Source organism: Schistocerca piceifrons, chromosome 2 (assembly GCF_021461385.2).
Source record: "Schistocerca piceifrons isolate TAMUIC-IGC-003096 chromosome 2, iqSchPice1.1, whole genome shotgun sequence".
In the NCBI taxonomy this organism is placed as follows: domain Eukaryota; kingdom Metazoa; phylum Arthropoda; class Insecta; order Orthoptera; family Acrididae; genus Schistocerca; species Schistocerca piceifrons.
In genome coordinates this window covers 608,804,476-608,857,947 of record NC_060139.1, presented here as the reverse complement: position 1 = coordinate 608,857,947, position 53,472 = coordinate 608,804,476, and the positions used below count along the sequence as shown (strand labels likewise).

The window sequence follows — 53,472 nt, the reverse complement described above, 5'->3', positions numbered from 1 at the left end:
GTATTCCCATTACGTTGTGCCGCTGCTCCTCGGACAAAAATTTGGGGAGCCAATGAGCACAAACCTTCCGATAATCAAATCTATTGTGTACAGTGACATCCACACTGCCATAGGGTACCTGCACTTGAGCACTAATGGCATCAGAGGTGACCCCTCTATTAGAATGAATGCAATCGTCAGTAGCAGCAACTGTCTCATCAGGACATGGATTCGTAACCTGCCCGGGTCGCACCATTATCCGCTAGTGTCTCCCTGCCACCACGAAAACGCCGACACCACTTTTGTCTGAAACACACTCCGCACCATACGCACCGTGCTGTCCTCTGTATATGTCCGCTGGATGGGCACCTTCCACACAAAGAAAGCGTTCTTCCTTAGTAACGTTTGTCCCTGGCATTACCTGGTGTGTGTGGGGGAGGGGAAAGGAACGGTGATAAGTAAACAATGTGCCACACTAGCCCATGCGCAACAAATGTAACATTTATTAAGTCCTGCACAGAGGTGAGTTTAAAAAAGCACACAGGACTAACATTTCCCTCAACACGTTGTCCGGATATCTACAATTAGACCTTTTCATCTGAATGAACCTCATAAAATTGGTTGCACGTACTGCTGTTCCCACCCCACATTGTTGTCATTACGTTGTGCTATGTTTTGTAGATGCCTGAAAATGGCATATTGTCGAAATTGCAATCATAAAATAAAACAATAACACCTGAATGAAAGATGACACCATTTAAAAATTTATGGAAGCTGTGGACCCATATTATAAGAAATTATACTGACTCCTTGTGATTCTAGCACCTGTTGCCTGAATTCGTTTGATGTTTGTTGTCGTACCTACTTAATGAGGACTTGGTTCAAATGGTTCAAATGGCTGTAAGCACTATGGAACTTAACATCCGAAATCATCAGTTCCCTAGACTTAGAACTACTTAAACTTAACCAACCCAAGGACATCACACACATCCATGCCCGAGGCAGGATTCGAACCTGCAACCGTAGCAGCAGCGCAGTTCCGAACTGAAGCGCCTAGAACCGCTCGGCCACAGCGGCCGGCTGAGGACTTGGAACAGTACTGTAGAACTGGTGGCACTAGTGTCTTACACGTGACTTCCTTCGCACAGGCGCACCATTTTCTCAGAACTCCCTGAAGAAACGTAACTCTTCCTTCGCTGCTACTGATTTTACATAAATTTCCATTTCATAATGCTTTTAGCGTTATCAAGATATATGATGCGATAGGCTGTGAAAGTTCAGTACTAATCGTGTAGTCTGATACTGCCAGGTTTTTCTTTTTAATGTGATTATTACCTTACGTTTACACATATTCGAAGAGAGCTGCCATTCCTTACACCAAGTGAAAATATTGTCTTTATCTTTTCGCATTGTCATACTACCGTCCAGCGAGGATTCTTTCGCGTACGCGCAGCTTCGTCAGTGAACAGTGTGCAAGCGCCACTAATCTTATCTGATAAGGCATTTACGTGTAATAAGAACGCTTGAGGTTCCATTACACTTCCTCGGGGCACGCCTGATGCTACTTTCATTTCCACTGAACATTCGTCGTTCGATGTGTCATACTTGGTCCTGTCATCGAAGAATTCATCGTGGCAACAACATGTCTGTAAAATTACTCCTTGTAATCGTATGTTTGTTTCAGGCAGGTACAATGATTTCTGCTCTGCCCATAGCTCAGTGCTTTGAATAATTGCCTATGCTATATTCTTTCAGTGTCTAATGCAAATATTGTGTTTCTATGTCTCCTCTTTAAAGATGACTAGTTGGGTAGACTTTGGAAAGCTGAAGTTCTTGCGTTAAAGAGTACATTTAGTTTTTACGTAACCACACTACTGTGTGAACAGAAGGGTAATGTTAAGTTAGTGCAATATAGCCGGTGATAGTGTGCAGAGAGGACATCCAGCAGTTCCCTTCATCCTATTTATTAACAGTTGAAAGATTGTTATTCTCGCGCTGGTCTCCTATGCAATCCTCGTAATATGTGTCTCGAATTTAAGTCTATAGTCAGTTACTGAATCTAGATGCTTGACGCGTTCGTTTTGGACCTGTAGCTTCTCTTAAATGTGTTCCATCTATATGTTCTACGGTAGGCACGAGATTTTGGTAGAAGCCGTTGTCTTCGAAAGTATTCGTTTAAGATCTATATATTTTCTTTGAGGGCCTTTTACAATCTGTGTTTGCTTACAGCGTCTATCAACACATAATTGTTTCTGAGGGGAACGAGACACGAATAAGAACAACAAAGGAGCAAGTACGCTTTCTTATGGCAGCCCGCGTCCCCATATTATAGATATTTCATACACTGAGGTGACGAAAGTACGTCCTAATATCTGATCGGACCTCCTATTGCCAAGCGCAGTGCAGCATTTCGATGTCGCTTGCACCAGATTAGTCGCTGGAAGTCCCCTGCAGCAATATTGAGCCATCCTGCTTCTACAGCCGTCCATAATTGCGAAAGTGTTGCCGGTGCTGGGTTTTGAGCATGAACTGACCTCTCGATTATATTCTATAAATATTCGATGGGATTCATGTAGGGCCATCTGGGAGGCCAAATCATTCACTCAAATTATGCAGAACGTTCTTCAAACCAATCGTGAATAATTGTGGTCCGGTGACAAGGCGCATTGTCATCCATAAAAATTTCATCGTTGTTTGGGAACATGAAGTCCATGAATGGCTGGAAATGATCTCCGAGTAGGCGAAAATAATTGTTTCTAGTGTAGGATCGGTTCAGTTGGACCAGATGACCCAGTCCATTCCATGTAAACACAGCCGACACGATTATGAGTCACCACCGGTTTGCACAATGCCTTGTTGACAGCTTGGGTCTACCTATGGCTTCGTGGAGTCTGCGCCAGACTCAAACCCTTCCATCAGCTCTTAACAACTGAAATGCGGACTCATATGACCAAGTCACGGTTTTCTAGTTGTCTAGGTTCCAATCGATATGGTCACGAGCGCAGGAGAGGCGCTGAGGCGATGTCTTGCTATTGGCAAAGGCACGCGGGTTGGTCGTCTGCTGCTATAGCCGGTTAATGCCAAATACACTGCACTATCAGGCTTGTAGTACGATGTCGTTGCTTCACGCGCTGTTGCTTGTCTGTTAGCACTGACAACTCTAAGAAAGTGCCGCTGCTTTCGGGCGTTAAGTGAAGGCGCCGGCCACTGCGTTGTCGGGAGTGAGAGGTAATTCCTGAAATTTGATATTTCGGCAGGCTCTTGGCACTGTGGCTCTCGGAATATTGAATTCCCTAACGATTTCCGAAATGGAATGTCCCATGCGTCTAGCTCCAACTACATTCCACGCTCAGAGTCTGCTAGTTCCCATCGTGCAGCCATAATCACGTGAGAAACCTTTTCATATGAATCATTTGAATACGAATGACTGTTCATCCGATGCACTTCGCGTTTGTAATTTATATACGAGATATCACCGCCATCTGTGTATGTGCATATCGGTATTCCGTGACGTTTTTCACCTCACTGTAATCCCAGAAGATGCTAAAAAATCCATTTGATAGCGTTTCATTAAGGACGCATCGGTTAAGCTTACAGTATTTCATTGGCTGAATATTAATAACTGTATGTAATATGGAAATGTGGTTCCGCCTTGAGCAAACACAATTTTTCTTGTTTTATTACCTAAAAATGTTTCGGAGAAGTTTCTTCATCTTCAGTGGGTTCTTTTATTCTCTGTTAAATAACATGTAAAGAATTTATGCATTATAATAAATAACATCTTGACTAGTTCTCGCATATGCTGCCGGGTGACGACGTGTAAAAGGTGCAATATTTCGGCAAGCTTACTTCTTGAAATCTTCAGACATTTCTGGTGGCTGAGAGATATCTGCTGGATGCCGTCTTTATATCCTCTCTTTCTTCCCCTCCACCCCAACCCACCCCTCCTGTCGTCACCAGTCGGCAGGCTCCGGGCGTGGACCTGGTGCTGTGATGAGGGAAGCGCTACATGGGCGTCGATCCAGGGTCATCAGCAACGCCACGCCAGCACTGGTCGCGGATGTTTGCTGGCGTGGCGACAGTGCTTCTTCGTCATCTTCAGTTATCATGACGGGAGCAGATCTACGTGTAAATTGCTGCTGTGCTTTTCGTCATGCCCAAGACTGGATCCTAGGCCTTGCTTTATTAAAAACCACTGTCCATGTTTATTAGTCCGTCATGCTGTCGGATCTCAACAGCTTCTTTGAGAATACAATCCCAGAAGGTGTTGGCTTGTTGAAACAGCTCGGTGGCACTATAATTCATGTTATTTCGATCGTTCTAACACTTCCACGGGACGCGGCAGACGAAATACGACGTGAAACATACCGTTCACTTAACAGCGGCAGTTTCATCGAAGCCGAAAAAGATCAAGGAAGAGAAAAAAAAACTACTTACGCGGCTACGAGAAGATTGAGAAAGTCATCGTCCCACCAGACAAAGGGAATTGTACGGTACAGCTATCATATCATGTTAACAAGAAAAAACTGTACGCTTTATTATAGATTGATACATACAGAGGAATTGAAGACGATCAGACAAGAAGGCGCTGAAGAAACTTCGTGCATGAGCAGTTGCATTGCCTAAGCTTTACGAAATATATGAAGTCCACAAGGAAGAAATGCTCTTAGCCCAATTGTTAGCAACAATGGCGCACCAACACCTGAATCAGCGAAACACCTGCCAGTGATGCTCAGCCCCTTTGTGGGGAAAATGCCAGCACCGCATAAGAAATTCTACACATTTCATCCAGAAATTCCGGAACTTCCGACTTGGTCAAGAAGACCTCACGGTTTCAACGTGGTATCTCTCTTTAAAAGGGTACATCTAAGAAAATCCTTAAGCATCGTAGGGTAAAAGTTGGGGCCATCGCTAACGAAACTGAATTTGTGCTTATGTCAACCTAATTTCTGTTCGACGGAAATTATTACTAACAGACAGACTGAGTAGCGATGGACTGCAAACTATGTCCTGAGGTGGAAGATATATTTTTGGAGGCATTCTGCCAGCCCTCGTTTTTTTTTCGATGTGTATACATTCGTCATCTATCCTCATGGATATCACCTACAAGACTCTCTGCAACACTTAAATTCGCTGCACCAGAACATCAAATTCTCGAAGGAGAGAGAATAAAACCATCAACTTCCGATCCTGGATGTACTCGTCCAGCAGTGTCCAGATGCCACACTAGCGCCTCAGACTGCCATGCCCCTTCACAACGAGGTGTCCTAAGCACACAAGCGCACAGAGCACCTAAAATCCCAGACCAAGACTGTCTAGTAGATGAACTGGAACACGTACAATCCGTATTCTGTGCAAACGGTTACAGCAAACACCCAATACGGCGTACCTTACGATCCAAGAAGCAAGACCAAAGCAAGCTGAAGGCGAAGATAAAAGCAGTTGCGATGGCGATCATTCCATACATGGGAACACATCAAAATCGGAAGAATACTCCGGAAACAGAATGTCAGATGTGCCTCCCACTCGCCAGCCAAGAAGAAAACCTTGTTAGGATCAGTCAAGGATGTCCTAGGATTCCGGAAACCGGGAGTCTACCGCATCTCTTACCAGTGCGAAAAAATGTGTGTAGGAAGGACAATTTGGACAGTGCAGGAGACACACGATGGGTTTAAAACGCCACACTAGCAACGTTTGGCAGACCCCTACGTCGACAAGTGAAACATATGGCTGGCATAGCCTTTCCGTACAGCAACATGTACCCAGAAAGGCTATGAAATGTACACCTGACTCGTGCCAAAGGCAATTCGTGACAACTGCCCTTGATTCCAGAAAGGTTAGGAGGTCACATCATTACCCCCAGAATAAAATGAACGTCCCTATGATCCAACGAGGTCAATGAAAACGGCCAATTTCAAGGTACACAAAATGCCTCTCACTCACCGCCCTGCAGTGTGTGAAGCATTGATTGCAAGATGAGCGAAAATGCTGTGGTGACAACGACTACATCGGAAACTGCTTCCAGTCGCAAAGGCATCAGCGTCAGGACGGCTTTTGATCACCATTTGCAGCAAGTGGCCAGTCATTTCCGATGCCAGTTGTAGCGGTCAACCCTCGGATCAGGATTTTTAGTGGGTGTAGAGGCTGACCAGGTGACGTGGTGGCGCTGCAGGTGCAGGAGGCTGGGCGTTGAAGCTGCTGAGAGCGTCAGTTGAAGAGCGCTGTCTGGAAACGTGTTTATTACTCGTGGATTTACAACGTGGGTTGTCTTCTCGGGCGAGGTGAAGGCATGCTGAATCCCACACTCGAGCGCTACAAGGAATGTGTATGTAACACTCTGGCGTGGCACAGGTCAGGACCCAACAGCGATGTCGTGCAGGCAGGCGATCAGGAGTCTGCAGGCGCAAGCCTACAGTGACTCACTATCACCTACTATAGCCCACTTCAGTGCTCTAAAAGACCAGCAACTTATCATGGACAGTGGAGGTGGAGAAGCCGAGAGGCGTCACCAACCTCGTCAGCTCTGTGGTGTCTCAACCGTTTCAGTTTTCCACGCCTTTGTCCTTCCCATCCATGCTAGGACGCCGTGGAGCGGCTAAATTTGGATGTTACACGTCATTAGTCCGTATTGAAGGGTTCACAGAATGACATTTTTGTTGCTGTCATACCACATCACTACACTCATTGATTGCAGCTCATTATCTGTAGAGCTACGCGGCCTAGAGATCTGAATGGGGAACTTTTATGTCCGGAATATATTTAAATCTATTTAAACAAGCTGTTAAAAATACACTTGACGCCTTTCTAAGAGGCAGTCTTCACTCCTTCCAATCTGAATATGTAAGCGTAGACTATATCTGATTTAAATTCAAAGAAACAGTATCGACGGCTATTGCTGTATACCAAATAAATTGATAAAAGATGATACTGATTCTCCATGGTACACTAAAAAGGTCAGAACACTGTTGCAGACGCAACGAAAAACATGCCAAATTTAAAATAAAGCAAAACCCTCCAGATTGGCGGAGTTGTACAGAAGCTCGAAATGTAGAGCGAACTACAATGCGAGATGCGTTTAATACTTTCCACAACGAATCTGTCTCTGTCCACAAAATCCAGGGATGTTCTGGTCATATTTACCATACACAAGAGCAAAGACACAATCAATACATTAGCTATGCGATTGCAATGGTGATGTTACTGACGACAATACCACGAAAGCAGAGTTATTAAATTTAGTTTTCCAAAATTGCTTCACCAAAGAAGATGAAGTAATTATTCCAGAATTCGGAAAAAAACTGCTGCCAAGAGCAACTTAAAAGTAGATATCCTCGGTGTAGCAAAGCAGTTTAAAACAAGAAAGTCAAGGCTTCTGGCCCAAATTCTACACCACTCAGGCTCGTTTCAGAGTATGCTGATAGTGTAGCTCCACACTTAGCAATCATGTACAACCACTCACTCGTAGGAATATCCATACCAAAGACTGAAAAGTAGCGCAAGTCACACCATTACACAAGAAAGGAAACAGGAGTAATCCACTGAATTACAGGCCCATATCGCTGACGTCGATTTGCTGTAGGCTTCTGGAACATATACCGTGTTCGAACATTATGAATTATCTCGAAAAAAAACGATAAGCAAACGATTTATGACAAACAGCGAGCACGGATTCAGAAAATATCGTTCTTGTGAAAAACTAGCCCTTCATTCTCGCGAAGTAATGAGTGCTATTGACGGGGGATGTCAAATTGATTCCATATTTTTAGCTTTCCAGAAGGCTTTTGACAACATACCTCACAAGTGACTTCTAATCAAATCGCGTGCCTATGGACTATCGTCTCAGCTGTGCGACTGGACTCGTGATTTCCTGTCAGGAAGGTCACAGTTCATAGTAACTGTCGGGAAGTCATCGACTATAAGAGAAGTAATATCTGGTGTTCCCCAAGGAAGCGCTATCGGCGTTCTGCTGTTCCTGATGTACATGAACTATTTAGGAGGCAATCTGAGTAGCACTCTTATACTGTTTGCAGATGATGTTGGCATTTACCGTCATCTGAAGTCATCAGGCGATCAAAACCAATTGCAAAACGTTTTAGACAAGATGTCTATATGGTGTGAAAAGTAGAATTTGCCTCTAAATACTAAAATGTGCGAAATCATCCACATGTGTACCAAAAGGAATCTGCTAATTTTCAGTTACACAATAAATCACAAAAATCCGAGGGCTGTAAATTCAGCTAAATACTTAGGAATTACAGTTACGAATAACTTAAGTTGGGGCGATCACATGGATAATGTTGCGGATAAAGCAGAACAAAGTATACGACTTTTTGGCAGCACACTGAGAAAATACAACAGGTCTTCCAAAGAGATTGCTTACACTGCGCTTGTACGTCCTCCTCTGGAGAACCGCCGTGCGGCGCGGGGAGAGAGCGCCATGGATATGATACGTGAGTGGGGGTGACAATCATTAAAACAAAGGCGTTTGTCGAGTGTGAAAATACTTTGTTGGCGCCCACGTTCATAAGGAGGAATGATCATCATAAAAAAAAGAGAAATCAGAGCTCGCTCAGAAGGCTTTGAGTGTTCGTTTTTCCCGCCCGCCATTTGAGAGCGGAACGGTAGAGAAAGAGCTTCAAGGTGGTTCAATGAACTCTCTGCCAAGTACTTAATTGTGAATTGCAGAGTAATGATGTAGATTACTCAGTTACTCATAGTAGGAAAATCCTACTACCCCTCGTCAGGGATCTATCACTTTGATTTCTCCATAGATAACATTCCGTTATGGTCTCACCTACGGTGCGACTATCCTTAATGTTGGGGCACGCAAGCGACCACACCTCGATAATTTCTGTGGTCGATCGGTGGACGCGAGGTATCCAAAGCGCGCTCAACACTTTAACAAGATGTACTCGAATGTTATAAAGAGCCTAGTGTTTTTAAAACCTTCCGACCTTAGGGTGGAAAGTATGTGTGGGTGACTAATAAACAAATTCTTATTACTGCTATAAATTTTTAAATCTATACAATGGTCACGCAAACTCTCAGCTCATTTTTTTATAATTTTTTTATTATTTTAAGTAAACAGATGATGGGGAAACTTAGATTCAAGGAAAGTAAACTAAGTTTAAACTTTCATGTTTATTTTAAATTCATCAGTGTTCAATAAACGGATAACACATGCTAAGCCCGTATCAAAACTGGTGCCTTATTTACTATTGAAAATTAAGAAAAATGTTACTCAGGGGGGATTCAATAAAATCAAACGTGATTTTCTAAGAATAGGAACCAAAAATTAGGCAACAGGATGGGATACCACATTCAAACAAGCACACGAAGATTGTTCAAGTGTACACAAAAAAGGAACTATTTAGGCAAAGAAATTCCTCTCCTCACGCAGTCGTGTTGCCAAAGGATAACCACAGACCGGTATTGGAAGTTTAGACAAAGATCACGTAGTTCGATATAACCACAATCTTACCAAAATACTCTATAAAAATGTTTCTAGAAATCGTGAAGCAGGAAAAACTGCTCGCGATAGCGATGAATTAAGTTTGAATACGCGAAATATTATGTAAAATAGTAGCTGAGGGCTAGTTTCGTTATTACACCACATGTCCACGTGCACAAGAACATTTACAGAAAATATGTAATTCCACAATGATTTTAATGAAGAAATCAAATCCAAACACATTAGTTACTAAAGAAACTTCCGAACTGCGTTAATAACGGCATAGTACTGACCTGATGTCTCAATTTTACGAGCACGTGGTACTGCTACTACAAAGCACACACCACGTGGGTTGAACACAATGATAAATTATTAATTTCAAGAACTTCAGCGAGAGAAAACACTTCTACGCACATTCACACTAAAGAGTGATTTTTATCAGAATTACGCCTCATGACAACGTGCTTCCACTTTCCTTTATTGGAGTGGAAACAAAGTAGCTACCTAAATACACTCGATACCAACACTGAAATCACACTGAATCCCGATTTAAATAATATATAAAACATTTTCGATGTAGACCTGTAAGAAAAGTAATTAATATTTCAGTTAGACTTACGAATTTCATTGTCCTTCGGACTCACCAAACACGCGCTTACCCGGAGATGTTACCACTTCAGAAACTGCCCGCCGACTGACCAGCGTGGGCCCCGTCCGAGGGCATCCCACAGATACAATAGGAAGTGACCAGACAGGTAGCTTCCTTTACCAACCTGACAAGGGGCGGGAGAACCACATCAAGGAGACAACCTGTCCGCAGCTCGTGGTCGTGCGGTAGCGTTCTCGCTTCCCGCGCCCGGGTTCCCTGGTTCGATTCCCGGCGGGGTCAGGGATTTTCTCTGCCTCGTGATGACTGGGTGTTGTGTGATGTCCTTAGGTTAGTTAGGTTTAAGTAGTTCTAAGTTCTAGGGGACTGATGACCATAGCTGTTAAGTCCCATAGTGCTCAGAGCCATTTGGAGACAACCTCTTTGCCTTAGAAATCGTATCTACCTACTCAGACGATGGCCCTACTGTTCTCTAGCAGACAAAACTTGTCTGCTACCACCGAGCATGCAACTACAAATACTCTCACTCATTCATCCTTTCACACCAGAAGGGAAGGAGATGACAGTATCTTAAGACATCATATGTACTACGTAAAGAAGGCGGATGTGGGTTTCGTACGAAACTGTATGATAAGAATTACATACAAAAATGTGTTTGAAAATGTTGCGTGACAAGTTGTTCGTGTTCATGTGTCAATATAACGTATTTCACTGCTCAGTCTCCTTCCAGATAAATTTAGAAATACCACAGTATATTTAGAGGTGCAAATGTATGACGTAAACAACAATAAATCGGGGAAAATAGGATGAATGGAACCTTTCAATGTTCCTATGTTGTTGCAGCAAAATGTCACTACTGTTTGCCACATCGAGTGACCGACGTCCAGAGGCCGTAATAGCGACGTCGCCGATTTTCTGGGTGTCTGGGCTTATAACGCCATTGTATGCCCTTCACCTTGGGAAGACGGCCTGCATACTTCCCAGCTTCGACGAGGATACGGTAGCACGCGTCTTGGGCGAGTACAACGTGAGTAATGCTGAACACTACTGTCTTGAATAGCAAGCTACGGCGCCCAAGCGCCGAACTACGTTTTTTTCGGTTAGATTTCAGTCGATGCTACACTTCATTTCCGTTTGTACACCTGTGTATTACCAAGTAACTGTACAATAGGCAGTTCGTCACCTGAAATTGTTTCATGTCTACCATACATTCGTTTTAAGATACGCTAGGTGCATCGCAAGTCTGAACAGGAAGAGTGATTAGTGTTGTGAACATTGCAGTCGTGATTTGGAAGACTGGCCTTCGCTGCTACCCGTCCAATAATTATTGTCGCGGAGTCTATAGCACATCAAAACATTTCGTCAGTTCGTGTCAACCGATGAAAGTAAGTCATGGCCCAACTAGGACGGCAGGAAGCAAGGCCATTGTTACATCCGAGATAGCATCAGCTTCTAACTTACGAGTCGGTATTCTAACAAGACGAGAGCTATTATACACCAGTGTCGTAGTAATACGGAATTGGTTAATGTCTACGACACGAAAGTTGTAGATGTGTCCCACCCTGAGGCATCGAAGATTCGCCTATTTGGTAATCATGATAAGTTTGAGGCGGGAGAGTGTGGAAGGAATTCTAGAGGAAGACCAAGGCTCGAATACTTAGTTCGAATGATCTAGAGCTAAAGACGACTGCACAAGATAGACAAGCGTGGAGAACTGCATGAAAAAGTCTTTGGGCTAAGGACTACGATGGCAACAATAAAATTCATGTGCAGTGTCTTTCTAAGAAAGTTATTATAAGAATGAAGTGAAGTAGTTTCCTGCTGTCCCACCAATCTACCCCTTCTTTTAGGCAACTGTGCCATTAATTCACTACATCCCATTTCGAATCTGTACCTAGTTATTGTTTTACCTACCTATTCTTCACCATTCTTCAGCGCAATATTTCAAAAGCCTCTATTATCTTCTTGTCTGTTTATGTTCACGTTTCGAAATACACGCCAGAAACTAAGCTTCAGAAAAGACTAACATGTTAACAAATTTTTGTTTTTCAGAAATGCCCTTCTATTAAGCCATAAATTCTCCACATAAATTTTCCTCTATCAACCATAATCTCTTGAGTTCGGAGCGCCTATTTTGTTTGGGGAAGCCAAGCTATTTCTCGAGGTTGTTAGTACCAAAAATGGTGTAGCTATTGACGGATTTCCTTGTAACGAAACCATTTGCCCACCTTTCACTTAAAAGGTGCTCGATGGTGTTTCAGAAGTTAAGTCACTCATCGTTTTCTGCCAATCATTTTTTGTCTGGGAACCTGCCAGACATGTTCAAGGCGGACAACTATAACCGGTTGCAGTCCCGAAACGTCATCGAGTGTTCAATAATCCGGGAAAATATCAAGATTTACTTTCAAGATGTCACCGATCTGCGAGCACGATACGACACAGCCTGGCTGATACACCGGGTATCATTCAACACCAAGCAGAGCAGTGACACACAAAAGGCAACCACCCTATCTTTTAAGATACTTCAAAACGCTTATCGTGATTTCGACCGTTTTCTTAATATAGTTACGAATTGATCAATTTACTGAACATGTCGAGTACATTTTGAACGCCGAAGATATCTTGTGAAAAATATTAATTTCTCCAGCCACAGTGCCCTCAGAGAAGTATTATTAACATCTAAATTATAATGAAAGCGCATTACTTTTCGTTCTGCAGATATTAGTTCCTTGTTCTTATATTATCCATGCATTATAAATATTTTTAAACGTGTTGGTTTTCCGTTGACACTTTACACAGCTGCAATCCAACACTCATAATCTGGGTTACTTACTGTTATTTTGGTCGCAAACTGCAACTGAAGTCGCATTATGTTCTTCGTGAATGTTCATAAATTACCTCCGATGTCAGTTGCCTAACGGATCTCATTAATACAGTCACCAAGTATAAAAATAACTTTCTGAGAATCAGTTGCTTTTATTATCCAATACTCACGCTTTTCGGCAGCATACTGCCATAATCAGGTGACTAAATGTTGTATATACATCAGTTATTAATTGCTGATCCATGTGAACCAACGAGAAGATTTTTTTGGTGAGTGTTCCACTGAGGTTCCGAATGCTATAGCCCTCGTCGACTGAAATTACTTTATTGTAATGCGCAATATTAAGCATGTTCTATATTAAGATAACCTGACTCTCATATTGTGAGAATATGTCCCAATCTGGCACATTAAGCGCAGGAACAAATACAACACCATCACATCACAAGGCCAGAGTCGTGCTACAGTGGTTTTAGGAGGAAGACAGTGAACTGACGTCTCGGCCATCAAATTGCGTGACAGTTTCCACATACCTACTAAGGACTTTGTGGCGTCGCAACGATCGCCCATTTGTCTATTAAAAGCTTTACTTCAGAATGTATGTGGGCTGCAATGTAAGCCGGTAGAGTATTATACGGTCAGTAACGGACGAGTTGTGTCCTGCAGACTGACGTCACGACCATCTGTTGCAGCTGCGCGTGTGAAAGCAGTGGAGTAGCGCTGGCAGGCCACTTACATTATACGAAACTAAAAATATTAATAACTAATAAAGGAATAACCTGAGGAACGTCATATTTGATGTACATCCTTGTGTTGTGAAAAAAAACAATTTGTCAAAGTCTGAGATCAAAAATAGTTGTATTTTGGAAGTTAGTAAAATTCCATAAAAAAAAACGTAATTTTCCGACAGTCAAGAATTTAAATAAACACAGTATTGTAATAATTCACCTTCAGTGACTATGTACGATGATCTGATAACACTTTCAGTGTTCATATATAAATTTGGAAAGTTTTTAGTTTCAGAAAACCTCTGTGACTTTTCTATAATAATAATTTCAAGAATTCTAAGTAAATATGTGTAGGTGTGTGTTAGGGTGCGTGTGAATGAGAATGCGTACGTGAGAGTATGTGGGACGTTCGGCATTATTAAAAATCATTCATGTAATTCTCCACAGGAACTGGCAAGTGTTCCAACTCTGTAACGTTGTAACGAATCCACTAGTGGTTCCCCCACTCGTGAATGTCAGATGTCCAAGTATGTATGCTTATGTATAAGACAGCCAGAACATTTGCGACTATATAATAAATTTCCAGATATAGAGTAAAGCTTATAGTTCATTTTGTTTTGTTTATTTAATTAGAGATTTTTGTGTTACTTAATTTGATGACGTCAATGAGCCTAGAGAAGTGATTGGTGCTTGCTAGATTTTGGCCCGAGCCACGCCCTAGAAGTGAGTTCTCATTGGTCGTAAGTGCTGACAGCCAATGAGAAGCGAGACGGTTGGCCGCCTAGCGAGGAGATATGGGTTTTGAGTGTGGGAGAGTGAGAGGGGAGTCGCGAGCTAGCTTTGATTGGAGGCGGTTATGCTGGATGTGACTTTTCGCATTATGTGTAAGATGAAGTCTTGGGATGACTTCCGCGTTATGGTCCAGTGTTAATGGTATCTGGTAGTGACCAGAAACTGTTTATGAAAACTTTAGGGTGTTCGTTAGGACGAAAATCGCGAGTGAACTTTGAATTATATAGCGTGGCGGTACTGAGTATATTGTTATTGAATATTTTATGGCGCGCATAAACTTTTACTAAAGACAACCACTGAATATCGTATGCAGAAGTAATTGGCCGATCATTGACTGTGTTACAAGTAATTGGTTTCGGAATTTGGGAAGGTAAAAGTTCTGGCCGTTTTAGGTATGGTGATAACTGCGAGCAGAAACTTTAGTAATTTTCGTAAATGTGGGCTGATGATCTTGCTTAACGGCAATAAAGATCTATTGAAGGTTTAAACTTGAACTTCATGTTTAAAGTACGAGTGACATCCCCTTTACGAATCATTTCTTTAAAGTACATTGAAAATTTTCAGCAAATTTTACGCGTAGCGGCCTCCGGCGTGTAGCGATGAGGTTACAGTTTCCTCAACACTGCTTTTCTGCGATCTCGCAAGCAGTTGCAGTCAGGAGTTTACGTGTGAAGATCTACCGCTGTAAAGAGGTAGGTGAACAAAAATTATAAAAGAAATTGCATTGCAGCAGCAACGTATAATCCGTCGCAATTGGTGTATCGCACGCACGCACGTAAAAAATCCGTCGCAACTTGTTCCACCCATGCCACACAGAATCGCCTCTGTATTGCGTTCCGCTATTGCCCCACAGACTTTCGATTGGGTTTAAATTCGGGTAGTTGGTTGGCCAGGGGAACACAATACTCGTCCTGGTGCACTCTCACCGATCACGTACACTGTGACATGTTGCATTGTTCTGCTGGTAGATGCCATCGTGTCGAGGAGAAACAAACTGCATGTAGGGGTGGACGTGGTTCCCAAGGATAGATGCATACTTATGTTGATCCAGTGTACCTTCCAGAATGATGAGATTACCCAGGGAATTCCACGAAAACATTTCACAGACTATAACGCTCCGCGATTGTTTGGGGTGTTTGCTTTCAGACATTTCACGCCGATGGAGCTTTAAACGTGGTTGAGCTCAAAAGCCCACCAGTTTCCACTCAGTGATCGTCCAGCTACGGCACTGGCGTACAAATTCCACCCTTCGCCACCGATGAACTGCGGTCAGTATGGGTGACTGAACCAGGCGCCTGCTGCCGAGGCCCAGACACCGCAACACTCGCTGAACGGTTGTTGAGGAGACGTTGTTGGTAGACCCTGGCTTCATCTGGGCGATCAGTTGCTCAGCAATTGCACGTCTAATCGCCTGTACGCATCTCCGCACCTGTTATTCGCCCTAGTCATCTGTGGCCCGTGGAGCGTCATTTTGCCATATGTGCTTTAAACTCGGCGGCACACGAACTGTTTGCGACTGTAGCCGTTTCGGAAATTCTTTCGTCCTTGGCCCGAAAGCCAATGATTATGCCCTTCTGGACGTCAGATAAATCGCCCTGTTCCGCATTATGACAACGAATGCACTGTTCTCCGACACGCCTGATATACTCTCCACTGCTAGTGCTACCTTTTGACGTCTGTAAGTGGTTATAACATTGTAACGTCGAACATAGGCGGTGGTCACATTGTGACTGGACCGTGTTCTCCAGAGTGGAACATGTGACGCTTTTTACTTTTTGATAATTTTTCTTGGAATATCTCTGTTTGGTTCATCCCATGCGCAAATGAGCAGTGTGGCTGAGTGAGATAATAAGAGTCTTCTTTGCCATTTGAGAGCAACCAGAAAAAACCGACAACGTCACTAAACAGTTTGTCTGGCAAAATCACTCCTAACCTGATGTAAGCAAGTGTTTACTTGAGTCTCGTTAGTTGAATGCATTCTCATTTCACAGATCGCGTTGGTTATGTGTCGTGGAGAGTAAGAGTTCTCAATTTACATACAAACGGAGCAGGACGAACCTAGCCCAGCTGTTTGCTTTACATGACTTAACTCGAACCACACTAGTCGCCTTTCATTTTCGTAAGAAAGTACCCACAACGCCTCCAATTCACTTACAGATGAAAATTTATTTTCTGGGTTGCTATGCTCGGGAAATAAATGAAAATACCACCATCTTTAAGAAAACCATGAATGATTTATTATTATAGTTTGTGGATGTTTTAATTGTTCGTCAAAGTGCCACAACAGTTCTGCTGTCTTTCTCGAAGCACAATCTCATGGATTATCCTACCACGTCCTGGCAATATTGCATCATCGAAGGTGGACGAACTATTGCTTGAAAATATTTATATCCCATCGTAAATGTGCCTTATCACTGTTAAAAATTCATTTTGTAAATATTTGTATTGCCTTTGACAGAGTGCATGTCAACATACTTTCTATGCTCTTTCTGCATCCATAGCATTTGGATCTGGATTTTAGCATTCTTTCAAAACTTTATAAACATTAGATTAACGCTCGTAATATCTATAACATGGCTTTACAACAACTGGACAATTATTTATTGTTCCTGTATAGTACCTTTACACGTAACTTACTGATAACAGATTGCAAAGTATACGTTGAGGAAAAACGGAAATAGGAAGGCGAGCCGGAAGAAGCGGTAATATACAGCGCGAATTGCAAGTTGATACAGAGGTGGAGACCAGACAGATGTAAGCTCTAGACTACGTGTCAGTGTGATTGGTTCTTGTTACTGTTACAGAAGGCACGTCCACCTAAGGTAGATACGCTTTCAGTTACGGAGATAATTAGCTTGATATCAGTCTTAACGATAATTTTGTAGTATTTATAGGAATGCAACTGGCTAGACAGTGCTGACAATGAAAGTGTTAAGAACGAGTGGTGCTCTTTCAAATTAACTTGTTTGAGGTTCCATGTACGCACAGTTGTTGGGCACGGAAAAGTAAAAGCTGGGCGCTTCGGTCAGTTAAACTAGTAAGAGTCGAGTAGATGTAATAATTAGGATTTGGCAAGTAACCTCTAATAATGGATGTAAAAAATATCCTTTACTATGACACGGAATGATAACCTTCATTGTCAACCATCAATCAAACTTCTGTATAGAATACTCATTACTTTAATTTCCTACGAGAAAAACATTGGTAAAGACATGTTGAAGACGATCCAAATACTATTTTACTGCGCTAAGTTTTCGATACGAAATGATTGGAGCTGAAGCCCAACAACGATAAATCATTCACAGTGGAAACTTGATTGCAACTTCAATGCTCAGAAAGAAAAATAATGTTTATTACCAGCTTTATTTATATTTACTTGGATAGGTATAGAGCCATGTTTATAGGTAAATGCGTGTCAAAACAGTTTTGTGGCTCCTGATGCATCTTATTCTTTGTTTCCAGATTTCGAGCTTGTTCATGCCTCCAAACTTGGCAGTGACTATTGCCAAGAACCCCCAAAGTCCCGTCCGAAAGATGCTGCACCACATCAAAATCTTATCAGTTGGAGGGGCTGTAATGGACGCAGAGACTCAGCTATTCGTTGAAAAGGAGCTTGGTAAGCGGGTCAGCCAGGGGTGAGTGCAACAACAGACTAAGTCAGATATGAAGGTAAAATTAAATAGTTTGTGATTTAACCCCTCGAAACTAACACTCAGTTTCAGAACTGGCAACAATGTTCTAGTCTAAGACAATCGAGGGAGCGAAAATACACAGTGTATTTGCATCAGCAATGGAAGGTAAGTATTTGACACACTCGTGCTGGCAAAACGTCAGGAAAATCGTTAAACAAACGTCGACCAAGAGTCCGAAAAGGAACCCACAGGAAGTAAATCAACTGAAGATTTATTAGTATCCTAGTGCAAAAATACTACGAACGTTTTTACAGGCAACTCAATGAGAGTTCATTCAATAGTAATATTACCCTTCCCCAACCACTCCCCCACCCCCACCCCCACACATAAACACTCACACTACCTTCCCCTCCTCCAGCTTCCATAAACACAAGTATTAGTTGAGAACTAATTTTCGATATGTGACAATATTTCTGCAGGCGCTGACCTGATCCTACATAACACAAAGGTTATTAAAAATGCGGGTTATTAGAGTTTAAAGTGATAATAGGTTGATCTGGAACATCCTTCGACCTCTTCGTGATTAAAATATTTTTTTATGCAGTGTTTTGAACCAAACTAATAAATAGCTTGAGATTAGTGTCTCATTGCATTACAGTCAAACTGTGTGCATACGAGGGGCGTTTGAAAAGTCCGTGAAAAGTCTGAGAGATGGTACCACCGGCGCGTATTGAGTTCATGTTTAGTTAGTAGCATCTTTGGAAAGAATGCACACCAAGTTTGAGCCATATTGGTCTATTTCTTTGTGTCTGGCATTCGTGTGAATCAAGTCGAGTGATTGTCAAACAATGTACGAAAACTAATTTCGTGTGGTGAGTAAACATTACTTTGTGAAAGGCAAAACGCCTCAGGAGACTAAAGAGAAGCTTGAAAAACGTTACGGTGACTCTGCACCTTCGATTAGAACAGTGGTTTCAAAACTTTCGGAGTGACCATATGGACACAAGTGATTCTGAACGTTCTGGACGCCCTGTGGAGATTACAACTCCATAAATCATTGATAAAATCCATGATATGGTGATGGATGAGAGAAAAGGTGTGTGAGATTGCTAGTGCTGTGGGTATCTCGAATGAACGGGTACATAATATTTTGCATAAACATTTGGACATGAGAAAGCTATCTGCAAGATGGGTTCCGCGATTGCTCATGCTTGACCAAAAACTGAATCATGTGAAGTGTTGCAAGGATGGTTTGCAGCTGTTCAGGAAGAATCTGCAGAACTTCAAGCGTCGTTTCGTCACTGTGTGAACACTAATTTCTTCGCTGCTTGTACATATGTCCAGTATGAAGCACCACGACCACCACCAGCAGCAGCAGCGAGCAGCTAAGAAGGCGAAGAAGACTATAAGCAAGCATTATTATTATTATTATTGTTGCTGTTGTTGTTATTGTTGTTGTTGGCATGTGTTTCGCTACACTTAGCGCTTTGTTGTTATGCTATAGATGAGGTCGCCTGGTAGTTTCTTTCCGAACTGCCACAGCAGCAAAAGCAGCAATTACTCTCGATAGGATGTCCTCCTGAACTTCTGAACCTGGTACCATTCCACTATGTTATAGCACAGCCATTGACAGAAACTGAGTCTCAGCTAAGTGATAGCAAAATACAGCTATTCACCAATATGTAATTTGACTGGATGTGCATCTGAACGTATGGATGTAGGCCTAGCACCTCACAGTGTCTTTGATGCAGTCACTGAGACAGAGAACGTTCAATGCTTAGTATTAGGGTAGAGAATGTGTGGTCCAATTGGGATAATCAGTGTAGCGTGATAGAGTTCATAGAGATAGAGATGACAAGTGAATACAACTCACAGCATACTCCTATTGGCATTAGCGTGTTAAAGGGTGCGGTGTTAATTGTCAGAATGTATGGAGAGGGGGCAGTGCAGCGGACAGAAATTCAGGACACTTTCTTGCTCTTGAGTTTGGAAACTGCGCCCAAAAGCGGAAGAATCAGCAATGATGTACGGCATGAGGCTGCAGAAAGCAAAGCATTAAAGACACATAACGTGTACCCACAGGACATGTGGCCTATAATTGAAAAAAACATCATGATGCTCTCTCCATTGATAAAAGATTCTGGAATAGCCCCCATTCGTATCTTCAAGAGGGGACTGCCAAGGGGGAGGTGACCATGAGAAATAGATTGAGCAACCAACGAAAGGATAACGATCTACGAGTCGGGGCATGGAATGTCAGAAGCTTAATTGTGGTAGGGAAGGTAGAAAATCTGAAAAGGGAAATGCAAAAGCCCAATCTCGATGTAGCAGGGGTCAGTGAAGTGAAGTGAAATGGAAAGAAGATTTCTGGTCAGATGAGTATAGGGTAATATCAACAGCAGAAGGAAATGGTATGACGGGAGTAGGATTTGTTATGAATAGAAAGGTAGGGCAAAGAGTGAGTTACAGCGAATAGTTCAGTGATAGGGTTGTTCCTCTCAGAATAGACAGCAAACCAACATCGACAACGATAGTTCATGTGTACATGCCGATGTCGCAAGCTGAAGATGAAGAGGTAGAGAAATTGTATGAGGATATTGAAAGGATAACACAATATGCAAGGGGAGATGAAACTCTAATAGTCAACGGTGACTGGAATGCAGTAGAAGAAAAGGTTACAGGAGAATATGGGCTTGGGACAAGGAGTGAGAGAGGGGAATGACTGATTGAGTTCTAGAATAAATTTCAACTAGTAATAGCAAACACTCTGTTCAAGAATAACAAGAGGAGGAGGTACGCTTGGAAAAGGCTGCGTGATACGGGAAGATTTCAGTTAGATTGCATCATGGTCAGATAGAGATTCCGAAAGCAGATACTGGATTGTAAGGCACAGCCAGGAGCAGATATGGACTCAGTTCACAATTTAGTGGTGTGGAAGAGCAGTCTAAAGTTCAAGAGAATAGTCAGGAAGAATGAACGCACAAAGAATACGGACCCGAAAGTACTAAGGAATGAAGAGATATGCTTCAAGTTTTTCAAGGCTATAGACACTGCACTAACTAATAGCTCAGTAGGCAGTTTAGTTAATGAGGAATGGACGTCTCTAAAAAGGGCAGTCACAGAAGTTGGGAAGAAAAACATAGTTACAAAGAAGGTAGCTGCAACGAAACCACTGGTAACAGAAGAAATACTTCAGATGATCGTGAAAGATGGAAGTGCAAAAATGTTCAGGGAAATTCAGGAGTAGAGAAATACTAGTCACTTAAGAATGAAATAAGTAGCAGGTGCAAGGAAACCAAGGCGAAATGGCTGCATGGAAAACGTGAAGAAATCGAAAAAGAAATGATTGTCGGAATAACTGACATAGAACACAGAAAAGTTAAAACAACTTCAATTAAATTAAAAGCAAGGGTGGTAACAATAAGAGTGCAATGGGAATTCCATTGTTAAATCCAGAGGAGAGAGTGGGTAGTTGGAAGGACTACAGTGAATTCATTTATGAATGGAAAGAATAGTCTCATGACATGATGGAAGGAGAAATAGGAGTCGATATAGAAGAGATGGGGGACCAAGTATTAAAATCACAAAATTAAGAGAGCTTTGGAAGACTAAAGATCGAATAAAGCAAAGGTGTAGATAACATCCCATCAGAGTTTCCAAAATCATTCCGCCAAGTGGCAACAAAACGACTATTCACGCTGGTGTGTAGAATGTAGAGTGCGGTGACATACCATCTGACTTTTGGAAAAACATCTTGTACACATTTGCGAAAATTGCAAGAACTGGCAAGTGTGAGAATTATAGCACAATCAGCTTAGCAGCCCATGCCTCCATGTTGCTGACAAGAATAATACACAGAAGGATGGAAAAGAACATGGAGGATGTGTTGGATGATGATGTGTTTGGCTTCAGGAAAGGTAAAGACACCAGAGAGGCAGTTCTGACGATGTTCTTCATAACGGAAGCAAGACTATAGAAAAATCGAGACATGTTAATAGGATCTGTCGACCTCGGAAAATAGTGCAACAATGTCAGATGCTACATGATGTTCGAAATTCTAAGAAAAACAGGGTAAGCTATAGGGAAAGTGGATAATATGCAATATGTCAAGAGCCAAGAGGGAACAACGAGAGTTGAAGAGCAGATGCGAAATGATCAGATTAAAAAGGTTGTAAGACAGATATTACAAGGATGTAATCTTTCTCTCCTACTGTTCAACCCAAACATTGAAGAAGGAATAATGGAAATAAAAGAAAGGTTTAAAAGTACAATTACAATTCAAGACGAAAAGATATCAACGATAAGATTCACTGATGACATTGATGACATTGCCATCCTCAGTGAAAGTGAAGAAGAATTACGTGATGTGCTGAATGGAATAATCTGTCTAATGAGTACAGAATATGTTTTGAGACTAAACTGAAGAAAGATGAAATTAAAGTAATGAAATGAGAAAAACGAGAAACTTATCGTTTGGCTTGGCGATCACGAATTAGTTGAAATTAATTCTGCTACATAGGCAGCAAAATGTCACGTGATGGATGGAGCATAAAGGACATAAAAAGCACCGTCAAAAACGGCATTCCTGGCCGAGAGAAATCTCTAGTATCAAACAAAAGCCTTAATTTGGGGAAATTTTTGAGAATGTATGTTTGGAGCACAGCATTGTATGTTAGTAAATCATGGACTGTGGGAAACAGGAATAGTAGAGAATCGAACTATTTGAGATGTGTTCCTACAGAAGAATGTTGAAAATTAGGTGGATTCATCAGGTAAGGAATATAGAAATTCTCTGTAGAATCGGCGAGGAATGAAATATATGGAAAACAACAACAAAGAGAAGAGACAGGACTGTGTAACATCTACGGCATCAGGGAATAACTTGCATGACACTAGAGGGAGCTGTAGAGGGCAAAAACTGTAGATGAAGCAGAGATTGGAATAGACCCAGCAAATAATTCAGGATACAGGTTGCAAGCGCTACTCTGAGATGAAGAGATTCGCACAGGAGAAAAATTCGCGTCAAACTAGTCAGAAGACTTATGGATAAAAGGGATGTGTCAAATTCCTCAGGAGTGTACCTAATTACTTCATGTGGGTCACAGCTTTTTACCCAGTAGATGAAACTGTCTGTATCTTACGGTGAGTGAACTTTGGTTTTGCAAACTCGTAGTAGAATCGATGGTGTGGAATTTGGCGAGGTCTAGAATACACACATCGATGCAGACATGTTTCGTGGACTACACTGAAAGAGTAGCCATCACCGTAGCGACTAGTCCTTGACTGAAGGTTGTGGCCAACTTAAAACTTGGCGTGGGAATCTAATTTCTTGTCCCATAACGCCCATGCAAACGGTAAACTGAATGAACTTGACGATTTCTTAGAATCTGCATGATTCTGCCGAAAACTAAATTATTCACTAAATTATAAAAAATCATGAGATCATCTTTCCAGTATTAACGTAAATGTAGTTCTTCAACCAGGGATGCTGCTTGAAGAAGATGCTGTGGGTAATTCTAACAACTTTCATCCTCAACCTGAAACATTGTTGGAGGTTTCTATAGTGTAGGATGTATCTCTGCTTATCTCCCAGCATTGTCACCAGCTTGAGGACAGAGCCATTTCGTGGGACCAGGGGCTCCAGGCACATAAGCAAGTCACTGTAAGTGTCGTGCAGATTGATATGGCTTTAGGAAATATCCCTCATCAGCAACTAAAGTCACATATTGGACCTCATCCTTCAGTACGACCATTTCATCTCTGGACAGGTATCGGTATCCTCGAAAGAGATGAGTTTGTTGCATGGCATGCCCTAGAGATAGTTACACCCAAGTAAAGGAAATGGCTGCACTGCTCCTCACTAATTCGTTTGTTATTCACCTTGGCATGTCTGTGCATGCACTTGGGCCGTCCCCAGAGAATCCCGCGTTAGAAAAGAAGCAACATATCAACATTGGTCAACAGTTCGATGATAATGTGTATTTTTCAACATTGCGTCCCACAGAAGCCCTGATGCAGTGTAATAGAAGGCAGGATACAGAGTTTACGTGTCCAGGCGTAAATCTGGAATTCCTTAAAAATGCCTAAGAGGTAATGCACATCTGTCTCCATCGACAATTTGACATATCCGTCTAAATCAGAGATCCTGTAGTCCTGCTCAACATTCACTGTGTGCTGATACTCCGCATCTGTTAAAGCAGCCTGTGAGTTTCCTGGTGAATGTTGTCATGTTGTGATTTCGCCGAGTCACTCCATAAAATCCAGTTAATCATATGGAAAGACTCCATTCTTCATCACAAGCAGAAACTTTACATCATTGTCCTGGTGATACGAACATTCTTCTGATGCATTCTCTCAGCAGGTTTCTGAAGCAGTGCACGTATGACCGATGACTTCAGCAGTTTGGTCCCATATAAGCTTACCACAAATTTCCAAAGAAACCACCTGCTCAGTAGCTTGTTTGATCGTCTTTTTAATAAAATCCATCATTGATTCTGTGTATCAGGAGTCCGACAGTTTGTTGTTATCTTTGTTGCAGTATGTGGCATTAGATGTGTACGCACCAGTCATGTGATTCGCGTAAATAACAGGTCGCTGATTTGCGTATGCGGTGATGGCGTCCAGTAGCATTTACATCAGGCGAATTTGGTCGCAGACACATCAACGTCAGTTCACTATAATGGTTCTCAAACCTCTGTAGCACAGTTCTGGCTCCAAGATGTGTACAGTCATACTGGTGAAAGATGACATCGCTGTCGGGAAAGACATCAAGCATGAAGGGATGCAGGTGGTTTGCAGCTGTCAGCGGGTCTTTGAGTACTCCCACAAGTCCTATACAAGCGCAGGAGAATATCTCTCATAGCATAATACTGCTCCCGCCATTCACCTCCATGATGGCAGTTGTCGAGATGATCACCTACAACATGTAGCAAAAAATGTGATACACCCAAAGAGCTGACACTGTACCATTGATCGACAGTCGAATCCTGATGGTCCCATACCCTCTGCAATCGTAACTGACGATGTCGTTGGGTCAACATGTGAACATATAGGGGTGGTCTGCTGCGGTGCTCCGTGGTCAACAATGTACGATGAAAGGTGTGCTCCGAAATACTTTGCTATCGCCAGCATTGTGCTCTTTCAACAGAGATACCACAGATCACCATCTATCCTACTTCACAGAACATGAGGTTTGGAGGTTTGTCTGGTCTGTAAAGAGTCGTGGACGTGCAACCATTTAGCGCCTAGCGGTTATTTTAACTATCCTTTTACTTCTATCCGTAGATGCTCACGATAGTAGCACGTGAACATTCGACCAGCTTCGCCGTTTTTGAGGCACTATTTCGCAGGCTCTGCGTAATAATAATCTGCGCTTTGCCAGAGTTGATTACCCCAGTGAACTTCATCATTTGCAGACCATATCTTCTCCGTCTGTGCCTGCTCCACTTACATACTTTTGTTACCGCCTGACGTACCCGCAACGCCACAAGGTGGCATCCAACGCCTCTAAGGGCAGCGGTCTTGGTCCTTTGACTTATCAGTGTATTTACATATCCGTCAATTCCTTTTGGCTGATAATCTGAATTTTGGTTTATCCTACCAATTTTAGGAATTTACAATTTTATATCCTATCTCATTCCTAATTCTAGAGCCATTTTTACCAATCTACAGCTTTGGACCACTCAACTAACATTTAACAGGCTGTGTTACAATATCATTTTGTAAAGTCAACGTATCTTACCACGTTGTATGTCCTATGTATGTATGGTGCATATTTGGTGAATATACAGTGTATAACATGTGTGTGCCGTATTTGTTGCATAATTAAGTTGTGTGCATGGAGTAACTGTCGTGACAGTACGGGTACTTGCAGTGGCCATGTCAGCATATCAGTGGTAGCAATGCTGAAACTACACGTAATTTGTATTTAAAGAAAGTGCTTTTATAAACTGCAAGTTTGTGTCTTGTTACTAATAACTCAGAATTTAACATACTAAGCTAGGGTTCAATTGCTAGCACACTGCTTCATAGGAAAGCAGCAATATATATTTATAAAAAAAAAAGAATGTGCAACTGGGTAGGACATGGAAGGGGGGGTGGGGGGCAAAGAACATCAATATTATTTGTAGGAAATATATTTACACGATGTCTCTCCTAAGAGTCGTGAGGCACATTTGCTCTGAAGTTTCGTTGATATTTGCAGTTTTGTTTTTGCAACGTGTAGTTGGAGACAGCCCAGAAAAATGCTGCTCATGACGTCATTCACGTCAAAGGGAAAGCGTCGGTATCCTTCCCGTTTCAGACAGAATGATTTTTAAACTGAAATACGCGCCCATTGGACAGAGCGGTCCCAAATTAGTCTATCAAAATATTCGTTTTCACGATAGAGTGAAGCGTCAAAGAAACTGGTATAGGCATGCGTATTCAAATACAGAGATATCTAAACAGGCAGAACCGGCGCTGTGGTCGGAAACGCCTCTATAAGACAACAAGTGTTTGGCATAGTTGTTAGATGGGTTACTGCTGCTACATTGGCAGGTTATCAATATTTACGTGAGTTTGAACATGGCGTTATAGTCGGCGCACGAGCGATGGGACACAGCAGTCCCCGATGTAGCGATGACGTGAGTATTTTCCCATTCGACCATTTCAGGAGTGTACAGTGAATATCACGAATCCGATGAAACATCAAATCTCCGACATCGCTGCGGCCGGAAAAAGATCCTGGAACAACGGGACCAACGAAAGCTGAAGAGAATCGTTCCTGTACACAAGTGCAACCCTTCCGCAAATTGCTGCTGATTTCAGTGCTGGGCCATAAACAAGTATCAACGTGCGTACCATTCAACGAAACATCATCAAAACGGGGTTTCGGAGCCGAAGGCCCACTCGCGTACCTTTGATGACTGTATGACACAAAGCTTTACGCCTCGCCTGGGCCCGTCAACATTGACATTGGACTGTTGATGACATGGCTGGTCGGAAGAGTCTCGCTTCAAATTGCATCAGGCGGATGGACGTGTACGGGTATGGAGACGGCATGCATGTCAGCAGGGGACTGTTCAAGCTGATGGGGGCTCTGTAATGGTGTGGGGCGTGTGCATTGGAGTGATATGGGACCCCTTTTACAGCTAGATACGATTGTGATATGTGTAAGCATCCTGCCTCATCACCTGCATCCATTCATGTCCATTGTGCATTCCGACGGATTTGCGCAATTCCAGCAGGTCAATGCGATACCCCACACCTTCAGAACTGCTACAGAGTGGCTCCAGGAACACTCTTCTGAGTTTAAACACGTCCGCTGGACACCAAATTCCCCAGACAAGGACATTATTGAGCATATCTGGAATGATTTGCAACGTGCTGTTCAGAATAGATCTCCACCCCCTCGCACTCTTACGGGTTTATGTACATCCCTGCGCTATCCATGGTGTCAGTTTCCTCCAGCACTACCTCAGACATGCCACGTCGTATTGCGGCACTTCTGCTTCCTCGCGGGGGCCCTACACGATATTAGGAGATGTACCAGTTTCTTTAGTATTTCAGTGTATGTATTAACAAGGACAATAAAACACAAAAGGAATAACGAGCTCACCACCAGAGATAGCACTGTCTTGGTCTGCGGTGACTGCTATTGCCATACAGAAGTGTGCTGCTCAGTCGCTGCCGCAGTACTAATTGTCCTTCGTTTTTAACCGTCCCTCTTAATACATATCAGCAAAACAAATATCGCACTACACGTATCTGGCAGTTCTCTATCGAATGATGACGTAAAATTCCGATTAAAAAACGATTGTCTGAAACGGGAAACAAACCGAGGCATTCCATCGAAACTGGGCGTCGTATGAAAGACGTGATGAGTAGCATTTTTTGGACTGATGCCAGCTAAACGCTGCAAAAGCGAAATGGCAACTGTCTGCCGAAACACCAGATAAAATGCGCCTGAGGCACCCGGTACTTTAGTTTTATTTTCATATGTATACACTTATTTACAATCATTGTGTTGTAGCATAGTATCTCGCTAAATGTTGCTCCTATAAGCCTACAGCTCACCCATATAACACTGAGTCCAACAGGTATGAACACACAGATTAGGAAACGTTTGTGAACTTAGCCTCTAAGGAGTTGATAGATCCGACTCTTACTCTTGCAGGTGCGGTACGGGCATTCATGCATTGCTTCACGTGGTCCATATTTACACAGTTATTGTGCAAATACACGCCAAATTAATTGTGTGCCCCTCTTTCATATGGGTGCCAATGGCACAATGTGTCTGTTGCAACTGATAATGAAAGTTTTAGGTGTATGTTCGTGTCACATGAAGTTAATTCTAGCGTTGCCTCTCCAAGAATCTCTACTACCGACACCTTACGACCAAGTGTGTCAGTCGGAGTACAAGATGTGGCATATTCATCAATCATCTTCGTCTCTTTATATTCCATCACACCCCAAATATAGTCCCACTTGTACCATTAATACTGAACTACAGCACCAATTTGTTCTGTGTATTCTACTTCTATTACACGTCAAAGTCACACTGCGGTGATAGACCGACATTAACGCCTTTATATCCACTCGCTGTCACATTATAAGTGTTAATGAAGAGCAGTACCGTTGTGAGACTTCTCTGTGGCTCGGTGAGCTGTGGTGATTCCAGCTACAGCTGTGACATTGAGTAGTTGGATGAAACTAGGTCCGATAGATCGAAAAGAGGAGGAGATTAGTGTTTAGCGAGAGATTAGTAATAGAATAAATCGGGTATGGATTAACGGATAGAGATATGCGGGTGACAGTCTTAATTTCTCATATCATGAACTACCTACAAGACATTCTTACTGCAGTGGGATAACGGAGTAGGAATAAGGGCCTCAGTATCAACACCAAAAAGACAAAATTTATGATAGTAATTCGCAATTCAAACGAACATTAAAATGTAGAACTAATGCATGACAATCAACTTATAGAAATTGAGAGTACATTCAACTACTTAGGGACGTGGTTAGGCGAAAACTGGATGTCCGACGTGGAAATCAGATGTACAGTACAGAAAAAAATGTGTTTAGAAGTACTGACTTTGATCTTAATCTCAGAGCTAGATTTATAAACAGCTATGTGTGCTCAGTACTTTCGAATGACATGGAAATATGGACGCTGAAAGTAAACACTATGAACAAGGTAGAAGCAATCAAGATGTGGTTATACTGAAGATTCCTTAAAATTCCATGGACAGCAAGGAAAACAAATGAATAGATCTAAAGAATAGTAAAAAGAGACGGAGAACTGATAACCACAATCAGACGCAAGGGAACAGGTTACTTAGGTCATGTGATACAAATTGAAAGGTATCATTTTCTTCAACCGATAATTGAGGGGAAGACTGAAGGCAAGAGAGGAATAAGTTGATAGGAGGAGGATGTCACGGCACGGCCACGTCAGACAGGAATAAGAAATGCGGGGGACTTGATTCATACTGGAAGAGATAGAGAAGACTGGGCAGATGTGATCAGAAACATCATTAGCGTATATGTAGAAGAAGAAGAAGAAGAAAAAGAAAACGTGTCCCGAAATTTTTTCCTCTGATTATCTGACGTTCTAATACAATTTTTTACTTAGATTCTTCATCGTTTTGTTATGTGACACTCGGGCAAGTGTTCAAGCAATTCAATTCTATCTACTGACGAAACTTTACAATTGTTACTACTTGTAATTAGTTTTAGATATAGATTTTCGGCCTATCTGAATATTGAAGACTGGTCGCCATTCATGTGGACGATAGCAATAATGATGTGTTCAGGTCTGCCACTAAATCACGGATAAAGAAGCGCTATTTAGAGGCTTTCCACGTAATCGTCTCCTTCCACCGTTTTGTACACAAATGTACCGCGATTCATCAATCCAGGCGGCATTTCTCCATGTTTTGATGGTCCTTCCTCTGTGCCCGGATCTATGGGAGTAGAGCAACACGCCATGTGTAGTGACTTCTATTCCCCTAGAAAGGCGATAGTTCTGTAGTAGTGTGATTGCACACCGGCTGTTGTCGAGATTTTAACTGGCAGCTGATTTAATTCATTGTGGACGTCTGCACGCTGCTACAATCTGCGACAATTGACCGTGGCCTCAGACGTCAGCACATTTCTGCTTACGGCAGTTTACTCTGGCCGTGGCGGTTTTTCCGAATGGAGCCGTTTACCGTACATCTTTGACGCGGACGCACGTGGAAGTCCGGCGGGTGCACTTTTCTCGGAGATGGAGAGTCCCAGGACTCGAACACACACCATCCAGCCTCGATGTCTGCACTGGACTGTCGTGGCGATGGCCTCTAGGAGGTCTCGCGACTCACCACCTCCTCTTTCCTCGGTAGCTTCGTCTCAGCAGAGGTATTAACCCTGAATAGCTCTCTGAAATAGTCACAAGGAAGACTTCTGATTCACAGCTACGTTTTGTTTAGTGAATCACTTACAGAAATCTGCTACGCCTATATGACTTCATAAATGACTCATTCAATATCTGTCTTCAGTTTGATGTGTAAGTTGATATCAAGAGCCGTTACATACCAACAATTGTAAAGGCTGTAGGTCGTAGGCGATATTACTGTATATGTGTGATTATCATCGAAAAAAGTCTTATTTTATTTTTCGGTAAAATTTTTTTAAGATAAGGATTTTGAAAGTAAGCAGCGATATTGTATTCTATAAGAGCTTATTGCGACATCAGTGTTTTCTTTGCAGGTATGGCATGACAGAAGCTATTGTCATCATGGGTGCTCAACCCGGTAGTGATCCTCCACCAGGTTCCTCTGGAAAGCTCTTCTTCAACGTGGAGGCCAAGGTAATCCTTATTCTTCTGTTTATATGTTTTACTTTGTACTTCGTCTGGAGAAGCCTAGTGAAGCAGTTTTATTTGTATCTTCTAGTATGTTGCCAACTCCGCTATTAAAATTTCAGTGTGTCAAGGGAATCGTGAATTGATAGATTTAGATCCACTATGTGTAGTCAGAGAGAAAATATAAAAGTACCGGTACCGGTCAGAAAGTACTGTCTGCTCCCTATTATATTTAACAGTCAGAAGTATAGTTGACGTGTACATTACTGCTGTAGCTACAATGCATAATTTGCTAGTTACTTTTTTATGTTATTTCCCATTCTCAAAACCAGTTAGTGGAATGAGAAGAAATTGTTGAATTACCAATAAAATTTTACTATTTTTGAGATGAAAAACACATTCCAGTGATTCTTTTTCATTCTGTCTGGGTCTTTAACAGATAGATTTTACAGGCTGGTAGAGAAAATTCAAACGAGTTGCGCATATCACAGATTGTTCTGTTCAGCACCAGAGAGTCTAGGATGTAGGTGCCACTTCTAAGTCAGACAATGGGTTTTCCCCCTCCTCTTCCCATCTCACGCAAACCCCGGACAGTTCTGGCTCAGTCAACGCATCTATTGGAAGCTGCGTTGGGATCTCGAGTTACCACAAATCGTTTACTGTTGACGTCATACCGCAGACGACAGAGACTTGTGTGGCATGGAACCAAAGTTAACTGTGACTTCGAGTGGAAGTGTGTGGACAACTCATCGACGAGTATCGCTTCTGCTTCTGTCGGTCAGATCGTCACCGACGTGTTAGGAGACGGTGTGGCGAAAGGTTACAGAAGACCGTGATTCTAGAGACGCATGCCTGCCTAATTCCTCTAATTGTGGTCCGGAGAGATATTACAGATTACAACAGCATTTCGTAAATATTGAAAGGAGGCTGAATCCTCGTCAGTAAGGAAATAATGGTAAACCCTGTTCTCATACTTTTCAAAACCAGGTATCAAATGGCGAATTGTAGCAGAGTAATGCAAGACCACCTCGACGAATGTACAGATTCTTGACTGGCCTCCCCTTCCACCTGGTTTTTCACCTGTAATCTGCCAAGTGGTGGGAAGACGTGTACTCGTGTACCAGCCTCCTGATAGAAATCTTAATGAACTTCTACGGGATGTTTTTCAGGCATGGCAAGAAATTCTTGATGATCTTAGGAGGCTGTTTCCTTTCATGCCACAATCAATATGGGTGAGTATTAGTGCCTGTGGGTGGTCACACCCAATACTGATGATGAACATCAATTCCGAATGGAAGGTATGTTTAGGTATTAATACTCTTTATGTGATGAACATCTCCACAAACGTAGAAAAATGCTGGAATGATGTTTTGTGCTGTAACAATTTCAATTTTCCTGAGTATAGCTGAAGAACAGTTGGAAATTATCTCCAAAGTAAAACTTAAGTTTTATAAGACAGTTGAACTTTGTACTGTATTCTTTTTTTCTCAGTTTCAACATTTTGTTGATTCGGGATCAGCAACCAGTTTTAGTACTTCACGAAGTGTTTATTAATAAATCAGTCTCAGCTGCGTTAGATTTGTTTGGCGAGTAGTTTCGAACCAGCTGGTTCATTATGAAGCCTGACGCACTGAAGTTGTACTTAAGGTTGCTTATCTTAATAACAAACGTCAAAATGGTAGTTCATGATCTTAAAAAGTAATCGCACTTGACTGTCACTATCAACGTGTAACTACTTAGCAACCCAGACAAACTGACCTAAGTGGGCACATGTTGACTGTGACAATCATCTATGATTACTTTGTAAATGAGTGTACTTTTATTTTGACGCGTGTTATTCAGATAAGGAACTTTAGGAGCAGCCTCAGTAGTTCATGCTTGAGAGTGAACCAGTTGGTTAGAAACTAGTCACCAAGCATATGTACTGCAACTGTGACCGATTTGTAATAAACGCTTGATGAAATATTGTGTTTTTAGTTATGATAATATATTTTTATTATTTTATGTTACCTAACTTTGGAAAAGCGGTATAAATACTATGTAAAAGGGCTGGTAAAGAAGATAATATAACGGAGACGACCATCCTATGGCCCTGTTTGAGGTATCCGCTCTGTACTTAGAACTGACTTAAGAGCCAGTAATAGAGGGGGGGCGGGGGGGGGGGAGGGCTCTTACAGTCCAACGTTGACTACGGAACACGGTGCAAGTCGACAAATTACTGCCAGACGTGAAAGAAGCGATAAGAAAGGAAGATTAAAGTTTTACATTCTGTCGACGACGATGTGATTAGAGACAGAGCACACGCTCATATTGGGGGACATATGGAGAAGATAACAGAAGGCATAGGAAGCCATTTAGGCAAACCTATGACGGGGATTTAAACATCTGTTCTCCTAATGAATACGAGTCCAGTTTGCTAACCGCAGCGTAACATTGCTCGGTAAGAAGCGGTAAGTAACAAGAGATAAGCCCTACGAGCAAGTGGAGATAATGTAGCCCACACCTTTGGATTTGACGTCTGACACGTACACCGAGCTGTCGAGCTACTTATTTGACTAGGAGCAACTAAAAAAGAAATATGTTGGCATTTTTTCATAAATAGGAGACCCGTGTATTTTCGTGAGTGACTCGATCGCATAAGATTCTATAAGAGTAATCGAAGTTAATAACGTCCTGAGTTCCCGATGAAATGAGAGCCTGTGACAAACAGTGGCTCGCACTTGAAAGACGCATGCTGCTATTTCTCCAGGTGGTGGACCTGGAGACGCAGGAGCCGGTGGGTCCCGAGCAGGAGGGCGAGCTGTGGGTGAAGTCCCCCGCGGCGGCGCTGGGCTACTGGAACAACCCGGAGGCGACTGCCGCTGCCTGGGACAAAGAAGGCTGGTTCCACACGGGGGACGTCGTGCGCTACGACCGCGACGGCTACTTCTACGTCGTGGACCGCGTCAAGCAGCTCATCAAGTTCAGGGGACACCACGTGAGTACCGACGCACTCCTCACATGTTACGCCATAGCAATCTTCCTAACAGCGCATCAGACCAGGAGTCAAATGCCCATCCAAGCATTCAGATTTAGGGTTTGCTAGACTGCCACGTGAATCCGAAGACCACTGATTTGCTTTCAGAAACTATTCAGGGTTGTTTGCCCGCCCGGTTGGCCGTGCGGTCTAACGTACGGCTTTCCGGGCGGGAAGGAGCGCCTGGTTCAAATGGCTCTGAGCACTATGGGACTTAACATCTGAGGTCATCAGTCCCCTAGAACTACTTAAATCTAACTAACCTAACGACATCACACAAATCCAAGCCCGAGGCAGGATTCGAACCTGCGACCGTAGCAGTCGCGCGGTTCCGGACTGAAGCGCCTAGAACCGCTCGGCCACCGCGGCCGGCGGAGCGCCTTGTCCCCGGCACGAATCCGCCCGGCTGATTTGTGTCGAGGTCCGGTGAATCCGGCCAATCTGTGGATGGTTTTTAGGCTGTTTTCTATCTGCCTCGGCGAATGCGGGCTGGTTCCCCTTATTCCGCCTCAGTTAATGTCGGCGATTGCAGCGCAAACAAGTTCTCCACGTACACATACACCACCAATACTCTACCACGCAAACATACGGGTCACACTCGTCTGGTGTGAGACGTTCCCTGGAGGGTTCCACCGTGGGCCGAACCGCACAGTAACCCTGGGTTCGGTGTGTGGCGGCGGAGGGGTGAAGTGGACTGTGGTAGTCGTCATGGGGTTGTGGACCACTGCGGCTGCGGCGGGGACGGAGCCTCTCCGTCATTTCTAGGTCCCCGGTTAACATACAATATGGTCCTCAGAAGTACTGTAAAGAGTAATTTACACACACCTCCTTTGTGACTGTAGTGGATGAGATAATACTTGCACATGATGTGTTTGCAACAAATCTCCATGCCAATAACGCAGATAAATATCTCCTGGTCTCCTCGCCCTTATATTTTAATTGTATACTGCTCAGTGCTTGTTTTCACGTCGGTGTCTGTTGTATGTAAAGACTAGGGCAGGGTTGAACAGAGACGATACACTATGAGGTGCGACAGGTTGCAATAGAGGTCGCGAGACGCTACGCTTATTCGTATTCCCACTAGGATGATACAATATGCTATGCGATAAGATGTACGGTGTGACTCGTCATACGACAAGCAACAGACAGCACAAATCACGTTTCTGTTTCAGTTCAAATGGTTCAAATGGCTCTGAGCACTATGGGACTCAACTTCTGAGGTCATTAGTCCCCTAGAACTTAGAACTAGTTAAACCTAACTAACCTAAGGACATCACAAACATCCATGCCCGAAGCAGGATTCGAACCTGCGACCGTAGTGGTCTTGTGGTTCCAGACTGCAGCGCCTTTAACCGTCTGTTTCAGTTTCAACAGCAATCATGATCTCTTCTGAAGAGGATGTTATTGTGGCTTACCATTATTTAAATCTCAAAAAACTTAAAAAAGAAAGTAAATATTGGGTGCGCCGATACAGTGCTTTCAGCACGAAATATTCCACAAATTCTACAGAATTCATTGAGTCAACTTCCACTTCTTGAAGCAATTAGTATCAACTACTCTGACAAAGCAGAACGTAAGTTTCCGACTCGCTGTCTCCTGGTGAGGAGCTACTCGTCATAATATAAGTTAGTGAAAGTGTGAATGGCTTTAAAAATGCCACCATGAAAAATCTATTTTTTGGTTACAAATTAAATAACCTAGGATAGTGATTCTAGAACTGCTTAATTTGGCAAAGTAGCGCACAATTCAGCTTGACGAGAATTCAGAAGAAACACGGCTGGATGTGAAGTGAGTTCAGTCACCATAGACGGAGTAGCAGTGGATGGTGAACTGTGTGTTGGGGCAGGCAACGTATTTGAAGAAATGGAAGAAGCCCTTCTGGGCTTCCTCCTGCTGTTCATTGGGAAGTAACAGAAATTTAACTCTCGGATCTCATTTATGCCTGCCACAATATTTCCTGAAATTAAGGAGCATAGACTGAAAGCACATCTACTGAGCACCATCGGCTGAAGTCTCCTTGTGTCTTTTCTTTTTTTGAGGTTTTCATTTCCAACTTCAGCTTGTATCGGCAGCATACGGAAAAGAGAAATACGAGACTGCCCCGCACTTGCTCAAATATGAATTCACTGAACTCAGGCTATTGCACTCACCACTACACCGAACACTGTTCTGACTACGACTGACACATGCAACGTATTGGGGACACTGCACGGGCGCCGTTCATAGTGTAATACAGCAGCGCTGCCTGCAGGCTTGGCTAGCATCTGTATTTATGTTGAAGTATCCGTTTCTCTCACTGCGTGAGGAGTTTGACAGAGCACTGAAAGAACTGAGTCGAAACAAGGCCCCCAGAGTAGACAACATTCCATTAGAACTACTGACGGCCTTGGGAGAGCCAGTCCTGACAAAAATCTAACATCTGGTGAGCAAGATGTATGAGACAGGCGAAATACCCTCAGACTTCAAGAAGAATATAATAATTCCAATCTCAAAGAAAGCAGGTGTTGACAGATGTGAAAATTACCGAACTATCAGTTTAATAAGTCACAGCTGCAAAATACTAACGCGAATTCTTTACAGGCGAATGGAAAAACTGGTAGAAGCCGACTTCGGGGAAGATCAGTTTGGATTCCTTAGAAATGTTGGAACACGTGAGGCAGTACTAACCTTACGACTTATCTTAGAAGAAAGATTAAGGAAAGGCAAACCTACGTTTCTAGCATTTGTAGACTTAGAGAAAGCTTTTGACAATGTTGACTGGAATACTCTCTTTCAAATTCTGAATGTGGCAGGGATAAAATACAGGGAGCGGAAGGCTATTTACAATTTGTACAGAAAGCAGATGACAGTTATAGGAGTCGAGGGACATGAAAGGGAATCAGTGGTTGGGAAGGGAGTGAGACAGGGTTGTAGCCTCTCCCTGATGCTATTCAATCTGTATATTGAGCAAAGTAAAGGAAACAAAAGAAAAGTTCGGAATAGGTATTAAAATCCATGGAGAAGAAATAAAAACTTTGAGGTTCACCGATGACATTGTAATTCTGTCAGAGACAGCAAAGGACTTGGAAGAGCAGTTTGAACGGAATGGACAGTGTCTTGAAAGGAGGATATAAGGCGAAACAAGGCGAAACAAGGATAATGGAATGTAGTCGAATTAAGTCGTGTGATGCTGAGGGAATTAGATTAGGACATAAGACACTTAAAGTAGTAAAGGAGTGTTGGTATTTGGGGAGCAAAATAACTGATGATGGTCGAAGTAGAGAGGATACAAAATGTAGACTGGCAATGGTAAGGAAAGTGTTTCTGAAGAAGAGAAATTTGTTAACATCGAGTATAGATTTAAGTGTCAGGAAGTCGTTTCTGAAAGTATTTGTATGGAGTGTAGCCATGTATGGAAGTGAAACATGGACGATAAATAGTTTAGACAAGAAGAGAACAGAAGCTTTCAAAATTTGGTGCTACAGAAGAATGCTGAAGATTAGATGGGTAAATGACATAACTAATGTATAGGTACTGAACAGAATTGGGGGGGAACAGGAGTTTGTGTCACAACTTGACTAGAAGAAGGGATCGATTGGTAGGACATGTTCTGAGGCATCAAGGGATCACAAATTTAGCATTGGAGGGCAGCTAGAGGGTAAAAATCGTAGAAGGAGGCCAAGATGTGAATGCACTAAGCAGATTCAGAAGGATGTAAGTACTGGGAGATGAAGAAGCTCGCACAGGATAGAAGAGCATGGAGAGCTGCATCAAACCAGTCTCAGGACTAAAGACCACAACAACAACAACAACAACAACATTCGTTTCTCGCGGTGTTTCCATATTCTTGTCAGACCACTGTACGTCGTACGAATGCGACAGAACCTTTGTTGCTACACATAATGAGACATGACCCCAGAGAACGCTTTCGGATTCCGATAGCAGCATGTGAATCATATGAATCAGTAGTCTCTTCAAGCTGTGCGTGTGCACTGAACAGCAATCGAATATTACCTACGTTGGTATGAACTGTGATTAAAGACAATTCTAATAACTATATTATTGTGAAGTTTTCTCACCTCCTGCCTGTCATAGTACTTGCAGTGGATCCTGATGCAGTTGGGAATTCCTGTGTGTTGGTCTGGATAGATGTCTGCCTATTACACATTACGACTCTCTTCAACTGTCGGCGATCTCTGTCACTCAACAGACGAAGTCGGCTTGTAAGTTTTCGCGTTTCCGCTTCACTATCACATCGGAAACAGGTGGACCTAGGGATGTTTAGGAGTGTGGAAATCTCGCGTAAAGACGTAGGACGCAAGTGACACCAAATCACCTGACCACGTTCGAAGTCCGTGGAGCGCCCCATCCTGCTCTCTCACGATGTCTAATGACTACTGAGGTCGCTGATATGGAGTACCTGTCAGCAAGAGGCAGCACAGTGCACCTAATATGAAAAACGTATGTTTTGGGGGTGTCCGGATATTTTTGATCACATAGTTTAGATGGAAATGAAGTGTAAATAAGGCGAATCTAAGGTAGGAGACGAGGTACTGGGGGAATTAAAGCTGTGAGGACGGGGCGTGAGTCGTGCTTGGGTAGCTCAGCTGCCGGCGCGGTAGCTCAGCGTGTTCGGTCAGAGAGCCAGTTGGCCTCTGTAATAAAAAAACTGAGTGGAAAGATCAACCACCGAACTTGAACAGGATGTATTGCGACGTCCGCAACGACCAAACACAAAGATAAAAAAAAAAAATTTAAAAAAAAGTTGGTAGAGCACTTGCCCGCGATAGGCAAAGGTCCCGAGTTCGAGTCTCGGTCCGGCACACACTTTTAATCTGCCAGGAACTTTCATATCAGCGCACACTCCGCTGTAGAGTGAAAATTTCATTCTAAAGACGAATCTGTCTTATAAATATTTTTCCCTGTTGGAGGCTATGAGAAAATTCAATCGTATCTAGGTAAATGATCTGAATCTAATTCTTTCGTACGCTCAAGGTTCCTTTCAGATCACCACATAAGCGCAATGTATTTTCTGGTTTGTACACGGTTATCTACTTAGTAACTGGTAGTTGTCTATAGGTATCAAAATATTTTACTGTCCGGGCCATCTAATTATTCTTCGAGGTCAGTGTTAAGGGAAATACGTACAAAGCATATCTGATTCAGCTTAAGAAATAGGATGCAGCATGGCATGAGCTGATTCTCGACGGAAAATAAGTACACGATGTATGGATGCAGGTCGAAAACTTTTTAGGTTGGTTGGTGCTTACGGGAGCTCAACGGCGAGGTTACCAGAGTCGAAAATTTTTTAGACTGTAGGATCTGCTGTCACTGAGAATGTGATGACACGGGTCTATTGTTAGCATTTTAGGGGCACCTTTAGTTATCAATGGTGTCGAATGATGTCCATGCTTACAAACTTACAATTTTGGAGGTTTTATTTCTGCCTAACGATGTTTAATTACATGAATTTATTTGTAAAGGACAAGCCACCGACAGCATTAATTTGTTGGAGAGAGTAAATTTCGGGGACAGAGCGGTTGCATATTGTTTCTGTGCCATCATATTTGTCTTACAGGCAGCGGGCCCTTGAGGCTCTAACTTCTGATACATTCCTTACAAAAAGCAAATTTGTCAGATAGATTTGTGGTGGAGGTATTCTATACGCGGGCATTCTAGGCATATTCGCAAATAGCAGTAATTGTAGGACGCTGTCTTGGCCGAGTAAATACAGTTCTCTTTACCGTTTTGGTAAGTGGGCAGATGAGCGTCTGGTGTATGCTATGTAATGTAGAAGGGAAATTTTGGAGACCCATCAGTATTCTGTTAAAGCTAGCTGTGTCACCTGTGAAAGCTCAATAGCTTTGGCGATTTGGAGAAATTGCACTAGGGAGGGATCTGTCATGCGTAATGCATGTGAATGAACATCTTAGTCTCATGCTAAACGTATCACAATGACAAACGATTCAGCGTAATTACACTTACGACTGAGACCTTATAGGTCCGCGACGCAGACTGCTTGAGGATACGCTTCTGTTTGATAGACGCTGAATTTCTGGAACTTCAGTTGTCACCTCTTTGTATTCACTTCTTTGTATTCATACGTGATGCCTAGTAATTATCGCAACGGTAACTGTTTGATTATCTCTTTATTTTACAACATTTATCTTGCCCAATCTCTACGTTGAACACCGTGACAGTCCTTAAAATAGCGGACGATTTGTTTGGAAACAAACACCAGTTTCGATATATGATTATAAAATCAACCGGTTGCACGTAACTGGTAGGTACATTGACCTACATAGGTTTCGACACCTACTAGGAGCGTCTTCATCAGAATGAAAGTTTGCTAAATGGTAAAATTACATTACTGAAAAGTAACAGTTAGAATTTAGAGAGCTATGCTCAAGTCGAAAGTGAAATAAAACGTTCTAGCCATCAGGCTAATTGAGTTCCCAGCTGGGCACACGTGGCAAAGTATAGAACGTTTTATTTCAATTTGGACTTGAGCATAGGTACTGTAAATTCTAACCGTTACTTTTCAGCAATGTAATTTTACGATTTAGCAAAATTTCAACCTGATGAAGACGCCCCTCGCAGCTGTCGAAACCAACGTAGGTCAGTTTACCTACCAGTTACGTGCAACCGGTTTGCTTTATAATCCTATGTTGAAGTCAGTATGCGGTTGCTGAGTAACGGCCACGTTCAAAACTGAAAACCAGTTTTTATTTCCCGATTATCCAGTTTTCAAGCCACTGTGTACACCTCGTAAGACGGTGGGTATTTACAGAACGTTGGTATAAAATAAAACGTGCCTGTTAATTTTAGTAACCCTGACAGATATCGATATCGTCAATACATCATACAACTGCGAGACGGGTACGACGCCCCGCGGGGACACTGCGTGTTGTCTGGCTAAGGTCTCTGGTGATGGCAGAGTTTAGCGACCGCACCATTTCAACCTCTGCAGTGTACTAGGGCTGTGGAGTCACTCGAGCCACACCAAGTGAGCTCTCATTAGGAAGGCGCAGAATTCATTTATAACTTTTTGGAACAATAACTGCAGCGGAAATCAGTACTCCACATACACAACCACATCGCGGAAATGTCGACTGTGACATAGCTCCAGCTATTCCGGTATTTTTTCTCTTGTATGAAACTGAATACGATTAACACTAATTTCCAGGCAATTAATATCACTGGTCGGCAGTGCAATTATTTTCTTTGAAAGTCCGCAGTCATTTCATATAGAGCAGAAACTGGAGCCGTTATAAAGGGCATCCATTTCGCATTGGACACATTAGTATTCTACTATCTCATCATTTTACACTTAAAAAGGACGTGTGGTAGCTGCTACACTGGAGAACCTCCCCAGAATAGCTAAACAGAAGCGTATCCTCAAGCAGTCTGCGTCGCGGACCTATAAGGTCTCAGTCGTAAGTGTGACACTCGATAATAACGAGAGCAAGTTCAGAATGTTCCACACGACATTTCTCAGGGTAGCACAGATATCCAGTGAAACTGTTTGAAGCTATCATCTATAGTTCAGCACTGCTTTGCGAAATTCAAGACTACTGAAGGTATGTTTGCGCAGTGCTTGTTGTAAGATTATTGTAAAAAGTAAGTCCCATTTGAACGTTTGTGAAATCATTTCATTACCAACAGTGAATATTTGAAGCGTTCTTGAGTTTCGCAAAGAAAATAATTCAATAATATTAGTTCCTCTTATGATAATAGTTAGTTGATGTCTCTGTACATCCGTTTATAATCTCTTATAAATCATAGCTGGTGACTGGCAGGCACACTACTCCTCTCAACCTCTCGCTTCAGACGTGCTACCAACTCGCTTCACATCTCGCTTACTACTGACTTCCTACGAACGCTAAAGTGCGGTCTCTCCTCACAACAATGCTTTCTGGTGCAGACAATCCCTGCTACCATTACAAAATGTATCAATGCGCGGTCTTTCTCGCTCTTTTTTTAAAATGTATCCATACGCGGTCTCTCCCGTCCTTTTTCAAATTATATCAATTTGCGATCTCTCTTGTCAACAATACTTTGGTGCAGACATTCCCTGCTACCACAATTATTTCTAACATGGCAAATATTAATTATTCCTACTTAATCCTATTAATAAAATATAAACATCTTTCATAAATTGTGATCTGGCAATAGACAATAGAAATATACACGTCTTACAGCCTGTTCTGTGAGCGGTTACATCTTACTCTTGGTAGTTCCCCCGGCATTCGACTTGCGTAGCCGCCGGTCACCTGGTGTAGTTACCGATAAGCTTACGCTGTCCATCATCTCTGTTAGCGATTATCTTCGTCCATCGATCGCAAAGATATAAGAACAAATTTAAAAGCACAATTAATAATATGTTTCGGGCTATTATGCCCTGGTACAATGGATTTCACCTTAAAACCCACAACAAAAGGGAGGCACCATAAAAACGTTGGCGGTCAGAGTAAGGAAAATTTGCGAATCACAGCTGCTTCACGCAGAATTAATACATGTCACCAATGCATTGTTCGAAAACGGTTATTCGTTCGCTGAGGTGAAAAGAGCGTTAAGACCACCGATTAGAAATAATAGCGATACTCAAGCGCCGGTGAAATCGAAAGTTTTCCTGCCTTTCATTAAGGACGTCAGTGATTGCATAGGAAAAACCTTGAAAAAGCGGAACATCGTGGTAATCTACAAATTCGCCCGGTAGATATAATACAATCTAACATCGGCCAAGGATGTTCGCCAACCATCTGAAGAACCAGGAATTTATAGGATTCTCTGTAGTTGCGGAGAGGTATACGTCGGTACTACAAAAAGAACGGTAAAAAAAGACTAGAAGAACACAAGAGTAATTGCAGACGAGAGGAGACAGACAGGGCAGCTGTTGCGGAACGTGCTTTGCAGCCAGGATATCACCACATTCATTTTCGTAGGACTCAAGCACTGGCAGCCACTAGCGGATACCATGGACGGCTACACGGAGACGCGATACAGATTGTAAAACACTCCAGGAATTTTAATAGGGAGGAGGAGGGCGTGAAATTGAATTACATCTGGATTCCGGTCCTGAAGATGTGTACCACTCTTGCAGGAGCGGACGACGGCAGTCGTCAACGGCCAATTGCACTTGCGTATTCAAAACATGTGAGGTCACAACACTGCGGGAAACACATGGAAGTAGCGAGCCAGGGTATTAATCGGACATTCGAAGAAGCTATGATCCCCCTTAGAAAATATCCTCTGCAGGTGGGGACGAAACGTTATGTTTTAAGGTGAATCCATTCGAACACGGCATAACAGCCCGGAACATTTTATTAATTGTGGCACTTCTGGCCGTGAAAGTTTACATTTTAGAAATTTAGAATCACATAATGTGTTGCACGTGAACAGGTGCTGTCGCCGCAGCTGGAGAACCTGCTGATGTCGCACCCCAGCGTGCAGCTGGCCGCCGTGGTGGGTGCGCCGCACCCCACCGACCAGGAGCACCCCACCGCCTTCGTCGTGCTGCGGCCCGGCGCCTCTGCCACCGCTGAGGAACTGCAGCGGCTGGTAGACGGTAAGCCAGACTAGGGTGTTTCAAGGAGACAGTCGTGCTGCGAGAGCAGTACAAGGAAGGGTAGCTAATAGCTGTTGTATGATCGATGCCCAGGACAGTGTTGACGGGGAACAATAAAGTGAAGAGAAAATAACGGTGTCAGTTTTACAAATGCACCATCCCTATATTTGCCTTAATCAGTCCAGGGAAACCACCGAAAATCCAAATGTGGAAGGCTGGGAGGACAGTGAATGCAGTTTCTACCCAGGTGCGCCTCCTTACTGGGCGAAGTCGGTACAGGTACGGGATGAACAGCGAGGAGGCGCTCGCTAAGATGGCATGAGGTCAACAGTTCTTGTAAGGCAACTATCTAGCTATATTTCTTTGCGAAGCAACTATAGTAAGAAAGGTTCACGATCGCGTTCGCGGAACTAGGCTAGAAACTTTAGAGCAAAGGATACCATGGAGAGATAAGAAAGGCCACTGCTGATTAAAGGGAACGGAAGGATAGGGCTGTAGTTCATAAAATATCTAGGAGATAGTCTAGAGTCAAAAAGGGAGTTGTGAGCAGGGAGCCCTTAGATCGCACATTCGCAGACAACACAGTATTAGGTCACTGTGGGGCTGTGCAAGGAATTGTAAGTAAAGTTGTACGTACACATCGAGCACACTGGAAAATACATGAGCCATTAACTTTTAAGAGAGGTAACCATATGGTCTTTTTAATAAGAGCTACATCATTCAGTCAGACATATCATATTAAACTGGCCACAACTAGATCGTTCACAGATAATAATACCATATAGCTGGTACCCTGTAACTTTAGGTGAACAATCATCGATAACCAAGAACGTCTTCCGTGGTATAAAGCAAATTCAAATTGTGCAGCCACTGAGATATAGCAACCTGAAAGGATATTCCATACGAACTAACTTCACTGCTACACACACGCACACACACACACACACACACACACACACACACAAATATTCCTTTCTCATGTATTCATTATCTTTAACGATATTAACTGCAATGGAGATAGCTGTATACCAGCCTGTGATCGACATAGGTACCCTCCACATGTCGAGCAAGTCGTCGATTTCACGCTGGATATTCATGAGCAATATTACAAACACAACATACGTTAAGCTTTCATCTTTTTCTGGGACATACTTTCCAGAAGTAAATTAAAAATAGTTTCCCTGCTTTGATTCCGTTCGAGTTTGTAGGCAGATTTCCTTTGGTTACCAAGCAACTGGCAAAACTGGAAACCGCCTCCCAAATGTAATCAGTTGGGTCCCCCTCGGTCTGGTTTTTGACTGAAAAGTCCTTGAGTCTACACTAATCATTGCTTGAATGAGCTTGGTCTATCTAGAGAATAAAATGAATAGTGGTATATACCAAGAACATTACACATTCTCTCTCAAGTATTTTTTATTTATGCCTGAGACGGTGGACTACATTCTTTCAGAAATAGTGTACAGGGAGATGCAGTCTCCTTGAGGGTTTTCGGGAGGTTTCCCTTGGTCATGAGACAAATGCTGGAAATGATAATACTATCCCAACAATTACTTTCCATCTCCTCACACACCATACGGCAAAAATAAAAAAGATAATAAAAATGTTAATTATCAGTCGCACACATACACATAGCTAGTGTACGTATAGAGGCAAATTTTAATTTTTTTTCGGGCAATAGAGAACGTTGTCCTTACTACCTGCAATTCGAGAAGTTACTTTTGCTTACCAGGTGAATTCCAGAGTTGGAGTTCAATCCCGTCTCCGGCCATCCTGATTTAGGTTTTCCGTGATTTCCCTAAATCGCTTCAGGCAAATGCCGGGATGGTTCCTTTGAAAGGGCACGGCCGATTTCCTTCCCCATCCTTCCCTCACCCGAGCTTGCGCTCCGTCTCTAATGACCTCGTTGTCGACGGGACGTTAAACACTAATCTCCTCCTCCAGAGTTGGAAATGAATCCGTCCATATTAAAAGGGCCTCAGAGGAGTTAAGCGATTTGAAAGAAAAGTGGAAAAAATAAGTTTAATTCCCTTAGATTGTCTTTTAAATTAAAAAAAACTTATGTAGTATTATAGTCGGCAGTATGCTTAATATTATTACGTAACATAACTTAATATAAAACGTTAGCCTAATGTGCGTGATGAAATAAGGACGATTGTCTGATGTCTTTTCTGCATGGTATATTTTGATGCAATTTGTTAATTCCTACCCATATTTCCACCAGAAAACGCAGAAAAACACTGAGTTCGAGAATTGGCCCACAACGCACATTGACCATTAGTAAGAAAAGAATTACAGTGCCGCGTGTTTTTACATATTTACGTTAAATAGAGACTTTGTTGTATAACATTAGCAGTAACTCCACCCAGTTATTTTCGTGATATTTAAGTTTCCTAGTTATCGAACCTGTCAACTGTAATCCATTTGAGCTTTTGTGGAAGAACACAAGAAGTTTCGCCCACTATCCAAGCGCAAAATTTATTATAAAATTGTTTACTCTCGTCAGGCCTGTAAATAAGCTGTTTTGCTACATCACTCAGCCTGGCAGATTTTACTGGGCCCATCCTACTAGATATGCTAAACTGGTGGGTAGACTGGGAGCAGGTCCTCCTGGTCGAGCTGCTGGGAAATTATGTTGATCATACCATCTTTGAGAATAATCCAACTAAGAAACTTGGCGATGGCATATGGATGGAGAGCTTATAGAGGGTGTCCGAGAATTAGGGATGAGTATTAAAGTGTTATAGAACATCCAAAATTAATTTAAAATGTAATGTTTTTTAGGGACATGTTGTGTAATTTCTCCCATATATGTATGAAAAATTATATCCTTCATAGGACCACCCAAGGCCTCACTGCAACGAAAGATCGCAGGCCATTCCTGGTTGCCACGTTGAGAGAGAATTTTTTGAGGAAATTTTCATTCAATAGAGCAATCGTTCCGTGGGATGTGAGACAAGTTGTACCACCGTGTTGAAACCAAAAATCATGTTCATCAATAAGAGGGGAAAAACCAATCAGAAACATGTTTTGGTAACGGTCGCCGTTCGCATTTTCAAAAATACGAGTATACGGACCGATCCTCCCTCCTACTCAGAAACAACATGCGTTGTGGATGCATCTCATCTTCTACAGTCACTTGTGGATTTTCGTTACCCCAAATTCTGCAGTTCTTATTGACGTACCCACTGAGGTGGAAGTGCGCCTCATTTTAGAAAATTATCCCTTTTGTGAAATTCTCGTTCTCTGCTCTCAATGTCTCTTTCCATGATCTACAGGCTACAGTTCTTGTGTAAACTGATTTTTGAAAGGATTTCATGCAGTGAACTTGGTGATGAATTCAGTTGTTGAGCTCGTTGGCGAACAGATTTTCTGGAGCTTACGATCACATTCTCGGGCACGACAGCAATGTTTTCTTGTGTTCGAACAGAAGGCGGTCGTCCTGTTTTCTTAACGTGAACAGGCGGTCTCAGATTTCCGGATCAACTTCCGAACTGATGCCGTTGGAGCAGCATTACGTCAGCGACTCACTGCCGTGGGACTTCCACTGTTTTTGTAAAAAAATTTTGTCACTTGAATACGTTGCTCCGTTGTCATCTGTTACATGGGGAAAATAAACATCAAATAACAATGCTCACTACACAAAAGGTATCAAGCTACTAATGGGAAGGATCGCAGATAACAAACACGAAAAGACCACGGCTGCCAACTGTCACATGACAAAATGGCGCATAATTCAAATTCGTTCTTACTTATCGGACACCCGTTAGCTGCTAATTTTAAATTTCATATTTCCGATCTCAAGAAACGCTTCTCTTAGCAATTTCTTCCGAAAGAAAAGTCTTTTTTGGAACATTATCCATAAAATTTTAAAATTAAAAGCATCCGATATCTGCACTTCGTTGGTTTTTGTCTTCAGTTTACAATAATCTTTGATATCTGATGAATACTATTGATGTGGTAACGATTCTTTACCTGTGTTTTATAAGACCAAGGACTCGGTCGCAGGAAAGGAAACAGCGACCCCCGACTACACAATAACCTCGTAATTCATACACGAGTCGCTCTTCACTCTTGCACAGTCTTTCTCAGTTTTCTTCCTGCGAGATTCAATTCATACTTTCTTTTTGGACGTTATGTCACTTTCTACCATTGGTAAGCAATAGTTTATCTTTTGACAACAACACACCACAAACAGAAAAAAATACACATCCACTTTCTTGTTGCCTAAGAAATACGAAACAAGCGAGACAATTGTCTTCATTGTTGTCACCGGTAAACACATAAAAGGCAAACTGAAAGCCTTTCTTCGTGCCGTTATGAAATGCGTTTATCGATATCTCCGCTTTGTAAACAAGAGACCGAAGGTTCTTTCGTCAAAGCAATTTAGTGCCCGGAATTATAATTCTGGCGCTAATTCATTTTCTCCAAAACTATGTCTGAACCAATTGAAAGTGGCTCCGTATACTCGTATCATGGAATCCTTTTACTCCACTGCAGGCTTGCTGGTGTATTTGTGAAAAGAACCACCAGTTTAGAAATGACATGACTTGCCCATTTGTGTAGAAAACAAGACAGTGAAGAAAAATATGAAAACCTTAATTATCACTCCGTACATGGTGATGTTTGAGTTCAGATAGCTTTTCACGCAGAAATGCTGTAAATATCATTTTATTAATGACTGGAATGCAAAGTATTAATGTTCCACAATAATATTTATTTAATCGTTCGTTATCAGGTGGCTTTCGGCTTCTTACACCATCGTCAGATAACTTAATACTACTACTAAACAGATAGTCCACCCAACTTCATAGAGAATTCATAGCTGAACAAAGATGTGTAACATTTTATGATTGTAGCGATACAAAATACGAGCATAATGTAATACCTAAAGAGACACTGAACAAATAAATCTTACATTATAGTACATTCAAATATTAAAATTATGTGAAAGCATAGGGCAAAAATATTCTACAAGAGAGTAATAGATAAGTAACAGAATAACAGATCAAATAAATTTCTTCAACAATGGAATTCACACCACAGTAAAATCAAGTTTACAGTGGAATGTGGAGGAGACTCTACCAACATTTTAGCTCCACCTTTGACATTTGTAAGCAACAGTATTTATTTAAGATATACAGAAAATTAACGTCAACACACACAGTAATACCAGCCATATCCCAGCATCACATTACATACAGACATGGAGCCTTCCACATCGTGGTGCACCGCTTGATACCTGTACCACAAACAAACCGGATTTTGAAAATAAATTGAAAATAATTAAAGAAATAGCATGCATCAATGGCTATAGCCTACACTAAGTGACAACATATTCAGCAAAAAGATTAGACCAAGGATAACAGCACTCTTTTATCCCCCTAAAACAGCACAAAACTACACTGATAACAGATGAGCATCTATGCTATATGTGGGTGAATCTGGACAGGTTCTTGCCAGGAAACTAAAATCCAGGAAATATACTCAGGCTTTTTACGCTAGGAATACAATCGCTCGCCTTCCGTTCAACAGTGAAGATAAGATTTCTCCTTTAGAAAAGAGTGGAATTTATAGAATTTCCTGTTATCCGTGTGGGCAAATATGTCCAGTTCAATGAGGTAGGGATATAACTACTAGACTGACTGAGCATGAAACGAATTGGAGGCTGAAAAAGAAAGATTCCACCTTTTTGAACATCATATGAATAAATGTCATTCATATGATATGAAATTTGGTGTTCTCTGCAAAGGAACTAAAGGCAGAAAACTAACATTACTTGAAATTCTGGCTGTTAATAAACACCAATCAAAGAATTCTGACCTGGTACTCAATGAACAAGACAATTCCTTTACTCACCCTTGTTAAAGTAACAGCCAGTTATTATTTATCTCACTATTACATAATAAGCTTGTTATAGCGGTTCCACATCCAAATTCCATAGTCTTCTGCTCTCTTTATTCGGTCTGTTAGTCACGTTCACCAGTTTGTCAATATGACATAGTAGCCAGTGCTATTACTCACATGAAGAACATCTTTGGCTTATAAATTCACATAGTTTTAATATTTGAATATGCTGTAATATAAGATTCATTTGTTAAGAGTCTCTTCAGGAAGTATATTATGCCTGTATTTTGTATGGATATAGTCATAAAATATCATGTATCTTTCAACGTTTGCACAGCCATGAATTCTCGCTGAAGTTGCGTGGACTACCTGTTTACTATAACTTAATCTGACGATGGCCTAAAGAGCTGAAAGCCGGTTCATAACGAACTATTAAATAAATATTATTGTGGAACATTAATACTTGGTATTCAAGCTGTTAATATGTCCATGTTCCTACAAGAACCCACTGAATGTTCTATATATATCTTTTTAAGTTGTGCACTCAGGTTCTGGTGCCTTGGCAATTGTGAACTTGTTTCTGCAGATAAGGTGGCGGACCACAAGAAGCTGCGAGGCGGGGTAAGGATCGTGGGGGAGCTGCCGCACACGGCCAGCGGCAAGGTGGCCAAGAGGGTCCTCAGGAGGTGGGCGGCGGGCGGCCAGTAGGAGCACAGGCCACATGTGCGCTCGTCCAACCCTCAAAGGGCTCTCTAATGTCGAAGAAGCATCAACGAACCCAAAGCTCACTCTTTAATTCTTTGCATATTTTTTACTTTATTTTATGTAGTACAGTTCGCTCAGCTAATAGCATGTACGTTCCTTACAAACTTCAATTACAATACAGTTTTATGTATATCCTTTGAGTTCTGTTAAATTTCCTAAGAAACACGAATCCTCTGTACTTGCAGTCAGTAACGTTTCCTCTCAGTTTTCTGTGTTAGCACGAACAAAGGAGTTATACATGCCCAAAAAGCATGCAGACTTAAAAAAAAAACTACAAAACAAATGGAGTTAGTGTTTTTATCAACGAGGCTGAAGTGTTTGACGTGTGAAATTCTAAGACTGTTTTTGATGTTTTTTATTGTGTATTCCTTCTTCAGACAGTAATAACACTAAATGTAAAACATTGTAATTAGTATACGTAGGCCACATGAATATCGCCACAAGTTCCTTTATGAAGTAAATCAAGCCACAAAACAAACAGTATAGTTCGCTACATCTTTTGTTTGGTTGACTTACAAACAGGAAATGGAAATGTTAACAGTAAATATGGTACCAAACAAAACTTCTAAGCATGCTGCACTTGACTATTGGTAAGAATGGTATTTCAGGGATAATACGTTGTGACAAGCTGCGTGTCAGGACAGAGTCCACATTCGACCACCTGTCCGCAGACTGTTATTCGAAGCGAAACGTCGCAGCAGACTTGACACATAACCTCAACGCTCCAAACTACGTAACAATGGTTCTTCTCATTTATTCCATACTCTAACGACGGTCCCCCGCAAGTGCATACATGCAGAGCCTAAAGCCGTCGGCACACGGACCGAGCATCCGAACGTTGAGTGTTGAGCGTGCCGAGATTCTGACGTCATAGCGTGGAATAGCACGTTTGGGAGCCTTTCCGAACGTGCAGAGCAAAATCTGACATGTCAGATATTCTGAGCGTGCGTCTGAGCGTTGACCAACGAGATGGCACAACGCCACCGACGTCACATGCACGCCATCTCCCTTCAGTACAGAGTTGTGAGGCGCCATATGGGCATTCATTTCAAGCCTATATGTATATATGCCGTTTCTGGGCACCAGCAAATTGAGAATCACTGGAAAAAACCATTGTTAACTGTGTGATTCGTTCCAATAAAATAATGACAAACAACATATTCGTGGCAAAAGAAGTATTGTAACTTGCGTATTATGAGAGTAGGCTATTTGAAGGTAGCGACACACTGAAGATCCACCCAAAACGCATTGTTCTTTGTACAGCTTCCTATAATTAAATTTCAGTTAGTAACATATCTACGATTAAAGTTTTCAGCAACGGTTATCATAAAATAATTGGAGATCAGTGGTATGTTGTTCGTGTAGCGTAATGAGTATTTTTTCTTAACATTCGCGTTTTTATTGGGTTCTGATACGTTATTATTAGTTTAATATATGTATATATTATAATATTTGATGTTATGTAAACCAATTTTTGAGGGGTGACTGTTCGATTGGCTTAATCTACAGGGCAGCTTGCGCTACTTGTATAAAGATATTTTGCTCCTTTTTCTTTTACGCTTCGTAATTCACATGTTGCAAAGATTCTGCTACTGGATAGGAACAGTGCTCATGTAAGACTGCTCTTGAGGTTTTACTGAAATGTGGGGATGATGAAATAACCAAGAACCAAATTAGTACTGCACTGTTTGTAATGGAACTTTTATACGCCTGTGTCCTTATTTATTGGACATGGTACTTTCCTTTTCGTGGACGATGCAGGAAATGTGCGTTTTAATAGTGCTAACGTGGGAATTTTACCTGCGCCCGTTAAGTAAACAGTGTGATTTACGAACTGGAAACATCCCACTACTGCCGCTGGAGTGCGTCGTGATAGCGTATACCACGTTGGGGCCCACGTACCGTATGCACAAGTCGCACCTTCCTGAGCGTTCAGGAGCACGTGGAACGTGGCACGCTCAACGTTAACGTTCGACAGCACAGTCCGTGTGCCGACGGCGTAAGCAACGCACCTGAAACGCATGTGATGAGGCTAAGGCAAAGATAAAGTTTACAGTTGATATTAGAAACATTGTGAGTACTCACAATAACGTTGTAGATAAGGCTAAAGAAACTTGGAATACTGATCATTACAGATATATAGGACATTTATAAATTCCTCATATAAACTCATACAACATCTAGACGGCAACTGCTATACAACGCCTCGAATATGAAACTGGTCGTAAAAGTACCGTTTCCATGCTACAAGACTAAGCTTTCTATAAAAACTGTCTGTGTGTGAGAAAACTGGATATATTGATTTCAAAATCGCTCTCCTCACGTAACGTGTGCTTTAGGTATCGTATTAAATTGTTGAAGAGGGAAACTCCCCATCGCAGCCTCCCCTCCCCCCCCCCCTCGCCCCTCAGATTTAGTGGTAAGAGGGCCCAGTTAACATTCCGTCAAAAACTGAACACAGATCAAGCATCAAAACAGGAAGAAGGTGAAGTAAAAAAAAAAAAAGAAAAAAAAGCAAAATAGGAACAGTGAACAGTCCAAGATTAAGAAGTGCAACACTGAACGAAAAAGAGAAGCAACGGTGTCGTGGTTAAGTGGTCACGGTGTTGGATTGCAAAACGTGCGAGCTGCGTTCAAAGCTCCCTCGTGCCTTTTATTATTATTATTTTTTCGCTGTACTCAAATTTGTGTCTGTGTCGTGACGTAAATCCGTTTGCAAAAGCGAGGTGTAAAGAAGAGACCTACAATGAAAGCTGATTTTACACAATCACTCTATTAGCAGCTGAAAGGAAGTGGCTTTCGAATGGAAACCGCAAACCTTTGATGACAAGTCAACGGAATGCTCTGGTGTGTCATATACAGCGTTAGTGACGGTACATGTGTCATATGATAGAAGCTAATTTGTACGATTGGTGAGTTAGTGAGTGAGATATGCTTCCTTGCCCGATGTAGGAGTTCGTGTGAATGTGATCACTCCCGAATGATGAAAACAAAATTGTTTGTCACATAAGCTGCAACAAATGAAAGGAACAGTTTCACAATCACCCAGTTTCTCTGTGCTCCATCAAACCATATGTTTTTAACGTTTTAAGTTGTGTTCTGTTTTGGAAGTCTTGATTCTTGAATTCCTTTGTTGTAACATAGTTCACATCCGTTTATTTGTTGTTTTTATTTTGTGAGACGTCTATGTGGTATCTCGCCTGCTCTCACGATTCATCACAATTACTTGTGATGGTAACGTATTCTTATCACATAACTCATATTCTGTAATTAATACACAGTATGACAACTGTCAAGACTACAGAAGGACAACAAACATTTCAGTGACCGGATTGACAGTACATAATGATGGATAAGAAACCCGAGGTATATTGAACACGGTTCGCTCGTTTGGCAGTCCAACACGGGGACTACTTTCCCACGACGGCATTGCTACTATTAGACTTCTCTTTATTACACTCTTTC

The 53,472-nt window shown here is 42.2% G+C and overlaps 1 protein-coding gene across 1 annotated transcript; it reads left to right on the top strand.

The window, feature by feature from the left end:
- The first annotated feature begins 10,884 nt into the window (after nt 1–10,884).
- On the top strand, nt 10,885–49,958 carry LOC124775657 (luciferin 4-monooxygenase-like). The gene is made up of 6 exons (XM_047250485.1): nt 10,885–11,064; nt 17,841–18,013; nt 30,742–30,841; nt 33,585–33,812; nt 43,233–43,398; nt 49,829–49,958. The coding sequence occupies exons 1-6, from the start codon at nt 10,885–10,887 to the stop codon at nt 49,948–49,950; spliced, it is 969 nt and encodes a 322-aa protein (XP_047106441.1). The 3' UTR covers nt 49,951–49,958.
- Nucleotides 49,959–53,472: the final 3,514 nt, after the last annotated feature.

Bases quoted from the DNA above. Each gene is read 5' to 3' on its own strand.
- LOC124775657 (XM_047250485.1), top strand. From the start codon at position 10,885: ATGTCACTACTGTTTGCCACATCGAGTGACCGACGTCCAGAGGCCGTA. The intron at 11,065-17,840 runs GTGAGTAATGCT...CTTTGTTTCCAG, and splicing joins GCGTCTTGGGCGAGTACAAC to ATTTCGAGCTTGTTCATGCC. The intron at 18,014-30,741 runs GTGAGTGCAACA...TTTTCTTTGCAG, and splicing joins GGTAAGCGGGTCAGCCAGGG to GTATGGCATGACAGAAGCTA.